Below are 72,089 nucleotides of genomic sequence, written 5' to 3'. Positions count from 1 at the left end.
CAGTCTCTCAAGTCTCCACAGTGGGTGGAGTGCCCACTGTTCCATCCTGGGGAGTGCAAAGCCACAGTCTCTCAAGTCTCTACAGTGGGTGGATTGCCCACTGTTCTATCCTGGGGAGTGCAAAGCCACAGTCTCTCAAGTCTCTACAGTGGGTGGTTTGCCCACTGTTCCATCCTGGGGAGTGCAAAGCCACAGTCTCTCAAGTCTAACAAGTGGGTGGTTTGCCCACTGTTCCATCCTGGGGAGTGCAAAGCCACAGTCTCTCAAGTCTATACAGTGGGTGGATTGCCCACTGTTCCATCCTGGGGAGTGCAAAGCCACAGTCTCTCAAGTCTCTCCACTGGATGGATTGCCCACTGTTCCATCCTGGGGAGTGCAAAGCCACAGTCTCTGAAGTCTATACAGTGGGTGGATTGCCCACTGTTCTATCCTGGGGAGTGCAAAGCCACAGTCTCTCAAGACTATACAGTGGGTGGTTTGCCCACTGTTCCATCCTGGGGAGTGCAAAGCCACAGTCTCTCAAGTCTTTACAGTGGGTGGATTGCCCACTGTTCCATCCTGGGGAGTGCAAAGCCACAGTCTCTCAAGTCTATACAGTGGGTGGATTGCCCACTGTTCCATCCTGGGGAGTGCAAAGCCACAGTCTCTCAAGTCTATACAGTGGGTGCATTGCCCACTGTTCCATCCAGGGGAGTGCAAAGCCACAGTCTCTCAAGTCTATACAGTGGGTGGTTTGCCCACTGTTCCATCCTGGTGAGTGCAAAGCCACAGTCTCTCAAGTGGATAACAGTCTCCACTGGTTCTGGAGGGGGCATGGTGCCCAGAGTGCTTCATCCTGCCAAGGACCGAGGTAGTGGATGCCTTTCTCCACTGGTTCTGGAGGGGGCTTTGTGCCCAGAGTGCTTCATCCTGCCAAGGACTGAAGTAGTGATGCCTTTCTCCATTGGCTCTGGAGGGGGCTTTGTGGCCAGAGTGCTTCATCCTGCCAAGGACTGAGGTAGTGGATGTGGTACTCCACTGGTTCTGGAGGGGGCATGGTGCCCAGAGTGCTTCATCCTGCTAAGGACAGAGGTAGTGGATGGATCTCTCCACTGGTTCTGGAGGGGGCATGGTGCCCAGAGTGCTTCATTCTGCCCGTGACGGACTCCGTAGCGTCAGTGCCCTTGGCGCTCATGGGCCAGCGGTGCATGAGACGGCGGTGCCCTGTTCAGCGGTGCTTGAGACGGCGGTGCCCTGTTCAGCGGTGCTTGAGGCAGCGGTGACCTGTTCAGCGGTGCTTTAGGCGGCGCTGCCCTGTTCAGCGGTACTTGAGACGGTGGTGCCCTGTACAGCGGTGCTTGAGGCGGCGGTGCCTTGTTCAGCTGTGCTTGAGGCGGCGGTGCCCTGTTCAGCAGTGCTTGAGACGGCGGTGCCCTGTTCAGCGGTTCTTGAGGCGGCGGTGCCCTGTTCAGCGATGCTTGAGACGGCGGTCTCCTTTGCAGTGACTCAGCTGCTGGTGGACCTTCATGGCCCAGCGGGGCTTTTGCTGGCGGTCCTTCATGGCCCAGCGGGGCTTGTGCTGGTGGTGGCCTCCTGGGCAGCTGGGCTGGTGCTGGCAGGGGCCTCCTGGGCAGCTGGGCTGGTGCTGGCGGTGGTCTCCTGGGCAGCTGGGCTGGTGCTAGCAGTGGCCTCCTGGGCAGCTGGGCAGGTGCTGGCGGTGGCCTCCTGGGCAGCTGGGATGATGGCGGTCTTCTCAGCCGTGCTGCTCTTCCCAGACTTGCTGACCTTCTTGTGCCCCTTTCCTACCTTGGAAGGTGTTGCAGCTGACTCCACACTCCCACCTGTACCCCTGGGAGAGGCTTTGGTGGCTGGAGTCTTCCCCCTCTCCCACCGGGCACTGGCCAACTTCTGATGCTTCACAGGTGGCAGACTGTCTGTGCTGTGGCTCCGTGCCACACTGGCTGCCCTGGTGGCCGGTGCACTCCACATTCCGGTGACTAGAGGCACCACTGGTCCCGGAGATGTTGTGGCTGAGGTGCTAGTTCGAGACCTAGGAGACGGATGGGGTGGGGGAGGTGTCCGAAAGAGGTCAAGGTTGGACAGGGAAAGTTTTTTGGACACACTGGGACGGGTAGCTGGAGGGGGTTTGGGAGTAGAGGAAGAGGTTGTGGTTGTAGGAGGTGTTCGTTTGCTGACGTTTGGTGATTGATGCATGCGCTGGAGTCTGTTGTGAGGTGGATGGCTCCCAACCCCACTTCGACCTTGGGAACACATCTCGTTAGACTTCATTACAGGTCTACCAGTTGTACAGCAGCACTCAGGTGGTCATTACAACCCTGCCGGACGGTGTTAAAGCGGCGGTAAGACCGCCAACAGGCCGGCGGTAAAAAATGTGCAATTACGACTGTTGGAAAATGGGTTATTGGCAAGGGCAGGTAGGTACCTACACTTAGCAATAGGCCACTAACCTCCACTTAGGTCCAGTTAGGTCTCAGTAAATTAAACCCATCTCAACCCTTGGTAGCTTGGTAACGAGCGTCAAAGCTTAACTTAGGAGACAGAGTGTAAAGCATTCAAATATCACAAAACAGTATTTAAATAAAACACAGGAAACAGTTTCAACATCCAAAACCAATTTATAAAAATAGATTATATTTTTATCTTTAAAATGACACCAAAACGAATAAAATCGGATAAGGGGAGCCAGAGATATGAATTTTTAAAGGATTATTTTTTTTTTGCGCCTAGAAACAAAAAGCGCCAATTGGGTCATCTGGTTGCACCTCGACCGGGGCAAAGTCAAAGTTTAAGGCCGACCGCGATGGAGCCCTGCTCGGCTACAGGCCGCGGGAGGCCTCCGCCGCCCGCCAAAGTACTGCCGTCAGAAGACCGCTGCGCGGTCAAAAGACCGCCGCGGTAATTCTGAGTTTCCCGCTGGGCGGGCGGGCGACCGCCAGAAGGCCGCCCGCCCGCCCGGCGGGAAACCCCCTTCCACGAGGATGCCGGCTCCGAATGGAGCCGGCGGAGTGGAAAGGGTGCGACAGGTGCAGTTGCACCCGTCGCGATTTTCAGTGTCTGCTATGCAGACACTGAAAATCTTGGTGGGGCCCTGTTAGGGGGCCCCTGCAGTGCCCATGCCACGACACCCGTTACCGCCAACCAGGTTCTGGCGGTCAAAACCGCCAGAACCAGGCTGGCGGTAAGGGGGTCGGAATCCCCATGGCGGCGCTGCCTGCAGCGCCGCCATGGAGGATTCCTCAGGCCAGGGGAAAACCGGCGGGAAACCGCCAGTTTCCCTTTTCTGACCACGGCTTTACCGCCGCGGTCAGAATTGGCCTGGATGCACCGCCAGCCTGTTGGCGGTGCATCCGCGGTCCCCGGCTCTGGCGGTCCATGACCGCCAGGGTCGTAATGACCCCCTTAGTCTCTTTTTCAAAGATTTTCTTCAGCGGGACGAACCTGCCAGTCCAATCCGACCTCCTGGACCCCTTCTCCAGATACGCGATGGGGGAATCCTCGGTGGAGATTTTTACCTTCAGACTTAGTCGTTTTTTAGAGGTGAAAATCCTTTGACCGGGGTAAACCTGGATCTTGATCCGACGTCCCTGGAGCCCTCCTCGGATACGCTGGCTGGGAGGTCCCGGTCAACTTTTTACCTTCGGACTTAGTCTCTTTTTTGGAGATTTTCTTTACCGGGACGAACCAGCAAATCAGGCCGGGTCACGGTTGAGGCAAGCCGGCTAGAGTTGCTGCGGCGGGTCGGTCCCTCTATGGAGCTTTTTTACAAAAGTTCTCCAAACCTCTCTAAACTTCTGGGGCTTCTCCCAGATGTCCTTTTAAGGTTCTTTTGGGGTCCACAGCTCACCCCAAGGGTCCAGAGGTTCTGAGATGGTCCTTGGGGGGTGCGGACTACAACTCCCAGAATGCAACTGGCACAAACTCCTTTTTGGCCACTGGACAGTGGTCAGCTGGTCGCTTTCTTCAGGAGTTGGTGCAGGAGACTCTGGTTAGCAATTTTTCACCTGTAGCAAACAGGGAGTCCCTCCTTGAACCAGTTGAAGACAGGCAAAGTCCTTCTTGTGGTGAAGCCCAAGTGTGCAGCTGGTGCAGTCCTTCTGAATGTAGGTTCCAGGTGCAGATCAGGGGTCCAGCAGGGCAGTCCTTCTTCTTCTGTAGTTCTTCCTTGTTGGATGTGGTAGGGAACTGAGGTGTGGGTGCAGGTCTGCCAGTTTTATCCTTGCTCCTGGGTGAAAAGCAGGGGGGTCCTGGTTCTCCAATCAGGTGCAGGGTCCTTCCCCCTGTGATGACCACTTCCTGGGAAGTGTGTCAAAAATCAATCCCAGGAGGCAACATTCTCCAAAAATCCATCATGGCTGACTCTTATTTTTGGAGGTTACATCTGGCTGAGCCCACCCACTGGTGTGGCTAAAAATTATAAACACACCCCTCTCCTGCCCTCTCCTAATCTAATCAAGGGGGCACCTAGTTGTCTGGGGTTGCAGGATGTGGGGGTATTGCTGGTTGCTCCAAATGTCCTTCTCTGCCTTTGAAGACCAGTTTGGCAGCCCTCCCCCTTCCTGCCTCACCATCTGCTGAGGGGAGATCTCCTCCCACAGGCACATCTCTTTGTGTGAAGCCAGGCCACTTCACACCTCATCAAGGCAGCCTGGCCAGGCTTCTAGAGGCTGGCCAATCAGAGCACAGCAGCAAAAACAATGCAGTGCTGAAATTGGCAACTTTTCAGGTAAAGTTTAAAACTCTTTACCTGAACAATTTATATTAAATCCAACAACTGGAAGTTGTGGGATTTATTACAACAATTAATTTGAGACCAAACTCTTTGGTATCCATCGTTTAAGGGGACTTTACAAATTAAAATAAAGTCTCCCCATTCTAGCCTATGAAGGCCATTTCCTACAATGAGGGAAAAACTAATTTGGCTGTTTTTACCTCACCAGGGCTTATAAAACTATTTTTATAAGGTCCCTGCTTATAGTTACATGGCACCCAGTCCTAGGGGCACATAGGGCACACCTTAGGGGTGACTTATATGTAAAAATAAGGTAGTTTAAGACTTTTGAACTACTTTTAATTCCAAAGTCGAATTTGCATATACCTTTAATTTAAAAGCAGCCAGCAAGGCAGGCCTGCCTTTAAAATGCCACTGGCCACCTCAGCAGTGCACCTATGGGTGCACTACCTATGCTGTGGTCCCTAAACCTACATGCCCTACCATATACTAGGGACTTATAGGTAGGTTGACTTAGCCAATTATAATTAGCCTAATTTGCATATCCATTTTACACAGAGCACAGGCCCTGGGACTGGTTAGGAGTACCCAGGGCACCATCTGAGTCAGAAAAACACCAGCAAAAAGTGGAAAATGGGGACAAAAAGTTAGGGGGCCTCTGCAATCAGCCCTGTTTTCTCACACAAGCCCCCCCCCAAGCCCACACGCCCAGGAGACTCAGCCCAACCCTGGGAGAGAGTCTTCCTGGCTTGTTAGGCGAGGAAGACAGTGAAGAAAACTGGCTGTCCCTTTGCAGGGCCTACTCTTCCTTACATCCTCCTGCCATGGCCACTCCCTCTGGGTAGTGAAGCCATCCCAACAGTGAAAGGATCGATCTCAAACTGAAACTTCCCTCTAGGGGGGTCTTCCTCCTCTCTCTCTCTGCCAACTTGGGTAGTGAGGTGCCCACCTCCCCTACTCCTAACTTTGCTAGGGCAACACCTAGGTTACCCAAAGAGGTCACCCAACACTTGAGCAACCCCACCATGACCAACAGGGTCAGGGGTCCTACTTTGCTTTTGGCCCTGGGGTCTGCCTCCCAGGCCAAGTGCAGTGCTGCCAGGAAGGCTAGCACCCAGCAGAGTCTACTGACAGCTATCAGTACCCAGAACCACACCCTAAGCTCTCCACTGACAGGTGGCTGAGCTGCTTTAGGGGCAACTGTGGGGTCCTGGCACCCCTCTTGATGTCTAGAGTTGGGGGCTACCACCTCCTGTGACAGACACCCTCCTTCCACTCTCCCTTCTGTCAGTGCAGGGGCAACACCCTACATCTGGACAGCTGCCTGACTACTCAGGACTTCCTTGGAGTCAGGTGAGGACTCACCAGTGCCAACTCTGGGCTCCCCCCCTACCGGGGCAGAAGGCCTTTGGTTCCCTGGAACTCTCTTTAAGAGTGGCCCACCCTTCCTGTTCTTCTTTCCTTTTCTGGGGGACCCCTGTCTCCTAACTGGGAGGACTGACTCCCCAGGACTTTGGTTTGGGGGGGAGCCCTGGGCGACCGCCCCATCTGGGACCAGACTCACCTCTGGGAGGTCATTGCCCAGGATACAATCTAGGGGGAGGTCAGCACTGACTACCACCCTAAACCAGTCAAGGATACCCTCCCTCTCTAGGGGCACTATGGCTACAGGTTTGGAGGTGACCTCCCCTGTGGCTATCCTGACTTTCCTGGTGTCTCCCGGGACTGGTTAGCAGTACCCAGGGCACCATCAGAGTCAGGAAAACACCAGCGAAAAGTGGAAAATGGGGGCAAAAAGTTAGGGGGCCTCTGCAATCAGCCCTGTTTTCTCACAACGACCGTGGCGAAACCGCCAACAAAGACAGCCACTTTAACACTCCGACCGCCATGGTGATACAAACAGTGCAGCGGTCACCGCCAACAGACAGGCAGGAGACAATATACCGCCCACACTATTACAACCCACCAATCCGCCACCTTTTCCGGGGCGGATTCACCGCGGATAAAAACACGGCGGAAACAGGAATTCGAAGGGAAAACGCTCACCTCTACACACCCAACGAGGAACGAGGACACCATGGACCCGGAACTCCAAATTCTCCCTGCAATAGTCTTCCTGCTCCTCTACCAGGAGCACGAACGCAGGCGGCGAAGACCACGGTGAGTACTGCACCTACGACACAGCGGAGGGGAGGGAAAAAACAGGGACACGCAACACCCCCACCCTCACCCACAACAACACACACACTAATACATATTGATACATCACAGTTACACCCCCGACCCCCCCGGAAGAATGCAAAGACAATAGAAAATAAGTGTAACCATTGTAATATATTAAAATCAAGTAGGCAAAAATATATATATACACCATTTACAAAATATATACCAAGCATAGTAGTCCAGGTAGTGCTCCAATTAAGTCTGTGAAACAGTGGGCCCACACGGTATGGGCGAGGCCCACACAAGATCCCCGACCATGACGGAGAGAACACTGCAGGGGCATCAGAGAGCAACAAAACAGGCACCTCAGGGGGAGGGAAAGGGGGGGCACCTCAGCCGCTTGAGTGCACGACACCAAATCCACGAGGGGGTCACATGCCCACTGTACAATCCTGAGGAGTGCAAAGCCACAGTCTCTCAAGTCTCCACAGTGGGTGGAGTGCCCACTGTTCCATCCTGGGGAGTGCAAAGCCACAGTCTCTCAAGTCTCTACAGTGGGTGGATTGCCCACTGTTCCATCCTGGGGAGTGCAAAGCCACAGTCTCTCAAGTCTCTATAGTGGGTGGTTTGCCCACTGTTCCATCCTGGGGAGTGCAAAGCCACAGTCTCTCATGTCTATACAGTGGGTGGATTGCCCACTGTTCCATCCTGGGGAGTGCAAAGCCACAGTCTCTCAAGTCTCTCCACTGGATGGATTGCCCACTGTTCCATCCTGGGGAGTGCAAAGCCACAGTCTCTGAAGTCTATACAGTGGGTGGATTGCCCACTGTTCTATCCTGGGGAGTGCAAAGCCACAGTCTCTCAAGTCTATACAGTGGGTGGTTTGCCCACAGTTCCATCCTGGGGAGTGCAAAGCCACAGTCTCTCAAGTCTTTACAGTGGGTGGATTGCCCACTGTTCCATCCTGGGGAGTGCAAAGCCACAGTCTCTCAAGTCTATACAGTGGGTGGATTGCCCACTGTTCCATCCTGGGGAGTGCAAAGCCACAGTCTCTCAAGTCTATACAGTGCGTGGATTGCCCACTGTTCCATCCAGGGGAGTGCAAAGCCACAGTCTCTCAAGTCTATACAGTGGGTGGTTTGCCCACTGTTCCATCCAGGGGAGTGCAAAGCCACAGTCTCTCAAGTGGATAACAGTCTCCACTGGTTCTGGAGGGGGCATGGTGCCCAGAGTGCTTCATCCTGCCAAGGACCGAGGTAGTGGATGCCTTTCTCCACTGGTTCTGGAGGGGGCTTTGTGCCCAGAGTGCTTCATCCTGCCAAGGACTGAAGTAGTGATGCCTTTCTCCATTGGCTCTGGAGGGGGCTTTGTGGCCAGAGTGCTTCATCCTGCCAAGGACTGAGGTAGTGGATGTGGTACTCCACTGGTTCTGGAGGGGGCATGGTGCCCAGAGTGCTTCATCCTGCTAAGGACAGAGGTAGTGGATGGATGTCTCCACTGGTTCTGGAGGGGGCATGGTGCCCAGAGTGCTTCATTCTGCCCGTGACGGACTCCGTAGCGTCAGTGCCCTTGGCGCTCATGGGCCAGCGGTGCATGAGACGGCGGTGACCTGTTCAGCGGTGCTTGAGACGGCGGTGCCCTGTTCAGCGGTGCTTGAGGCGGCGGTGACCTGTTCAGCGGTGCTTTAGGCGGCAGTGCCCTGTTCAGCGGTGCTTGAGACGGCGGTGCCCTGTACAGCGGTGCTTGAGGCGGCGGTGCCTTGTTCAGCTGTGCTTGAGGCGGCGGTGCCCTGTTCAGCGGTGCTTGAGACGGCGGTGCCCTGTTCAGCGGTTCTTGAGGCGGCGGTGCCCTGTTCAGCGATGCTTGAGACGGCGGTCTCCTTTGCAGTGACTCAGCTGCTGGTGGACCTTCATGGCCCAGCGGGGCTTTTGCTGGCGGTCCTTCGTGGCCCAGCGGGGCTTGTGCTGGTGGTGGCCTCCTGGGCAGCTGGGCTGGTGCTGGCGGGGGCCTCCTGGGCAGCTGGGCTGGTGCTGGCGGTGGTCTCCTGGGCAGCTGGGCTGGTGCTAGCGGTGGCCTCCTGGGCAGCTGGACAGGTGCTGGCGGTGGCCTCCTGGGCAGCTGGGATGATGGCGGTCTTCTCAGCCGTGCTGCTCTTCCCAGACTTGCTGACCTTCTTGTGCCCCTTTCCTACCTTGGAAGGTGTTGCAGCTGACTCCACACTCCCACCTGTACCCCTGGGAGAGGCTTTGGTGGCTGGAGTCTTCCCCCTCTCCCACCGGGCACTGGCCAACTTCTGATGCTTCACAGGTGGCAGACTGTCTGTGCTGTGGCTCCGTGCCACACCACTGGTCCCGGAGATGTTGTGGCTGAGGTGCTAGTTCGAGACCTAGGAGACGGATGGGGTGGGGGAGGTGCCCGAAAGAGGTCAAGGTTGGACAGGAAAAGTTTTTGGGACACACTGGGATGGGTAGCTGGAGGGGGTTTGGGAGTAGAGGAAGAGGTTGTGGTTGTAGGAGGTGTTCGTTTGCTGACGTTTGGTGATTGATGCATGCGCTGGAGTCTGTTGTGAGGTGGATGGCTGTTGGGTGTGTGTGTGCCTGCGTTTGTGTATCTTCGGAGGGGGCATCACAGACACACTGGGAGAGGACACAGGGGACGTGTGAATGGTAGTGGGGGTGGTGACTGCACGTGAGCGGGGTGTGGTGGTGGGTGTGCTGGAGAAGGACATAGTTGCTGTAGAGGTAGTGCATGCAGGTGTGAGTGTATACGAGACAGGGAGGGAGGAGGGAGACGAGGAGGAGGGGGACACAGTGGAGGCAGTGGATGTTCCTATGTCTGCATGTGTGTGATGCTTGCGTGAGTGCTTGTGGGATGTGTGGTGCTTATGTTTGCCTGAACTTCCCTTGTGTGTTGACATGTGTGCATGCTGGTCTGTATGTGTGCTTGGGATAGGCTGAGGTACAGGGGATTGGGTCGGGTGGAGGAAGTTGGAGGGGGGAGGCTAGACACAGGGACAATGGCTGCCATCAGTGCTGAAGCCAGAGTCTGAAAAGCTCGCTGAAGGGCCGCCTGACCAGAATGAATGCCCTCCAGGAATGCATTTGTTTGTTGCAACTGACTTTCTACACCCTGGATGGCATTCAAAATGGTAGACTGCCCAACAGTGAGGGACCTGAGGAGGTCAATGGCCTCTTCACTGACGGCAGCAGGGGTGACTGGGGCAGGGCCTGAGGTGCCTGGGGCGAAGGTGATGCCCACCCTCCCGGGTGAGCGGGCACGGGGCGATGGCTGAGGGGCTGCTGGGAGGGCGGTGCTGGAAGGGGGGTGGCGGCTGTACCTGTAGATGGGGTGGCACAGATGTTACCGCCACCACAAGGGAGCTCCCATCAGAGGACGAGTCCGTGTCACTGGTCTCAGCTCCTGTCCCCACCGTGGAGCTTCCCTCGCCCTCCGTCCCACTGGTGGAGTCCGATTCCGTAGTGTGGCCCTCCATGGCCATGTGGGATGCAGCCCCCTGGTGCTCCGGTGCCACTGCTCCTCTGCCTGATGATGCTAATGCACACAAGAACAGGGAGACCACAAAAAGGGGGGTGACGACAGAAGAAAGACATGTTGAGTGCATGCATTACCGCTACCGTTGTCGGACACAACAGATACAGAAGCCCCCTGCACTACGCCGCGCTCCTGGGCTGCACTGTTCAATTCCTGGGAAATGGCCTACAAGGCTATGGACGACATCTGCACACATAGATGACACAGGGGCATGACTAGGTGTACTTGGCACTCTACAGAGGTGCGGTGGGGTGCCACATGGCCTGCCTTATGGAGGGACCTTACCTACAGAACTCGCCGTGGCCTAGGGAAACCCACAGCCCACTTCCCCCACCCAGACCCCTCCACTGCGCGCAAAGTCAGCAGAATACCAGTGTACTCACCCCCTTGTGGCTGCTGTGATGCCCTCAAGCCCCCATCAAACTCTGGGTACACCACCGCCAGGATCCAGAACATCAGGGGGGTCATGGTGCGACGGGCACCCCTCCCACGTTGGGAGGCCATCCCCAGATGAGCCTCCGCCATCTTCTTGCTCCAGCGGCGAATGTCCTCCCATCTTTTCCGGCAGTGGGTGCTCCGTCTGTGGTAGACTCCCAGGGTCTGGAGGTCCTTAGCGATGGCACGCCAAATATCTTTTTTCTGGTGGGCGCTGACCTACATGATTTGTACAGGGGGAAGAAAAAGTTATTACCAACTGCACCATCTAAGTGATTGGCCCCCATCCCTACACTTGCCATGTGGCACATGCACTCACCATCGTTTCATGCACGCCACACTCTCCCCCCTTCCTTCTTACTTCCACCCCTCTCCACACAGGCATAGCCCATACATCATGCTCCCAGTGATCTTACCTGTTGGTCTGGAGGACCGTAGAGTAGCATTTACTGGGGGAGGGCCCCGTCCACGGGTTTCTCCAACTCCTCCGATGTGAAGGCAGGAGCCCTTTCCCCAGACACTCAAGCCATTGTCTCTTCCATACTGAGGTCACAGCAGCACTTGCAGTGTAGGTCCTCTCCTGTCGAAGATCAGGTATCGAGTGATTGTACAGATAGAAAATGGCGGTCACGTTCGCGGCGGTGCGTACTGTCACCGCCGGCGTACATCATCATTGGCTCCTGGGACCCATAGGGTCCAATGTTAACCAATGCAGCATTGCGCCGCGGTCTTCGACCTCCTACCGCGACGGTGTACAACGCCAGCGCAGTTACCTCACATCCCATTGTCCCACTTTACAGGTCAGGCAGCCGCCATTTCAGGGGTCCACATGGCTTCATTTTCAACTGCGTCACACATACCTAGGCCTATACTCAACACACATACAGGCCACTTTTTGATTATGAATGGTGTTCTGTGTAAGCTGTGGGTACGTACCTCTGAGTTGGTTGACTCTGTGCTCGCTGTTGTCCTTCATAGGCACTGTCCGCTGGGTCATGTGAGGGGATGGCGGCATCCTCCGGTGTACCGACCGTTGGTGGACCTGTCGACAATGGAGGAAAGACATGTGATAATCACATACAGGCTTGACCGTTCCACAATCCAGGAACTGTGTACCCAGTTGGAGCCAGACCTGATGTCAGCTATCCGCCATCCCACAGGAATCCCCCCTCAAGTGCAGGTGCTGTCAGTACTCCATTTCCTTGCAAGTGGGTCATTTCAAACAACAGTGCCCATAGCATCAGGGATGTCCCAGCCTATGTTTTCCAACGTGTTGTCCAGAGTGTTGTCTGCCCTGCTGAAACACATGCGGAGCTACATCGTTTTCCCTCAGGTGGAGGATTTGCCTACAGTGAAAGGTGACTTCTATGCCCTGGGACATATCCCCAACATCATAGGTGCCATTGATGGGACACATGTGGCTTTGGTACCCCCCCCCCACAGGAGTGAACAGGTATACAGAAACCGGAAGATTTATTATTCGATGAATGTACAGATGGTATGTTTGGCAGACCAGTACATCTCCCATGTGAATGCCATGTTCCCTGGCTCAGTGCATGACGCTTACATCCTGCGGAATAGCAGCATCACTTATGTGATGGGTCAACTCCAGAGGCACCGTGTGTGGCTATTAGGTGAGCACCTGGAAGCTAGTCAGTGGGAATGGTTGTCTGGGTCTAGGGATATCCCTCCAGGTTAGTGTGTGTCTAACAGTTGTTCCTCGCCATTTGCAGGTGACTCTGGTTACCCCGACCTGTCATGGCTACTGACCCCAGTGAGGAATCCCAGGACAAGGGCAGAGGAATGCTACAATGAGGCCCATGGGCGAACTAGGAGGGTGATCGAGCGGACCTTCGGCCTCCTGAAGGCCAGGTTCAGGTGCCTCCATATGACAGGAGGTTCCCTATTCTACTCACCAAAGAAGGTGTGCCAGATCATCGTGGCCTGCTGTATGCTTCACAACTTGGCTTTGCGACTACAGGTGCCTTTTCTGCAGGAGGATGGTCCAGATGGCGGTGTTGTTGCAACTGTGGAGCCTGTGGACAATGAAGACGAGGAAGCAGAGGAAGAAGACATGGACAACAGGGACTCTGTGATCCAGCAATATTTCCAGTGAGTCACAGGTAAGAATACAAACCTACCTACTACATGTACTTAAACACTACTACCTCTCTACTGTCTGTCGTTCTCACCCAGTGTATGGTCACTGAGTTGTCACTTTCCCTTATGATTTCACAGATGTGGGTCCCACTGTGTGACATCTGCTTTGATTCCTCATGGACTAGAGCTGTGTGACATTGGTATGTTGCCATTACCAATGGAAAAGCTTTTTGCCACAGTTATTGCTAATACAGTATTCTAAAATCACAGACAGACTCCAGATTGTTTTGTGCTTTAAGGGTGTTTATTTAAGTGCTAAATAGTGGAGGGGGTTGTAAAATGGTGAGGGGTGATGGCGGAGGAATGTCCATGGCAGAGTCCAGTCTATTAGTCTCATAGGTGCATTGCCCAAATGGGCATAGGAAGTGGAGCTGGGGCAGTTAAAGGATGGACAGGGTGACAAAGTGGGACAGTAGGATGACAAACAGGGTGGTCTCATTTCTTGGCGGGGGTCTTGGCATCATTCTCTGTCTTTGTCCTGGATTTCAGGGACCGTTTGCGAGGTGGTTCTCCCTCTGCAGGGGGTGGGGTGCTGGTGTGGTGGTCCTGTGGCGAGGCCTCCTGTCCACTAGCGCCGGCAGAGGTGGTGCGCAGTTCATCTTCCAGGCTAGTGTCAGGGGCCCCTTGTAGTGCCACAGTGTCCCTCCTGGTGTTGAGTACTTCCTTCAGCACCCCTACGATTGTGCCCAGGGTGGAATTGATGGTTCTGAGTTCCTCCCTGAAGCCCAAATACTGTTCCTCCTGCAGGCGCTGGGCCTCCTGAAACTTGGCCAGTACTGTTGCCATCGTCTCCTGGGAGTGGTGGTAGGCTCCCATGATGGAGGAGAGGGGCTTGTGGAGAGTGGGTTCCCTGGGCCTGTCTGCCCCCTGTCGCACAGCAGCCCTCCCAGTTCCCCTGTGTTCCTGGGCCTCCGTCCTCTGGACCGTGTGCCCACTACCACTGCCCCCAGGTCCCTGTTGTTGTTGGGGTGGTGGGTTAGCCTGGGTTCCCTGTAGTGGTGGACACACTGCTGATTGACGTGTCCTGGGGACAGAGGGATGGGCCCGCTGGGTGGCTGCTGTGCTGGTGTTTCCAGAGGGGGGAAGCTCTGTAGTGGCCTGTGACTGAGTGAGGGGAACAGACTGTCCCGAGGGCTGGGCTGGTCATCTAGATCCAGTTGGACAGAGGTGCTGTCATCACTGTGGGCCTCTTCTGTTGGTGGTGTGGACATGTGTGGACCCTCCTGTCCGGTGACGTTGGGTAGGGGTCCTGCAGTGGTATAAAAGCATGATTATTGCATCTGGGTATCCCATGGTGTGCAATGGGTGGGTGACCGTGTACCCCAGTGCTAGCATTCCTGTGTGGGACCTTGTGTGATGATGGTTTAGGGGGGTGTATGGGTATGTGAAGTGGGCATGCTTTAGTGATGGGTGTCCATGCTTTGTTGTTGCGTGCAGGGCTTGGTGTTAGGATGGGTGGGTTGTGATAGTGGGACATTTGTGAGGAGTAGGAGTGACGGGGGTGAGGGTGAGGGTGGGGGTATGTGATGGCATGCAGGTAGGATGGAGAATGTAATAGTTAAGATTTGACTTACAAGAGTCCATTCCTCCACCTACTCCTGCGAGGCCCTCAGGTTGCAGAATCTCCAAGACCTGCTCCTCCCATGTTGTTAGTTGTGGGGGAGGAGGTGGGGGTCCGCCGCCAGTCCGCTGAACCGCCAGGTGGTGTCTGGAGACCACGGAACGCACCTTCCCCCGTAGGTCGTTCCACCTCTTCCTGATGTCCTCCCGATTTCTTGGGTGCTGTCCCTCTGCGTTGACCCTGTCCACTATTCTTCGCCATAGCTCCATCTTCCTTGCAATTGAGGTGTGCTGCACCTGTGATCCAAATAGCTGTGGCTCTACCCGAACAATTTCCTCCACCATGACCCTGAGCTCCTCCTCCGAGAACCTGGGGTGTCTTTGCCGTGCCATGGGGTGGTGTAGGTATTGTGTGGGGTGATAAGTGTGCAGATATGTAGTGGTGTGTTGTGTGAGGTGCGTGGAAGTTATGTGGGTGATGGTGTTGTGTGCCTGTGGATGCTAGTGTTGTTGATGGTGGTGTCTCTCTCTGGCTTTCGTTCGTGATTTGTGGTTGTAAGGGTTTGTTGGTGTGTGTTTTATATTGTATTGAGTGTGTGGGAGTGGTGTGTGTACGTGTATCAGGTGTGTGTATTTCGAATTGTCCAATGTGGCTGTGTTTTGGAGATGTGTGTGTATTTAGAGCACGGCGGTGTGTACCGCCAATGGAATACCGCGGTTGAAAGACCGCTGTGTGGATTCGTGGGTCGTGATAGTGTGGGTGTATTTCTGTTGGCGTGACGGTGGAGGTTTTGTTTTCGCCAGTTTATCACTGACCTTTGGTGTGGCGGACTTGTGTGGGTGTCTGAATTTTGGCGGATTCTGAGCAGTGAGTCATAATGACCGTGGCGGAATTCCGCTGCCGCGGCAGTGTATTGGCGGTCTTCTGCACGGCGGTAAGCAGCTTTTACCACCAATGTTGTAATGAGGGCCTCAGTGTTCCTTGTGGTGGTAGATAGTCTCACGAAATATGGACATTTCATTGCTTGCAAGAAATTGCCCACCTCCAGTGAACTGGCAACCATCCTTCTGAATAGAGTGGTCTGTTATCACGGGCTGCTGAGAATGATTCTCTCCGATCGAGGATCACAATTTGCCTCCAACTTCTGGAAAACGTGGTGAAAAACGCTTCAAGTTACATCTACACTATCTACTAGCCATCATCCTCAAACACATGGTAAATTGAGAGAATGAATCAGACATTGAAACAATACCTTCGTGCTTATGCTGAGAAAGCACTTAATTCTTGGACATCAGTGCTCTGGTTAGCTCAACTAGCCTACAATAACTCGTTTCACACCTCCACTGGTGTCACACCCTTTTTTGGCTTGTTTGGCTACCATCCTGATATCTTGCCTATCATGATTCCACAAGAAAGTTCTCACCAGCTGTGTCGGAAACTATTCAACAACTCCATCAAACCCAGACATTGATTCAACAGCATCTAGAAAAAGCCAAGCAAAAATACTAAAAGCACTATGACAAGAAACATTGTGAAGGACCTCAGTATAAACCAGGTGATAAAGTGTGGCTTTCTACATGACATCTTGACTTCAAGAAAAAGCACATGTTTAATCCCAAATTCATAGGTCCTTACACTGTCCTCCAGCAAATCAATCCAGTGACCTACAAACTGCAGTTACCCAGGTCACTACGTATTCATCCAGTGTTCCATACTTCCCTCCTGAAGGAAGCAGTCCAGAAGGTTTGCTCCCAACCAGCTCCAGTTCTAGTACAGAGGGAATTGGAATACGAAGTTAAACAGGTGCTGGATTCCAAACGTAGAGGTCGTAATCTTTGGTATGCGTTCTCTTGTAAAGGTTACGGTCCTGAAAGCAACTTATGGGTCTCCGCATCTGACATTCATGCTCCACGACTAGTGAGACATTTTCATCGTCTCAACACAGGCAAACCAGGCCCTAGAGCGCGCTTGGGAGAGGGGAGTACTGTCAACATCAGAACAGTGCACGCTCTACGGGCGACTAAAATGCAAAAACCCAGTCTTTATGCAAGGGCATAATTCATGCTTTATGTTTATATGCAGTTTGTTAACCTTTTGCATTGCAGATTTTAACCTTGAAAACCACTATTAATGATGTTTGTAATAACTGTTCATTTGCAAGGTATTGCTGCAGGCTTACCGAGTGTGTCAGGGTGTGGTCCCTTTCTAGGACCTTCTAGAAGCTTTCCCTGCCCCGTGACTGGGTGTGGTCTGTGGGCTGGGCTTGACTCTATATAAGGGAGTCAGCCCAACTCCACGTGCTCACTATTCAGAGGTCCCGGTGCAGAGCAGCAGCAACTTCCTGAGCTCCAGTCCCGGAGGCCTACAATGATATTTCCAGGCCTGCCCTCATTATATTGACGATCCTTTAGCAGGGCGGTAAGGCGGAGGTAGGGCTGGGACCCAAACCCCCGTTTTCAAAGTCATTCGAGTTTTTGGGCCTAGTTGTGAAACTCCTTGTGTGCGTGATTGTGTTTTCATGACATTTACATATTCTTGTTTGAATCGGCAATGTGCGTGATTCAATTCTGGGATATGATTCTTGACATTCAGAACGGCAACAGTGTGCGCGATCATTTCATGATATTTACATTGTGTATTTCGAATCGGCAAGGTGCGTGATTCATTTCCTGGCATTTAACTTTGACATTCAGATCGGCAACAGTGTGCCCGATCATTTCGTGATATTTGCATTGTGTATTTCGAATCGGCAAGGTGCGCAATTCATTTCCTGGCCTTTAACTTTGACATTCAGATCGGCAACAGTGTGCGCGATCATTTCATGACGTTTGCATTGTGTATTTCTAATCGGCAAGGTGCGCAATTCATTTCCTGGCATTTAACTTTGACATTCAGATCGGCAACAGTGTGCGCGATCATTTCATGATATTTGCATTGTGTATTTCGAATCGGCAAGGTGCGCGATTCATTTCCTGACATAAAAACTCTTGACATTCAGATCGGCAGTGTGCGCGATAATTTCATGACATTAGCATTGTGAAACTTCGAATTGGCAGCAAGGTGCGCAATTCTTTTCTGGCAGTAAACTCTTGATTTTCAGATCGGCTGTGCGCGCAATCTTTTCATGGCATTGAGTACTTTGGTGTGCAGTATTTGTTGAGGTGCACACATTTATCCTGAGCTTTTGGTTTTCCTGAAACGCTTAATTCAAAGTGCGGCACTCTTTGTGCTAATTAAACTTCTAGTACATTTCCTGTTGTTTTTTTCATGGAATGTTCAGATAGCCTTTGTCCTCCTGTAAAAATGCAATGTTTATCCTGAAACTATTTTGAAGAAGGTTCTTGTATTCTAGACCAGTGGTTCCCAACCTGTAGTCCGGGGACCCCTGGGGGTCCACAAAGCCTTCTCAGGGGGTCCGCGACTGCTTATAAAATTAAATAATATTAACAGGTTAGGTCCCCAGCTTTCAGTAATGACTTACTGGGGGGTCCCAGATTCCAATAACGAGTCAGAGGGGGTCCCTGGGTTCCAGTAATGATAAAGTGTTGGTCCACAGAAGTAAAAAGGTTGGGAACCACTGTTCTAGACAGTATATGATATTTCCTGAAAAGCTCAAATGAAACATTGTATTAAGCCATTCTTGATTTTTCCAGGTACCTAGATTTCTTGAGGCCTAGTTATAGTCATGTCCAAAGTTGTCCATGATTAAGGTATAAGAATTCTTAGAACCATAGTCTATTGAAAGTCATTGTGATTATGGCCCTCATTACAACCCTGGCGGTCGGTGTTAAAGCGGCGGTAATACCGCCAACAGGCCGGCGGTAAAAAAAATTGAATCACGACTGCGGTAGAAACCGCCAACATAGTCAGCCACTTTAACACTCCGACCGCCACCGCGGTACAAACAAACAGCGCAGCGGACACCGCCAACAGACAGGCGGGAGCCATTGTACCGCCCACCCTATCACAACAGGCCTACCCGCCACCTTTTCCAGGGCGGAACCAACGCGAATAAAAACACGGCGGAAACAGTACACAGAAGGGAAAACACTCACCTCTCCACACCCCACGAGGAACCAGGACGCCATGGAGCCCGTATTGCAGATACTGCCGATGATGGTCTTCCTCCTCCTCTATCAGGAGCTGCAACGACGGCGGCGACGACCACGGTGAGTACTGCACCTACAACACAGGGGAGGGGAAAGAGAGTGACACACACACGCAACACCCCCACCCTCACCTACAACAACATACACACAAATTCATGCTGCAATGTTACATCTACACCCCCTCCCCCCCCCCAGAATAACGCAAGGACAAAAGGAAATGATTTGAACGAATGTAATCATGTGAAATATCATTATCAAAATTCAAAATCCTGTATATACAATTATGTACACCAACTACACAAGTCCGGATAGTGCACAAATCATTGTCCGTGGACCACTGGGCCCAAAATGCAAGGGCGAGGCCCACACATGATACCTGACTCCAAACGGAGAGAACACTGGAGGGGCATCAGATAGAAAATATACAGGCACCTCAGGGGGAGGGAGGGGCACCTCAGCCTGATGAACGTACGACGCCACTGCTCCACGGGGGGCTATATGCCCACTGTTTTATCCTGGGGAGTGCAAAGCCACAGTTTCCCAAGTCTTTTCAGTGGGTGGTTTGCTCACTGCTTTATCCTGGGGAGTGCAAAGCCACAGTCTCTCAAGTCTTTCCAGTGGGTTGTTTGCCCACTGCTTTATCCTGGTGAGTGCAAAGCCACAGTCTCTCAAGTGGATAACAGTCTCCACTGGTTCTGGAGGGGGCATGGTGCCCAGAGTGCTTCATCCTGCCAAGGACTGAGGTAGTGGATGTATTTCTCCACTGGTTCTGGAGTGGACTTTGTGCCCAGAGTGCTTCAGCCTGCCAAGGACTGAGGTAGTGGATGTGATACTCCACTGGTTCTGGAGCGGGCATGGTGCCCAGAGTGCTTCATCTTGCCAGGGGCTGAGGTAGTGGATGTATTTCTCCACTGGTTCTGGAGGGGGCTTTGTGCCCAGAATGCTTCATCCTGCCAAGGACTGAGGTAGTGGATGCATTTCTCCACTGGTTCTGGAGGGGGCTTTGTGACCAGAGTACTTCATCCTGCCAAGGACTGAGGTAGTGGATGTGATACTCCACTGGTTCTGGAGGGGGCATGGTGCCCACAGTGCTCCAAGTGCAGTGTGGCTGGAACAATACACTCGCCTGGGTGTGTGTGCCACGAGATTGCCGAGGTACAGGTAGCATGATACGCCATGGAGGCAGAGACATACCCCACACTGCTGCGGCTTCACATTCCATATGCAGGTGACAACTGTGATGACAGTGATGCTTCATGGAAGCTGCCCAGGGTCCTGGAACTCACCACCAGCCTCGGGTGACTGACCACTGGTGATGGTAGCCATGTCTGCGGTGGTGCCACTGTCTGAGGATGTCGCGGGGCTGCTGGTGGTGCTTGCGGCGGTGTCAGCCCCGGCGGTGCCTGCGGCGGGGTCTGTGGCGGCGGTGCTTGCGGCGGGTTCTGTGGCGACGGTGCTGCCTGCGGGGTCTGTGGCGGCGGTGCTGACGGTGGGGTCTGTGGCAGCGGTGCTGGCGGCGGGGTCTGTGGCGGTGCAGGTGGTGGTGTTCTCCGCCGTACAGGTTGGCATGGATGTGGACGGAAGGTGTGACACTGGTCCCTCAGTCGGTGCCACCATGCCGTCTCCTGACCTGCCCTTCAGTTTTTGGCCCTTTCAGCTGTCTTGCCACTATCCCCTTTCGTTTTCCCTGACCCCTTGGTGGCAGGTGTTTTCGGCTTCTTCCTCCGGGTTGTGGGCACCTTTTTCACCTTGGCAGGTGGCGGAATGTCCTTGCCCTCGCTCCGCGGCAGACTGGCAGCCCTGATGCTTGGCGCACTCCATGACCCCGCAGTTGCTGGCACCACTGTGCCTGGGGATGTGGTGGCTGAGGTGCCGGGCTGGGACCTGGAAAGCCCGTTCCTAGGGAAAGGACGGTGGGGGAGGTGTATGGAAGAGGTCATTGTTAGCCAGGAAAAGTTTTTTATACACACTGGGACAGGTAGATGGAGGGGGTTTGGGAGTGGAGGAAGAGGTAGTGGTTGTAGGAGGTGTACGTCTGCTGAATTTGGGTGAAAGTGCATGGGCTGGAGGCTGTTGTGAGGTGGATGACTGTTGGGTGGGTGTGTGCCTGCGTTTGTGTACTTTGGGAGTAGGGCTCACTGACACACTGGGAGAGGACACTGGGGATGTGTGAATGGTAGTGGGGGTGGTGAGTGCACGTGAGCGGTGTGTGGTGATAGGTGTGCTGGTGATGGACGTAGTGGCTGAGGATGTAGTACATGCAGGTGTGAGTGGAGACGAGACAGGGAGGGAGGAGGGAGACGTGGAGGAGGGGGACACAGTGGGGGAAGTGGATGTTGGTATGTGTGCATGGGTATGATGCTTGTGTGAGTGCCTGTGGGATGTGTGGTGCTTATGTTTGCCTGAGCCACTCTTGTGTATTGATGTGTGTTCATGCTGGTCTGATGGTGTGCTTGGGATAGGCTGAGGTACAGGGGATTGGGTCTGGGTGGAGGAGGTTGGAGGGGGGAGGCTGGACACAGGGACAATGGCTGCCATCAGTGCTGAGGCCAGAGCCTGAATGCTCTCTGTGGGGCTGGCTGACCAGAATGAATGCCCTCCAGGTATGCATTTGTTTGTTGCAAATGCCTCTCAACATCCTTGATGCCCAACAGTGAGGGATCTCAGGGGGTCAATAGCCTCCTCACTGAGGGCAGCAGGGCTGACTGGGGCAGGGCCTGAGGTGCCTGGGGCGAAGGAGATGCCCACCCTCCTGGGTGAGCGGGCACGGGACACACGCCGAGGGGCTGCTGGGAGGGCTGCGCTGGTAGGGGGTGGCGGCTGTACCTGTTGATGCGGGGAGCACAGAGGGGCCCGCCAACGCAAGGGAGCTCCCATCAGAGGAGGAGTCGCTGTCGCTGGTCTCTGCTCCTGTCCCCGCTGTGGAGCTCCCCTCACCCTTCGTCCCACTGGTGGCTTCAGACTCAGTTTTTTCACCCTCCAGGGCCGAGTGAGATGCAGCTCCCTCCTGCTCCTGTGCCAGTGCTCCTCCGCCTGATGATGCTATTGCAGACAAGAACAGGGAGACCACAAAAAGGGGGAGGCGACAGGAGAAAGACATGTTCACTGCATGCAACACCACTACCATTGGCAGACACAACAGACACAGCAGCCCTCTGCACTACGCCATGCACTTATAGTTCCTAGATTAATCACATGCCCATGGGGTACAAGGCCTAATCCCGATTGTTGCACACCTGGAAGTCACAGTATCCTGACTAGGTGTAGATGGCACTAACCACTAGTGGGGTTGGGGTGCCACAGAGTCTGCCTCACAAGGGACCTTGCCTACCAAGATCGTCCTGGCCTAGGGGAACCCACTGCCCACCTCCCCCACCCAGACACCTCGAAATGCGCGCAGAGTCAGCTGAATGAGAGTGTACTCACTCCATTGTGGCTGCTGTGATGCCCTCAGGCGCCCATCCAACTCCAGATACGCCACCACCAGGATCCAGAACATCAGGGGGTCATTGTGCGACGGGCACCCCTCCCACTTTGGGAGGCCATCCCCACCTGGGCCTCCGCCGTCTTCTTGCTCCAGCGGCGCAGGTCCTCCCATCTTTTACGGCAGTGGGCGCTCTGTCTGTGGTGGACCCCAGGGTCCGGACATCGTTGGCGATGACAAGCCAAATAGCCTTCTTCTGGTGGGCGCTGACCTAGAGGAATAGTACAGGGGGAAAGGAAATTCTTTACCCGTTCAGACCATCATACTCATTGGCCCACATTCCCACCCTTGCCATGACGCACATACATTCACCATCCGGACATGGTGGCCTCAGCCCCCCCCATGTATCTTCCATCCACACCACTCAAAACAGGCATTGCCCATGCAGCATGCTCACAGTGTACTCACCTGTTTGTCTGGAGGACCGTACAGTTGTGTGTACTGGGGGAGGACCCCATCCACCAGTTTCTCCAACTCCTCCAAAGTGAAGGCAGGGGCCCTTTCCCCAGACACATGAGCCATTGTCACTTCCAGACTGAGGTCACAGCAGCACTTGCAATGTAGGTCCTCTCCAGTTGAAGGGCAGGTATCAAGTGAGTGAACAGACAGAAAATGACGGTCACGTCCGCGGCGGTGCGTACCGTCACCGCCGGCGTACATCATCATTGGCTCCTCGGACCCATAGGGTCCAATGTTAACCGATGCTGGATTGCGCGACGGTGTACAGCGCCAGCACAGTTACCTCATATCCCCTTGTCCCACCTTACAGGTCAGGCAGCCGCCATTTCAGGTTGCCACATGGCATTAATATCAACGGTGTCACACCAATGTAGGCACATTGCGGATTAATTAATGTTTGCAAATGACATTTTGTGATACCTCAGTGTTGGCTGACTCTCTGCTCGCTGTTCTCCTCCATAGGGCACGTCTGCTGGGGCAGGTGATGAGATGTCGGCATCCTCCGGTGTACAGACCGCTGATGGACCTGTTGACAATGGAAGAGAGACACATATTAGTCACCTACAGACTTGATCGTGCAACAATCCATGAACTGTGTGCCCAGTTGGAGCCAGACCTGATGTCAGCTATCCGCCATCCCACAGGGATACCCCCTCTAGTGCAGGTCCTGTCAGTACTCCATTTCCTGGCAAGTGGTTCCTTTCAAACAACAGTGGCCATTGCATCAGGGATATCCCAGCCAATGTTCTCTAACGTGTTGTCCAGAGTGTTGTCTGCCCTGCTGAAACAAATGCGCAGCTACATCGTGTTCCCTCAGGTGGAGGATTTGCCCACAGTGAAAGGTGACTTCTGTGCCCTGGGACATATCCCCAACATCATTGGTGCCATTGATGGGACACATGAGGCATTGGTACCCCCCGCAGGAGTGAACAGATGTACAGAAACTGGAAGAGCTACCATTCTATGACGTTTACATTTTGAGGAATAGCAGCGTGCCTTATGTGATGGGGCAACTCCAGAGGCACCGTGTTTGGCTAATAGGTGAGGACAAGGACCCTATACAGTGTGAATAGGTGTCTGGGTATGGGGTTGTCCCTACGGGTCAGTGTGTGTCTAACAGTTGCCCCTCCATATTTGCAGGTGACTCTGGTTACCCCAACCTGTCATGGCTACTGACCCCAGTGAGAAATCCCAGGACAAGGGCAGAGGAACGCTACAATGAGGCACATGGGCGAACTAGGAGGGTGATTGAATGAACCTCTGGCCTCATGAATGCCAGTTTCCGGTGCCTCCATATGACAGGTGGTTCTCTCTACTACTCACCAAAGAAGGTGTGTCAGATCATCGTGGCCTGCTGTATGCTGCACAACCTGGCTTTGCGACGCCAGGTGCCTTTTCTGCAGGAGGATGGGCCAGATGGTGGTCTTGTGGCAGCTGTGGAGCCTGTGGACAGTGAAGAAGAGGAGGCAGAAGAAGAGGGTATCGACAACCGAAACAACATAATTATGCAATACTTCCAGTGAGACCAAGGTAAGAAGATGTCACTGCCACCCATATCTCATACTATTATTGGAGCTAGCATGAGTCTGTCATTTTCACTCAGTGTATGGACCCTGACTTGTCACTTTGCCTTTCCATTTCACAGATGTGGGTCCCACTTTGTGCCCTCTGCTATATTTCTTCCAGGCCTGCAGCTGTGTTACATCGGTATGTGCACAAGTAAATTGACATTGCTATATTCCATGGTAATTGCACGTTTGTAAAAGCACAGACTGACTCCAGATTGTTTTGTGATTGAAGTGTGTTTATTTCTGTGCAAATAAGTGGAGGGGGTTGTAAAATGGGCGGGGGGTGGTGGAGGAATGTCCATGGCAGAGCCTCAGCCTATCCCAGTCACAGGTGCATTGTCCAAAGGGGCATAGGAAGTGGAGCAATGGCAGTTGAAGGATGGACAGGGTGACAAAGTGGGACAGAAGGGTGACATTCAGGGGGGCCTCATTTCCTGGCGGGGGTCTTGGCAATGTCCTCTTTCTTGTTCCTGGATCTCAGGGACCGTTTGCGGGGTGGTTCTCCATCTGCAGGGGGTGGGGTGCTGGTGTTGTGTTCCTGTGGGGGTGCCTCCTGTCCACTAGCGCCGGCGGAGTTGGATGGCTGTTCATTGTCCAGGCTAGTGTCAGGAGCCCCTTGTTGTGCCACAGTGTCCCTCCTGGTGCTGACAAGGTCTTGCAGCACCCCTGCAATGGTGACCAGGGTGTTGTTTATGGACTTCAGGTCCTCCCTGATCCCCAGATAGTATTCCTCCTGCAGCCGCTAGGTCACCTGAAACTTGGCCAGTACCGTTGCGATCGTCTCCTGGGAATGATGGTAAGCTCCCATGGTGTTGGAGAGGGCCTTGTGGAGAGTGGGTTCCCTGGGCCTGTCCTCCCCCTGTCGCACAGCAGTCCTCCCAGCTTCCCTGTTTTCCTGAGCCTCTGTCCCCTGAACCGTGTGCCCACTGCCACTGCCCCCAGGTCCCTGATTTTCTTGGGTTTGTGGGTTTGCCTGGGTTCCCTGTAGTGGTGGACACACTGCTGAATGACGTGTCCTGGGGACAGAGGGATGGGCCCGCTGGGTGGGTGCTGTTCTGGTGTTTCCTGAGGGGGGAAGCTCTGTGGTGGCTTGTGCCGGTGTCAGGGGAACCGACTGTCCCGAGGTCCCTGATGGGTCAGGCTGGTCATCTTGATCCAGTTGTGCAGAGCTGCTGTCATCACTGTGGGTCTCTTCTGTGGGGGGACTGGATATGTCTGGTACCTCCTGTCCGGTGACGTTGGGTTGGGTTCCTGCAGGGGTTTAAAGGCATGATTATTGCATCTGTGTGTGCCATCGTGTGCAATGGGTGAGCGACCCTGTACTCCAGTGCTTGCATTCTTGTCTTGGTCCTTGTGTGATATTTGGTTTGGGGTCTGTGTGGGTATCTGTAGTGGACATGCTTTGGTGATGGGTGTCCATGCTTTGTTGTTGCATGCAGGGCTTAATATTGGGATGGGTGGGTTGTGATAGTGGGGCATATGTGAGGTGTTGGAGTGATGGGGGGGAGGGGGAGGGTGGGAGTATGTGATGGCATGCAGGTAGGGTGGGGGGGATGAGGTAGTAAAGAGTTGACTTACCAGAGTCTAGTCCTCCTGCTACTCCTGCGAGGCCCTCAGGATGCAGTATTGCCAAGACCTGCTCCTCCCATGTTGTTAGTTGTGGGGGAGGAGATGGGGTTCCACCGCCAGTCCTCTGTACAGCAATCTGGTATCTGGAGACCACAGAACGCACCTTCCCGCGTAGGTCCTTCCACCTCTTCCTGATGTCATCCCTAGTTCTTGGATGCTGTCCCACTGCGTTGACCCTGTCGACAGTTGTACGACATAGCTCCATCTTCCTTGCAATGGAGGTGTGCTGCACCTGTGATCCGAATAGCTGTGGCTCTACCCGGACGATTTCCTCCACCATGACCCTGAGCTCCTCCTCAGAGAACATGGGGTGTCGTTGAGGTGCAATGATGTGGTGTGGGTGATGTGTAAGGTGGTGTGTGTTATGATGTGTGAGGGGATGTGTTGTGTGTTGTTTGAGGTGCGTGGATGTTGTGTAAGTAAAATTGTTGTGTGTCTGTGGATGCTGGTGTTGTTTATGGTGGTGTCTCTCTCTGGCGTGGTTTCAGAATTCTGGTAGTAAGGGTTTGTGGGTGATGTGGGTGTGTGCTTTATATTGGATTGGGTGTGTGGGTGTGGTGTGTGTATGTGTATCAGGTGTGTGTATTTCGAATTCTCCAATGTGGTTGTGTTTTGTATATGTTTGTGTATTTTGAGCACTGCGGTGTGTATCGCCAATGGTTTACCGCGGTTGAAAGACCGCTGTGTTGATTCGTGGGTCGTGATAGTGTGGGCGTGACGGTATCGGTTTTGTTATCGCCAGTTTATCACTGACCTTTGGTGTGGCGGACTTGTGTGGGTGTCTGTATTATGGCGGAGCTGTGGGTCGTAATAGCTGTAGCGGAAATCCGCAGCAGTATGTTGGCGGTCTTCTGCACAGCGTTAAGCGGCACTTACCCGCCAGGGTTGTAATTAGGGCTTATATCTTGACATTGTGTTGTTTAACCTCTTGCTTCCTACAGGTCTCCTTCCCAGCTGTTCCCTAGCTAATCCCCTTTTCCCCCACTTGGACTCTCTCAGGCTCTGTGGTATATCTATTGGAGTTTTGGAGCTGTCTAGTGGTGGACATTTTTGGAACATGCGCAGCCCCCAATGGTCTGGTCTCCCTGACAGGCGGCCCATACAGCATTCCGTACTGGGTTAGGACCCCATCCACCAAACACTCCAACTCCTCCAAAGTGAAGGCAGGGGCCCTTTCCCCGGTCACACGGGCCATGGTAGGTTCCAGACACAGGTCACAACAGCACACGCAGTGTAGGTGTTCTCCTGTTGAAGGTCAGGAAACAAGTGAGGAATCAGATAGAAAATGGCCGTCACGTCTGCGGCAGTGTACACCGTCACCGCCAGCGTAGATCCCCATTGGCCACTGTCCTCCATAGAGCCCCATATTATCCAATGAGGAATGGCACGGTGGTGCAAGACAGCCTACCACCATGACGCCCAACATCAGCAGAGTTACCTGACTTCCACCTGTCCCTACATACAGGACAAGTGGACGATATGTAACGGAGATGGACAACCATCAAATTAACCTTTACTGCGTCACTGCCTAGAATTGCACATACCTGTCATTACCACTGTCCCTTCACATAAATACAACATGTACACTGAGGTTGTGGTTCCATTGTACTAATTGTGACAGCCTACTCACTCTTGTGACCCTTAGATATCTACCGCTGCGGATGAATGGGAGGAGAAGACAAACTCCTGTGTACAGACCCCTTGTGGACTTGACTACACTGCAGGACAGGCACATTATACTCACCTATAGACTGGACAGGACCACAATCACAGAGATGTGTGCCAAATTGGAGCCTGACCTGATATCAGCTATCCGTCATCCCACTGGGATTCCCCCCTCTTGTGCAAGTGCTATCAGTGCTCCATTTCCTGGCAACTGGTTCTTTCCAGCTGGAATGCCATAGCCAGAGTCTTGTCTGCCCTGGTAAAACACATGTGCAGCTACATTGCTTTCCCCCAGGTGGAAGATTTGGCCACTGTAAAGGCAGGATTCTATGCAATGGGCCATGTACCCATTATAATTGGTGTGATTGACGGTACACATATTGCGTTAGTCTCCTCCCTGCCAGAATAAATAGGTGTTCAGGAATCAGAAGAGTTTCCACTCACAGAATGTGCAAATGTTTTGTCTGGCAGACCAGTACATCTCCCACATCACTGCCAAGTATCCTGGGTCTATGCATGACACCTTCGTCCTGAGGAATAGCAGCATCCCAAATGTGGTGGCCTAACTACAGAGGCACAGGGTGTGGCTAATAGGTGAGCCAGATTCCCCACCCACTGTATGTCAGTGTATGCCTTCAGGTGGTTCTCCCCATAGGATTGTGTAAGGCTAAATGCTGCCCCTCGATACTTGCAGGTGACTCTGGCTACCCAAACCTATCATGGCTGCTGAACGCTGTGAGAAATGCCAGGACAGGGGCTGAGGAACGTTATAATGAGGCAAATGGGGGAACTAGGAGAATTATTGAAAGGACCTTCAGCCTCTTGCAGGCTAGGGTCAGGTGCCTCCATCTGACAGGTGGATCCCTGTGCTACTCACCCATAAAGGTGTGCCAGATAGTAGTGGCATGCTGCATGTTGCACAACCTGGCCTTCAGAAGACATGTACCTTTTCTGCAGGAGGACGGAACTGGATAGGATCCTGTGGCAGCAGTGGACCCAGAGGATAGTGAGGATGAGGAGGCAGAGGATGAGGACAACAGAACATCAGTTGTACAACAATACTTCCAATGACAAACAGGTGAGACAGTGGAACTGACCACTACTCTATTGATTTATCTGTGTGCCTGTGGCATGATGGCATTCACTTCCTTTGCGTCTCAACTTACTGTCACCTATGGCTTCTCATTTTCCAGATGTTGGTGACATGACAACATTGTCCTGATGTGATCACTACAGACTGTTCCAGGTCATTATTTGTTACCTATCATAGTGTTCAGATCATTTGCACGCGATGTGACTGTTCCCACAAATGCACATTAAAGGCACATAAAACAGTGTTACTCAAATTGTGTTCAAAGGTGTTTATTGTAGTGCTATATAATTGATGGTAAAGTGCAATGGAATAGGGTGATGGTGGAGGAAATTCCAGGGTATTGTTCCAGTCAGTTTGTAGCACAGGTTCAGTGTCCAAGGGGCCATAGCAAGGGGAGCAATACCAGTTCAAAGTGAACAAGGTGATAGGGTGGGACACAAGGGGGGCAATCAAGAGATTCTCATTTCCTGGCAGTGGTCTTGGCAATTGTCTCTGGCTTCTGTCTGGTTTGCAGGGAACATTTGCAGGGTGGTTCACCTTCTGCAAGGGGAGGGGTGCTGGTGGCCTGTGGGTCCTGTGGCGGGGCCTCCTGTCCACTAGCTGCAGGGGAAGTGGAGGGCTGGTCAATGGACTGGCTAGTGGTAGGGGCCTGCTGGTGTGCTGTCCATTCCCTCATGATGTTGGCCATGTCTACCAGCACTGCTGCTATGAAGATCACGGTGGCGTTGAGTGCCCGCAAGTCCTCCATCATCTCCTGATGGTGTTCCTCCTGCAGCCGCTTGTTCTCCTGCATATTGTTGAGGATCTGGCCCATCGTGTCCTGGAATTGTTGGTAGGCACCCAGGACATTGGTGAGTGCCTTGTGGAGAGTCGGTTCCCTGAGCCTGTCCACCCCCTGGTGCACAGTGGTCCTCCCAGTGTTCCTGTTGCCCTGTGCCCCTGTCCCCTGAATGGTGTGCCCACTGACTCCGGGTCCCTGATTGTCTTTCGTATGAGGTGTGGACTGGGGTCCCTGTACAGGTGGGCACACTGCTGATTGGCATGTCCTGGGGACAGAAGTGTGGGGACGCTGGGTGGGTGCTCTGGTGATGGTAACTGATGGGGGAGGCTCTGTGAAGGACTGTGATTGGACTGAGGTGACTGACTGTCTAGTGGTCCCTGGTTGTTGATCCAGATCCTGGAGTTCAGTGTTACTGTCATCACTGGGGGCATCTTCTGTTGGGGGACTGGATAGTCGTGGCACCTCCTCTCCACTGAGATTGGCTGGGGCACCTGTGGGTATGTAAGAGATGTATTATGCTTCCTGCCTGTGACATGTTGTACATCCCTATCCTCCCCTCTATGGTTGCTTTTGCCCTGCCACCTTTGATTGTGTATGGTGATGTATTGTGGGATTGTTAGTTCCCCTATGCTGTGCATAATTGGTGATGGGTGTCTATGCAGGGCTGGGAGGGCTGTCTATGCATTGGTATGGCATGCAGGGCTTGGCATTGGGGTTAGTCATCTGTGTTGGTGCACTGTGTGGGATGGAGTGGAGTGATGGGAGTGAGGGTGAGGGTGTGAGATTACATGCAGGTATGGGGGGTGATAAGTGGTAAATGTTGACTTACCAGTGTCAAGTCCAGTGAGTCCCTCAGGATGCTGTAATGCCAACACTTGATATTCCATGCTGTGAGCTGTGGGAGAGGAGGTGGGGGTCCATCGCCAGGCCTCTGTATGGCGAGCTGGTGGCTTGCTGCCACTGAACGTACCTTCCCCTGTAGGTCGTTCCACCTCTTCCCGATGTCGTCCTTGTTCTTGGATGCTGTCCCACGGCATTCACCCTGTCCATGATTCTACGCCGTAGCTCCATCTTTCTTGCAATGGATATCTGCTGGACCTGTGCTCCAAACAGCTGTGGCTCTACCCTGACTATTTCCTCCACCATGACCCTCAACTCCTCATCTGTGAAACAGGGATGCCTTTGTGGGGACATGGGTGTTGTGTGATGTGTGTGAGTGTGTGGGTATTGGGTGGTGTGATAGGGTGTGCGTAGTGGTGTGCGTGAGGGATTTATGGGTGTGTGTGTGTATTTATCGTAGGGGTCTTGATGTCTGTCTGGTGGCAAGTACTTGTATACGCAAAGAGTTGTGGGTAATGTGTGTGTGTGTTTTATAGTGGTGTGAGTGGGTGGGTGTGGTGTGTGTATGAGTGTCAGGTGTGTTTTGTTTGAATTGGCCAATGTTGTGTAGTTTAGTTTTGGGGTGTCCATTTGTGTGTACCGCCAATAGTTTACCAATGTTGAATGTCCGTCGTGGTGATTCGTGGGTCATGATGTGGTGGGTGTTGTTCTTTTGGCGTAACGGTATGGGTATTGGGACCGCCACTTTATCACTGACCTTTGGGCTGGTGGATTTGTGTCTGTGGCTGTATTTTGTCCGTTTGGTGTGTGTGTGGTAATATGCAGAACGGCCAAAAGGTCAATGGGGATAGAGGCATGGTTTTCATTATTCCTAGTATCTCTGTCATGGAGCCATTACGTTTTAAATAATTTGCTAACACCCAGCCTTGTATTTGTTCGAGATAGTGAAGCAGATTTCGAGCAGCCTCTATCTAGATTGTTCTTCTTGAAACTTGTTATTTATTTGCATATCGTCAGCGTATAGGAAAAACTTAAAATCAAAAAGATTCAGTTAGCTCCGCTATTGGGTCAAATACAAATTAAAAAGACAAGATAGATCCCAGTGGAACATCACATTTGCAATATTTTTTTGGGGATTCATACATTTCCATTTTATTTTGAAAGGATCTGTTTGCTAAGAAATCTTCGTATCATTTCAACACAGTTCCTAATATACTGCTTCCCTTCGGGGTAGTCAAGAGTATTTGATGATTTACAGTATCAAACGCTTCAGTCAAATCATGCAAAATTAGCGTGAAGGGTTATCTTCAGCTGCCCTATATCTAATGTCAGTGTCAGTTCTGTACTGTGTCCCTATGAAAAACCCATTTGTAGTCGCTGTCGAAAGTTGTTTGCCTTCACATATCTCTGTATGTTTCGGAACATTACTTCCTTCAAAGTTTTGCTAAAGAATGGCAGTTGAAAACGGGCCTCTAGTTTGTGAGTACCTCACGGTTAAAAGTGAATTCATGAGTATCTGAAATACTTGCATTTTAGTTTATATTGGCATCTTCAACGTCCATAGTTTTGGCATGCTTCCCAGTTCTTAGTCCATTTCTTAGGGCAGCCACTGCTTTCATAAACTGGCTTTTCTGCTGGCATGCACCAGTTCAGATTATCGTTCCAAGTTGCCAGGGCGGCCCAGGTCCTCGCTCCCCATAGTCTAGCAATGTTCCCGCCAACCTCAAATTCACCTACAGTTTGCTCACCCCCCATACATTCTTGTATTTCCTCCTATAATGCCGCCCCTCTGGCATGCCTATAATATGTGGATGAAGGACCCAGCTGCTCACATCCCTCGAGGCAATCATTGGTATCTGTCCTCCCCATTTTCTGCTGTGTTGTTCTGGAATAGTATGACCTGTGCAAAATGCACAGCTTCATGAGCCAGAAGCCAGACCGAAATGCCACTTCTCTCAGGGCTATCAATACTTCTTCCCACTCTAGCTCCTCCAGGTTTTCTACATCTGCCTCTCATCTCTCCTTTATCAACTGCATGACATCTGGCGATTTGTTCATTATTTTTTTGTACGTCAGGGAAACTGCTGTTTTACACAGGGACTCATTGAAAATCCTGTCCTCCAATTGAGATGATTCAGCTAGTGTAGTGCCCTTTTAGGGTCGAGCGCAAAGCGCTCTGTCCCTGGTGTAATGTCTCTGTGGGCTTTTAACCATGCCCATGTCAAGCACATCAGTTTGGTTGGTTTGTGGTCTTACCTTTTAAATTAACTTAATTTAATTAGTGAAAGACATACCTCATACCTTTTCCGGTGTTTAGCCCGCCTCAAGTGTACAGGCCAACTAATGAAAACACACAAGGCTCCATGTTTTCCATATGTTTCTGCACTATTCTTTCTCTTTATTTCGTAGGCAGCGCAATCTCGCTGGGCATTAGTAGAGCGTTTTGCATTACATCGACCCTGTTACATGGGTATTTGCACTTTTGGTGGTTACATGGATAATTGCCCTTTTGCAGATACATTTTAATGCGAGAAAACTTCTGTTTCCTTTTGTGCGTTTGCTTTGCGATCATGGCGGCCATCGGCTTGCTCATATAAAACTGTTTTACTTTTCATTTTCAGTTTATGTGGCAAGAAAAGTCTGGTTAGGAGTTTACAACGCTAATAGCTTTAACTCGAGTAAACGCGAGACCCATTGCATTGCAAATGCTTGTTGATATGGGTCACTGGTGCATTATTGATTTGCATGAACCAATGTTGTTCAGTCTTAGGTAAATGGTATTTTTGTCAGAGAGTACTACTGGAGATTATCTCTTTCCTAGACCGTATGTTTACCTAGCTCAGTTATTCCTATGTCATTACACCCTTTGAAGGCCCTGAAGACTTCCATTTCTTAAAGAGTATCGCTATCCCAGAGGGGAATGCTTTCGTTAACGGTTCCCTCCGATCCCAGAACTCTTTCAGCTTCTTTCCAAACTGTCACCATGGTTTGAGTCTGTGTCTGCAAAATTCTAGGTGGCCAGCGCCTATATAGCACTGCTCGGTATCCCCTCCTGCCCACTGCTTGCCTATCAACTCTGATAGCCAGATCGGCCCAAGTCACAAGTACAAAGTCTTGGATAAATATTGTGTATGGAACTAAAATACTTTCGAGATTGGGAAGGGCTACATCCACTTCGTACACCCTTTCTGTCAATTTATTTTGTGCTATGCATGGGGCCTTACCGTCTCACACCAGCAGTATGAATATTGACTCCAATTTCTTATAGAAATTAGTAGAGGTCCTCAATGATGTGTTCTGACGGACATATAGAAATCTGGGCAGAGAGATGATCTTGAACATGGCCTCCCTGCCCATCAATGAAAGTGACAGGGCTCTCCAGTGCATCACACACAACAAAATACCCAGGTCTAAAACCTAGAATGTCACAAAAATATTCCTTTAATAGAACAAAATACCTCACCCACCAGATGTGGCATGCTTCATCGTAGGGATTCTCCTCACACCATGATGGCAGAACACAGCGTGGGCTACAAATCCCTTTCTGATCAGGAGGAGCTCTTCAGGTGTTTTAGTGTGTGGTAGTTAACCCTGTGTGGTCAACTGGGTGGTGAGGCTAGCAGAGTGAAAAGTGCACAAAATGGTGTAACCAATGTGATTAAAACTAATTCCAAGATAGACATTAAGATCTTTTCATGTCTATCTGGGCTAGGATTAAAAATAAGTGTGTGAACCCTACCTATCTCATGGTCAACATGTCCCTGCCACTAGAACCCTCAGAAGAGGAGTACAGGCATTCATCAGGACCTTGAAAGAATTCACTTCTGCTTTCAAAAAAAGCCAAATCTCATGTAAAGAAAAAGAAATACAAAACCATAAAAAGTGATCATCAGTATCTCAAGGGATCCACTTTCCAACGACCTGTTGGGAGATATGAACATGGTCAAGTAGACATATAGGTTACAATGGATGTTCTTAACACTTATCAGATTACAGAGTTACCAACAACCCAAAAGTGGAACACACAAGCCACCTATTTGGTGTCCTGCTGAAATCCGGTAGTGATACCCATGCAAGACTTGCAGGCTTACCTGCAAAAGTAGGATGTTGTGTCTCAACTCAAGTTGCCCTGGCGGTGGGCTCAAGTGCACATTATCGTGGAGGAAAAAATGTACATGAAGTGTGTTTTGCATGGCATTATAGGAGAAACTCTTATGTATATATGGACACCAACATATTCAGCTTCTGTCTGTATGATAATGCATTCTCAGTGAGGTCTAAAAGCCACACATGCAAAGCCAAACCATATCAAATTGGACAACGTTTTTCGGTGCAATGCTTTGGTAATGGCCCTTTAACTAAGATTTAACCGCTTGGGGGCCCAGGGCGCCACAAACGTAACCACCTCGTCCTGGTATGTGCCCTCGAGGGAAGCACTAGCGCTTCCCCTAGGGCCTCGCACCTCCCTCCCATGGGCGGGGATGGAAGGGTAATCGCTTCCCCTTCCACCCCTGCCCCCGTGACGTATGATGACGTCAGCACGTTATTGCACACTGACCTCATCAGAGGGCGTCCCCATTACAGCTCGGATCAGAAGAGAAATGCAAAAGCAGGGTGTAGGAGAGGCATCAAAGGAAAGGAAAGGCCTTTCATTTCCTTTGATGTCTCTCTGACCATTTCTGCAGCCCGATTGTGAAGCGATCGGGCTGCAGAAATGCCCACTAGACACCAGGGATGTTTTTTTTTGTTTGTTTTGTTTGTGTTGTGTTTACATATGAGGGGAGCGCCACCTTTGGCAAGGGTTGCTCCCCAGGGGGGCAATTTATTATTAGGCCTTTTCTGCTCCCCCTGGTGGCATATCAGCCTATTTTAATAGGGATAGGGATGGGAGGGGGGGCAGAACCCACTAGACATCAAGGATTTTTTTTTTTTTACTTTTACACATGTGGGGAGCGACCCCGTAGGCAAGGGTCGCTCCCCTGGGAGACAAATTGTTATGAGGCCATTTCTGCCCCCTTTGGGGGCAGATCTACCTATTTTTATTATGGCATTCTGCCCCTAAGGTGGCCAGAAACCACTAAACTCCAGGGATTCTCCCCTGGGGGGGGATTTATTTTAGGCCATATCTGCCCCCCCTTGGGGCCAGATCAGCCTATTTTTCCAGGCCCATCTGCCCCCAAGAGGGGCAGAAAGCCCACCAGGGAAGATTTAAAAAAAAAAAACAAAAAGGCTGTACCCCCACCCGACATAAATGGGGTCAAAGTTGTTCTTCCCACCGGAAGGCAGATGGGACAATTACTCCCAGTCCACTCCTGTGGAGGGGGGCAGAAAGCCTACTAGATGCCAGAAAATTACAATAAAAAAAATAGTGGTGTGGTGGCTACCAACCAAGATGGGCATGGATATGCCCCCACCCCAACTAAAGGGGGTAACAGTCTTTCAGCTCTCCCCTGCACACTAAAACATCCTATCCCACAGCAAGCAAGAGGACATTTGGTTATTTTGGGTTTTGGTTTTACATTTGGGCCATGAGAGCTTGTCTCACTCTCAAAATCGTCCCACTTGGAATGATGAGGGCTGCACTTTTTGGACTTTGGGATGCTGCCATATAGAAAAATCTACGAGACCTAGACACATCTGAAAACGAAACATTTTCTTACCCACAATGCCCTGCAAACCTCCAACTTTGCTTGAAATCACACATTTTCCCTACATTTTGTGATGGAACCTTCTGGAATCTGCAGGAATCCACAAAATTCCTACCACCCAGCATTGTCGCATTTATACCGATAAAAATTCTGCCCCACTTGTCAGCCTAAAAACTTTTTTTTTTCCAACCTGCCCTTTTGGACCCGCTTTGGTTCCCCCTCATTTTTTACATGTTTTTTGCTCTTCCCTGTCACAGGCACTTGGCCCATCTACACAAGTGAGGTATCATTTTCATCAGGAGACTGAGGGGAACATTGGGTGGTAGGAAATTTTTGCTGGTGCGGTGATCCCACAAAGAAATGTGGTAAAAATTAGATTTTTTAGCTAAATTTGAGGTTTGCTGAGGATTCTGGGTAAGAACACACTGGGGGATCCTTGCAAGTCACACCTCCCTGGACTCCCTTGGGTGTCTAGTTTTCAGAAATATTTAGAATTGGTAGGTTTCCCTAGATGGCTGCTGAGCCCAGAACCAAAATTCAGGTGCCCCCACCCACCCGCAAAAAAAGGCAGTTTTGATTTTGATAATTTTGATGTGTCCACATAGTGTTTTGGGGCATTTTCTTTCGTGGCCACTAGGCCTACCCCCAAACGTGAGGTATCATTTTTATCTCGAGACCTGGGGGAATGCTGGGTAGATGGAAGTTTGTGGCTCCCCTCAGATTCCAGATCTTTACAGCACCGAAATGTGAGGGAAAAGTGTTTTTTGCCAAATTTTGAGGATTGCTGAGGATTCTGGGTAAGAACACACTGGGGGATCCTTGCAAGTCACACCACCTTGGACTCCCTTGGGTGTCTAGTTTTCAGAAATATTTGGGATTGGTAGGTTTCCCTAGATGGCTGCTGAGCCCAGAACCAAAAATGCAGGTGCCCCTCCACCCGCAAAAACAGGCAGTTTTGATTTTGATAATTTTGATGTGTCCACATAGTGTTTTGGGTACAATTCTTATCTCCAGACCTGGGGGAACGCTGGGTAGATGGAAGTTTGTGGCTCCCCTCAGATTCCAGATCTTTACAGCACCGAAATGTGAGGGAAAAGGGTTTTTTGCCAAAATTTGAGGTTTGCTAAGGATTCTGGGTAACAGAACATGGTGAGAGCACCACAAGTTACCTCATCCTGGATTCCCATAGGTGTCTAGTTTTCAGAAATGCCGGCTGAGCTAGAGGCCAAAATCCACAGCTAGGCACTTTGCACAAAACAGGTCAGTTTTCTTTGGGAAAATGTGATGTGCCCATATTGTGTTTTGGCGCATTTCCTGTTGCAGGCACTTGGCCTACCAACACAAGTGACGTACCATTTTTATCTGGAGACTTGGGGGAATGCTGAGTGGAAGGAAATTTATGGCTCCTCTCTGATTTCAGAACTTTCTGTCACTGAAATACATTTTTTGTTGTTGCCACATTTGGAGGTTTGGGAAGGATTCTGGGTAACAGAACCTGGTGAGGGCCCCACAAGTCACCCCATCCTGGATTCCCTTCGGTGTCTAGTTTTAAAAACTGCACAGGTTTGGTAGGTTCCCCCATGTGCCGGCTGAGTTAGAGGCCAAAATCCACAGCTAGGCACTTTCCAAAAAACAAGTCAGATTTCAATGTAAAAATGTGATGTATGTATGTTCTGTTTCCTGTTGCGGGCATTAGGCCTACCCACACAGGTAAGGTACCATTTCTATCAGGAGACTTGGGGGAACACAGAATAGCAGAACAAGTGTTATTACCCCTTGTCTTTCTCTACTTTTTTTCCTTCCAAATGTAAGACAGTGTGTAAAAAAGACATCTATTTGAGAAATGCCCTGTAATTCACATGCTAGTATGGGGACCCCGGAATTCAGAGATGTGCAAATAACCACTGCTTCTCAGCACCTTATCTTGTGCCCATTTTGGAAATACAAGGTGTCCTTTATTTCTATTTTTCACTCTTTATATTTTACCAAATTAACTGCTGTATACCCGGTACACAATGAATACCTGTTGCAAAGTGCAGCTCCTTTATTGGCTCTGGGTACCCAGAGTTCTTGACGAACCTACAAGCCCTATATATCTCCGCAACCAGAAGAAACCAGCAGACGTAATGGTAGATTGCTTTTGAAAATTTGACATGGATGAAAGAAATGCACTAATAATACTATTTGGAAATGATTAAGCCATAAGGAGGGGGTAAAACTTGATAGTCACATAAATATATCATCATAAAATGTAAAATCTTTAAACATTTAACAATGCAAAAAATATCAGAAAGCATCACAATCAAGGGTAGGATAACCCTCGCCTCTGTGTCCTTAATAGAATTGAAAATTCTTGACCCGATAGCTAGAATTTCTTTTATTCTATGTCAGGACCGGAGGCTTCGGATTATGCTAGTTCAAAGCCAATCCACCGCTATTGACACTATATCAACAATAGGCTTAAGATAAAACAGTTCAAACGTAGTATCTGAAGACCAATCTGCCGCTGCCATCATATCCTCTAATCTAGAACAAGCTCCAAAAGATTTAGAGGCCATAGCTCCTTGAACTGAATGAGCACCAAAAATGGAAATGTCTATACCAGCTTCCCCCAGTAACCATTTAACCCATCTAGCTAAGGTAGCTGATGACACTGGGTTATGCGTTTTTTGCAGAGAAATCAACAGTTGACCTCCTACATCCCTACGGAACTCCCACATACAACTTTCATAAGCTTTCAAACATTGTACAATACATAACTTTTGATTGTGGGGAAACGCAAGATAAGAAATACATCTAGGTGCAGTCTAGAAACCCTGAATGAAACTCCGGTGGGAGTAAACACTCTACCTGTCAAATCCATTGCTCTCACATCTGACACATGTCTGCATGAAACAAGGCATAAGAGAACTGTTAGCTTAGCAGATAATTGTTTACGCAACAAATCCACATTACATAGCCAAGATCTGATAAAACACAGGACGACATCTACATCCCATAGAACCGAATATCGGGTTTGAGGGGGTCTGACCATCCGAATACCCCGAAGGATCTTAGAGATAAAAGGATGTTCCCCAACCGGTCTACCGTCTAAGTGTGGGTGACCTGCTGAAATAGCCGATCTGAAATTGTTAATAGTTCTATAGGCAAGACCCTGAATTGCTAATTTGGAGAGAAAATTTGCAATCATGGTAATTTGGGCCCCCAAGGGATCAATACTCCATTCACTGCACCAACCCACCCATCGTTTCCATGAGGCTTCATAACGTTTATGGGTGGAGGGAGCCCAGGACTGGGAAAGGAAGAACAAAGCTTCTCCTGTAACACCTGGCATTTGCTAACGTCTCCTGAAAGTCTCCATGCCATGAGGATTAACTGACCCTGTATTATCAGCGGATGGGGAAGACTCAATGGTTCCAGGAACAACAAAGGAAATAATGGAATTAGAACTGGGGGCATACATGATAGGGACATCACTACTGGAAACTAAGCTTGAGCTTTCCAGAGAGGTGTCACTAAAATGATCTCGGCCAGCTGTCTCTTGACTTGCACAAGGACTCTTTGAATCATTGAGAATGGAGAGAAAGCATAAAGAAGACCCTGGGACTAGTCCTGAAGGAAAGCTTCCGAGCTAATCTCTAACGGATCTGGCCTCCAACTGAAAAACTGTGGAAGTTGGGAGTTGAGTCGGGATGCAAAGAGGTCTATTGAGCATGAACCCCATCTCTCTGTTAGATTCTGAAAAATCGACTGGTGAAGTTTCCTATCACTGCCGTCCCTCAGAAAACGAGAGTTCCAATCTGTTACCATATTGGAATGACCCGAAATGTACTCTGCTATCACATGAATTTTGTGGTGGAGACAATAGTGCCAAAATTCCTTGACAATCTCTGCCAGAATGCAAGACCTGGCCCCACCCAGCCAGTTTATATACCTTACTGCTGAAATGTTGTCCATCCGCAACAGAATGCAGCAGCTGGCCTTGACTGGAGAGAGCGAGCGAATTGCAAAGGCTCCCACTATCAACTCCAAACAATTGATGTGAAGATGCAGTTCCTCTGAGGACCACCGCCCTCCCTTCTCCACAGCGCCCCAACGAGCTCTCCATCCCCACTGACTGGCATCCGACTCTATCACTATCTCCGGAGAGGACTCAAAAATGGCTCTGCTGTTCCGCGCTTTCATGTGGACCAGCCACCATGCAATCTCCGTCCTGGCTTCCTCTGATAACAGGACCTGCTCTCAATAATGCAACGGGCCCGGAAGGATCGCCTGAATTGAAGAGGCAAGTAGCCCCACCAGATGGGCTAAGATCTGTAATGATATAGTTGGAGAGGCAAGGGCTTTCCGTAACTCTTTCTTGATCGAGATCTGCTTCGACAATGGCAGCCCGAGCTGGGCCTGCACAGAATCCCCCTGAAAAGCTAAGAATTCTATACATTGTGAGGGGGACATTACCGACTTTTCACTGTTGATCAGGAAACCCAGATCCTGAAGGAGCTGAATCGCCCAGGTCATATGAATTAAAGCTAAATCTTTGATTTGGGCCATGGTTAAAATCTTGTCGAGGTAAATAATGAGGCGAATGCCTTGTTCTCGAAGGAATTGTGCTACAGGACATAAGCTTGGTGAAACACCAAAGGGCCGAAGACAGACCAAAGGGGAGTACCTTGAATTCGTACCATTGGTGTCTCCAGACAACCTGAAGAAAGCGTCGGTGCGGACGAAACATTGGCACCGTTAGATATGCTTCCTTGAGGTCTAAACGCATTAACAAATCTCCCTCTTGTATAAGATCTCGTAATAAATGGATACCCTTCATTTTCAAATGACGATAAACTATCCAAGAACTTAAATCTTTTAAATTGAATCCCAGACGAAAACCTCCTCCTTTCTTTTGCACCAAAAATATAGTGCTGGCAAAGCACATCGGATGTGGTCCTGATTGGACTATTGCTTGCTTGCGGAGAAGCTCTTTGATCTCTGCGTCTATAAAAATACTCTCTTTTTGGGAAAAAAGGAGAGGCAGAGGAGGGTGACTTTGAAACAGGGTGGAATAAAATTCTAGTCTGTAACACTGAACCGTCTGTAGAATCCAAGGGTCTTGCGTCATGCGCTCCCAAGCCTGAACATGACTCTTCAACCTACCCCCAAGGGTTACTTTTGTAAAGGGAATAATTCTCACCTGAGCCAGAAGGATCTGTATTGCACTCAGCACCCTTTCCTCTTTAACCACAACCTCAGCCTCTTCTGGCCCTGGATGGATAGAATGCTGAGGGGGGTTGATAGTAGCCTCAACCTCTAGGGACGTAATTGGGGGAGGTCTGTTGAAAGCCTCGGCCCGACACCCGACCCGATAGCGTCCGGCCTTGGTAAAAAGGCCCCCACTGAACATTCTTTTCATTGAGGTTTGGGTTTTGTCTAGAGCCGAGAAAGTAGAGACATATTTACCCAAGTCCTTCACGAACCTGTCTCCAAAAAGGAGCCCATTAGCAAGAGATCCTGGTTCTGTAGGAGCGAGCTCTGCTAATTTGGGGTCAATGCGCATTAGAAATTACTTCTGTCGTTCTGTGGACATAGGACAGTTAGTCTTCCCTAGAAGACAGATGGCTCTTTGAGCCCACTCCAAAATGGCCTCTGGATCAAAGGGTATAACAGTCTCTTTAGCTTGGACCGCTAATTCCAGGATCTTGGTCACAGGGCCTGTAGGAAGTTGGCTATGTATGTACTATTTCAAAGTAAGAAATAGAATGCACAGAGTCCAAGGGTTCTCCTTAGAGGTAAGATAGTGGCAAAAATAGATAATTCTAATGCTCTATTTTGTGGTAGTGTGGTCGAGCAGTAGGCTTATCAGAGGAGTAGTGTTAAGCATTTGTTGTACATACACAGGCAATAAATGAGGAACACACACTCAGAGACAATTCCAGGCCAATAGGTTTTTGTATAGAAAAATATATTTTCTTAGTTTATTTTAAGAACCACAGGTTCAAGATTTACAAGTAATACTTCAAATGAAAGGTATTTCACTTAGGAACTTTAGGAACTTTGAATTAGCAAAATAGCATATACAGTTTTCACACAAATGGCATATAGCTATTTTAAAACTAGACAGTGCAATTTTCAACAGTTCCTGGGGGAGGTAATTGTTTGTTAGTTTTTGCAGGTAAGTAAACCGCCTACGGGGTTCAAATTTGGGTCCAAGGTAGCCCACCGTTGGGGGTTCAAAGCAACCCCCAAGTTACCACACCAGCAGCTCAGGGCCGGTCAGGTGCAGTGGTCAAAGTGGTGCCCAAAACACATAGGCTTCAATGGAGAAGGGGGTGCCCCGGTTCCAATCTGCCAGCAGGTAAGTACCTGCGTCTTCGGAGGGCAGACCAGGGGGGTTTTGTAGGGCACCGGGGGGACACACAAGTCCACACAAAAAGTACACCCTCAGCAGCACGGGGGCAGCCGGGTGCAGTGTGCAAACAGGCATCGGGTTCGCAATAGGATGCAATGGGAGACCAAGGGGTCTCTTCAGCGATGCAGGCAGGCAAGGGGGGGGGGGGGCTCCTCGGGGTAGCCACCACCTGGGCAAGGGAGAGGGCCACCTGGGGGACGCTCCTGCACTGGAGGTCAGATCCTTCAGGTCCTGGGGGCTGCGGGTGCAGTGTCTTTACCAGGCGTCTGGTCTTTGAAGCAGGCAGTCGCGCTCAGGGGGAACCTCGGGATTCCCTCTGCAGGCGTCGCTGTGGGGGCTCAGGGGGGTCAACTCTGGCTACTCACGGTCTCGTAGTCGCCGGGGAGTCCTCCCTGTGGTGTTTGTTCTCCACAAGTCGAGCCGGGGGCGTTGGGTGCAGAGTGCAAAGTCTCACGCTTCCGGCGGGAAATGTGTGTTGTTTCAAAGTTGCTTCTTTGTTGCAAAGTTGCAGTCTTTGGGGAACAGAGCCGCTGTCCTCTGGAGTTCTTGGTCCTTCTAGATGCAGGGTAGTCCTCTGAGGCTTCAGAGGTTGCTGGACCCTGGGAACGCGTCGCTGGAGCAGTGTCTTTAGAAGTGAGGAGACAGGTCGGTAGAACTGGGGCCAAAGCAGTTGGTGTCTCCGTCTTCTCTGCAGGTTTTTCAGTTCAGCAGTCCTCTTCTTCTTAGGTTGCAGGAATCTCTCTTGCTGTGTTCTGGGAGCCCCTAAATACTCGATTTAGGGGTGTGTTTAGGTCTGGGGGGTTAGTAGCCAATGGCTACTAGCCCCGAGGGTGGCTACACCCTCTTTGTGCCTCCTCCCTGAGGGGAGGGGGGCACATCCCTATCCCTATTGGGGGAATCCTCCATCTGCAAGATGGAGGATTTCTAAAAGTTAGAGTCACCTCAGCTCAGGACACCTTAGGGGCTGTCCTGACTGGCCAGTGACTCCTCCTTGTTTTTCTCATTATCTCTCCTGGACTTGCCGCCAAAAGTGGGGGCTGTGTCCAGGGGGCGGGCATCTCCACTAGCTGGAGTGCCCTGGGGCATTGTAACACGAAGCCTGAGCCTTTGAGGCTCACTGCTAGGTGTTACAGTTCCTGCAGGGGGGAGGTGTGAAGCACCTCCACCCAGAGCAGGCTTTGTTTCTGTCCTCAGAGAGCACAAAGGCCCTCACCAGATGGGGTCAGAAACTTGCCTCTCAGCAGCAGGATGGCACAGACCAGTCAGTCCTGCACTGAACAATTTGGTAAAATACAGGGGGTATCTCTAAGATGCCCTCTGAGTGCATTTTTTTAATAAATCCAACACTGGCATCAGTGTGGGTTTATTATTCTGAGAAGTTTGATACCAAACTTCCCAGTATTCAGTGTAGCCATTATGGAGCTTTGGAGTTTGTTTTTGACAGACTCCCGGACCATATACTCTTATGGCTACCCTGCACTTACAATGTCTAAGGTTTTGCTTAGACACTGTAGGGGCATAGTGCTCATGCACCTATGCCCTCACCTGTGGTATAGTGCACCCTGCCTTAGGGCTGTAAGGCCTGCTAGAGGGGTGACTTACCTACTCCACAGGCAGTGTGAGGTTGGCATGGCACCCTGAGGGGAGTGCCATGTCGACTTAGTCATTTTCTCCCCACCAGCACACACAAGCTGGCAAGCAGTGTGCCTGTGCTGGGTGAGGGGTCCCTAGGGTGGCATAAGACATGCTGCAGCCCTTAGAGACCTTCCCTGGCATCAGGGCCTTTGGTACCAGGGGTACCAGTTACAAGGGACTTACCTGGGTGCCAGGGTTGTGCCAATTGTGGAGACAATGGTACATTTTAGGTGAAAGAACACTGGTGCTGGGGCCTGCTTAGCAGGGTCCCAGCACACTTCTCAGTCAAGTCAGCATCAGTATCAGGCAAAAAGTGGGGGGTAACTGCAACAGGGAGCCATTTCCTTACAGGGCCCGAAAGATCCAGCATCTTATCCTGGCAACCCTTCCAGGCGCGATCCAGTCTCTTCTTGGTGTCTTTCGTAAACTTCTTCAAGAAGGTAGCCACACTAGGGTCTAGTTCAGGGGCATCAGCTACTTTTCCAAGTAGTGAGGGACGGGGACATTCAGAGCGCAATGTACTGCGCACGTCCTTGTCAAAACTCCTGCGCAATCTGTCTTGCACATAATGGGACACTTCCTCACATGTTACCCATTCCGGAGATCTGGGGTCAATAATGCTCTCAGGATCAAACAGCAAATTTCTCTGCATCACCACCTCCTCCGGGACCTGATGAGATTTACGTTTATGCCTTCCCGGTTGTTTAGGTTCAGAAAGTTCAGAATCAGAATGAGAATCAGAGGACTTAGATTGTTCCTTACGAGAACCTGATGGAAGTGGAAATGTGTCAGTAGCAGGTGTTAGTCCAGGACCAAATTCGTGATCCTTGAGGACCGCAGTTGCCATTTGCGAAAGAATCTCTGCTGAGGATAATGATCCTAAATGTGTTCTAGGGGTCCTGTCCCTACCATCAGACTGAGTTTCACTAACCATTGACCCAGAGGGTGGTGGTCCCATCAATTCTCTCTGCCCAAATCTAACCAGGGGCATTGTAAAAGGTTTCAAGGCCTTAATCAAGGCCTGATTCACTTAATCTTGTACATGATGGCCTAAGGCCTGTACTAATCTCTCCTCCATCTGATCCTGGAAGGGTCCGTCCACCTCTTCCTGGTAATATTTATCCTCCTCAGCAAACTAAGCCATGATGAGTGGTACAGAAGGAGTTCAAGGGGGGAGGAAAAACCCCTGCAGCCAAATAGGAAAAAATTCCTGTAGAATTTCTTTCTGAGACATAGGTGGTCATTACAACCCTGGCAGTCGGTGTTAAAGCGGCGGGAAACCACCAACAGGCCGGCGGAAAAACAAAATGGAATTACGACTGTGGCGGAAACCGCCAACATAGACAGCCACTTTAACCCTCCGACCACCAAGATGGTACAAACAAACACCGCGACGGTAACCGCCAACAGACAGGCGGAGGACAATGTACCGCCCACAGAATTACAACAGTCCAATCCGCCACCTTTTCCGGGGGCGAATTCACCACGAACAAAAACACGGCGGAAACAGGACTTGGAAGGGAAAACGCTCACCTCTACACACCCCACGAGGAACCAGGACGCCATGGAACCCGAAGCTCCAGATTCTTCAGGCCTTTATCTTCCTGCTCTCCTACCAGGAGCACAAACTACGGCGGCGAAGACCACGTGAGTACTGCACCTACGACACAGGGGAGGGAAAAAACAGTGACACACCCCCACAACACCCCCACCCCCACCCACGACAACACACACACTAATACATATTGATACATTACAGTTACACCCCCCAAATCCCCTGGAAGAATGCAAGGACAAAAGGAAATGAGTCAAATGATTGTAATATATTCAAATACATGAATCAAAAATATATACATAGACAAAGATTTTCACACTATAAACAAATATATACACCAAGAATACAAGTCCAAGGGATTCCACCATCATAGACCGCGGACCACTGGGCCCAAAATGCATGGGGGAGGCCCACACAAGATACCCGAACAAGACGGAGAGAACACTGCTAGGGCATCAGATAGAAATAAAATAGGCACCTCAGGGGGAAGGGAAGGGGGGCACCTCAGCCGGATGAGTGCACAACGCCAGATCCACAAGGGGGCTCCATGCCCACTGTCCAATCCTGGGGAGTGCATAGCCACAGTCTCTCAAGTCTCTACAGTGGGTGCTTTTCCCACTGTTCAATCCTGGGGAGTGCAAAGCCACAGTCTCTAAAGTCTCTACAGTGGGTGCTTTGCCCACTGTTCAATCATGGGGAGTGCAAAGCCACAGTGTCTCAAGTCTCTACAGTGGGTGCTTTGCCCACTGTTTAATCCTGGGGAGTGCAAAGCCACAGTCTCTCAAGTGGATAACAGTCTCCACTGGTTCTGGAGGGGGCTTTGTGCCCAGAGTGCTTCATCCTGCCAAGGACTGAGGTAGTGGATGTTAATCTCCACTGGTTCTGGAGGGGGCTTTGTGCCCAGAGTGCTGCATCCTGCCAAGGACTGAGGTAGTGGATGTATCTCTCCACTGGTTCTGGAGTGGGCTTTGTGCCCAGAGTGCTGCATCCTGCCAAGGACTGGGGTAGTGGATGCTTTGTGCCCAAAGTGCTTCATCCTGCCAAGGACTAAGGTAGTGGATGTTAATCTCCACTGGTTCTGGAGGGGGCTTTGTGCAGAGAGTGCTTCATCCTGCTCGTGGCGGCCTCAGTAGCGTCGGAATCTTTGGCTCTCACTGGCCAGTGGAGCTTGTTGCCGCAGTGTCCTTGGGGCGGTGTCCTGGGCAGCGGTGCTGGTGGCGGCGGTGTCCTGGGCAGCGGTGCTGGTGGCGGTCTTGTCCGCAGTGCAGATTTTCCCAGACCTGCCGGTTTTACTGTGCCCCTTCCCCACCTTGTATGGTGGTGCAGCTGTCTCCACACTCCCAACTGTACCCTTGGGAGCAGCTTTGGTGGCTGATTTCTTCCCTCTCTCCCGCCGGGCACTGGCCAACTTTTTGTGCTTTACAGGTGGGGGACTGTCGGTGCTCTGGCTCCTTGCCACACTGGTGGCCCTGCTGCCTGGCACACTCCAGAAGCCGGTTACTACTGGCACCACTGGTCCCGCAGATGTTGTGGCTGAGGTGCTGGGTTGGGACCTGGAGAGGCGGGCCCTAGGAGACTGAAGGGGTGGGGGAGGTGAGAGAAAGAGGTCAAGGTTGGACAGGAAAAGTTTTTGGGGAACACTGGGATGGGTAGATGGAGGGGGTTTGGGAGTTGAGGAAGAGATAGTGGTTGTAGGAGGTGTACGTTTGGTGACTTTGGGTGAAGGTGCATGGGCTGGAGGCTGTCGTGAGGTGGATGGCTGTTGGGTGCGTGTGTGGCTGTGTTTGAGGTGGGCTCACAGACACACTGGTAGAGGACACAGGGGATGTGTGAATGGTAGGGGGGGTGGTGACTGCACATGAGCGGGGTGTGGTGGTGGGTGTGCTGGTGATGGACGTAGTGGCTGAGGATGTAGTGCATGCAGGTGTGAGTGGAGACGAGACAGAGAGGGAGGAGGGAGACGAGGAGGAGGGGGACACAGTGGAGGCAGTGGATGTTGGTGTGTCTGCATGGGTATGATGCTTGTGTGAGTGCCTGTGGGATGTGTGGTGCTTATGTTTGCCAGAGCTTTCCCTGTGTGTTGAGGTGTGCGCATGCTGGTCTGATGGTGTGCTTGGGATAGGCTGAGGTACAGGGGTTTGGGTCTGGGTGGCGGAAGTTGGAGGGGGGAGGCTAGAGACAGGGACAATGGCTGCCATCAGTGCTGAGGCCAGAGTCTGAAAAGCTCGCTGATGGGCTGCCTGACCAGAATGAATGCCCTCCTGGTATGCACTGGTGTGTTGCAACTGCCTCTCTACACCCTGGGTGGCATTCAAAATCTTAGACTGCCCAACAGTGAGGGACCTGAGGAGGTCAATGGCCTCCTCACTGAGGGCTTCAGGGGTGACAGGGGCAGGGGCTGAGGTGCCTGGGGCGAAGGAGATGCCCACCCTCCTGGGTGAGCAGGCACGGGACACACGCTGAGGGGCTGCTGGGAGGGCGGTGCTGGTAGGGGGGTGGCGGCTGTACCTGTAGATGCGGGGGCACAGATGGGCCCGCCACCGCAAGGGAGCACCCATCAGAGATGGAGTCCGTATCGCTGGTCTCAGCTCCTGTCCCCGCCGTGGAGCTCCCCTCGCCCTCCGTCCCTCTGGTGAATTGAGACTCTGTTGTGTCGCCCTCCAGGGCCATGTGGGATGCAGCTCCCTCCTGCTCCGGTGCCACTGCTCCTCCGCCTGATGATGCCAATTCACACAAGAACAGGGAGACCACAAAAAATGGGGGGGAAGACAGAAGAAAGACATGTTGAGTGCATGCAGTACCGCTATCGTTGACGGACACTATAGACATAGAAGCCCCCTGCACTACGCCGTGCACTTGGAGTTCCCTAATCAATCCCAGGGACATGGGTTACAAGGCTATGCCCGATTGCTGCACACATGGATGACACAGGAGCATGACTAGGTGTACTTGGCACTGTACACAGGTGGGGTGGGGTGCCATAGGGCCTGCCTTAAGAAGGGACCTTGCCTACTAAACTTGCCCTGGCCTAGGGAAACCCACAGGCCACCTCCCCCACCCAGACACCTACAATGCGCGCTGAATCAGCAGAATGAGAGTGTACTCACCCCCTTGTGGCTGCTGTGATGCCCTCAAGCGCCCATCCAACTCCAGGTATGCCACCGCCAGGATCGTGAACATCAGGGGGGTCATGGTGCGACAGGCACCCCTACCATGTTGGGAGGCCATCCCCAGCCAGGCCTCCGCTGTCTTCTTGCTCCAGCAGCGAATGTCCTCCCATCTTTTCCAGCAGTGGGTGCTCCGTCTGTGGTAAATCCCCAGGGTCCGGACTTCCTTGGCGATGGCACACCAAATGTCCTTCTTCTAGTGGGCGCTGACCTACAGGAATAGTACAGGGGAAAAGGAGAAGATATTACCGTCCGCACTGTCACAGTCATTGGCCCGCATCCCTACCCTTGCCATGACGCACATGCAGTCACCGTAGTTTCAGGCACGCCTCATTCCCCCCCTATCTTTCATCTACACCACTCCACACATTCATTGCCCTTACAGCATGCTCACAGTGTACTTACCTGTTTGTCTGGAGGACCGTAGAGTAACATGTACTGGGGGAGGACCCCATCCACTAGTTTCTCCAACTCCTCTGTGCTGAAGGCAGGGGCCCTTTCACAGACACACAAGCCATTGTCTCTTCCAGACTGAGGTCACAGCAGCACTTGCAGTGTAGGTCCTCTCCTGTCGAAGATCAGGTATCAAGTGATTGAACAGAGAGAAAATGGCAGTCACGTCCGCGGCGGTGCGTACCTTCACCACCGGCATACATCGTCATTGGCTCCTGGGAACCCATAGGGTCCAATGTTAACCAATGCAGGATTGCGCCGCAGTCTTCGACCACCTACCGCGACGGTGTACAAAGCCAGCGCAGTTACCTCATATCCCCTTGTCCCACTTTACAGGTCAGGCAGCCGCCATTTCAGGGGCCCACATGGCATTATTTTGGACTGCGTCACACTTATCTAGGCCATGCTTAAACACTAATAAAGGCAAATGTCGATTTGCAAATATTTTCAGATTAAGCTGTGTTTACGTACCTCAGAGTTGGTTGACTCTCTGCTCGCTGTTCTCCTCCATAGGCACCGTCCGCTGGGGCAGGTGAGGAGATGGCGGCATCCTCCGGTGTACAGACCGCTGGTGGACCTGTCGACAATGGAGGAGCGACATGTGATTATCACCTACAGACTTGATCGTACCACAATCCTGGAACTGTGTGCCCAGTTGGAGCCATACCTGATGTCAGCTATCCGCCATCCCACAGGAATCCCCCCTCAAGTGCAGGTGCTGTCATTACTCCATTTCCTAGCAAGTGGTTCTTTTCAAACTACAGAGGCCATAGCATCAGGGATGTCCCAGCCTATGTTTTCCAACGTGTTGTCCAGAGTGTTGTCTGCCCTGCTGAAACACATGCGGAGCTACATCGTTTTCCCTCAGGTGGAGGATTTTCCTACAGTGAAAGGTGACTTCTATGACCTGGGACATATCCCCAACATCATAGGTGCCATTGATGGGACACATGTGGCCTTGGTACCCCCCGCAGGAGTGAACAGGTGTACAGAAACCGGAAGAGTTACCATTCTATGAATGTGCAGATGGTGTGTTTGGCCGACCAGTACATCTCCCATGTGAATGCTAAATTTCCTGGCTCAGTGTATGACGCTTATATTCTACGGAATAGCAGCATCCCTTATGTGATGGGGCAACTCCAGAGGCACTGTGTGTGGCTATTAGGTGAGGACATGGACACAATACAGTGTGACTAGGTGTCTGGGTCTGGGGATGTCCCTATGAGTTAGTGTGTGTCTAACAGTTGTCCTTCGATATTTGCAGGTGACTCTGGTTACCCCAACCTGTCATGGCTACTGACCCCAGTGAGGAATCCCAGGACAAGGGCAGAGGAACGCTACAATGAGGCCCATAGGCGAACTAGGAGGATTATAGAGCGGACCTTCGGCCTCCTGAAGGCCAGGTTCTGGTGCCTCCAGATGATAGGTGGTTCCCTATTCTACTCACCAAAGAACGTATGCCAGGTCATCGTGGCCTGCTGTATGCTTCACAACTTGGCTTTGCGACGACAGGTGCCTTTTCTGCATGAGGATGGTCCAGATGGAGGTGTTGTGGCAGCTGTGGAACCTGTGGACAGTGAAGATGAGAAAGCAGAAGAAGAGGACATAGACAACAGGAACATGGTGATCCAGCAATACTTCCAGTGACACACAGGTAAGAAGCGAACACTGCCTGCTACATCTGATTTAAATCTACTACCTCTCATCTGTCTGTCATTTTCACCCAGTGTATGGTCACTGAGTTGCCACTTTTCCTTACGATTTCACAGATGTGGATCCCACTGTGTGACATCTGCTTTGTTTCCACATGGACTAGAGCTGTGTACATAGGTATGTTGACATTACATTTGATATAGCATTTTGCTACTGTTATTGCTAATACACATTTTCGATAACACAGACAAACTCCTGATTGTATTGTGATTTAAGGGTGTTTATTGAAGTGTTAAATAGTGGAGGGGGTTGTAAAATGGTCAGGGGTGATGGTGGAGGAATGTCCATGGCAGAGTCCAGTCTATTAGTCTCACAGGTGCATTGTCCAAAGGGGCATAGGAAGTGGAGCTGGGGCAGTTTAAGGATGGACAGGGTGACAAAGTGGGACAGAAGGATGACAATCAGGGTGGTCTCATTTTTTTCGAGGGGACTGGCGGCGGCATCCATCCAGGGAAAATCCTGAAAAGAGAGAGAAGAGAGGCGAAGACGTCACGCTGGGCATGTTTTAAAAGGAGGATAACAGAGACATTAGATTCATGCCAGTAGGGTCCAGCCCTACCTGTGAAACCCTGTCATAATTTTTGTTGTAGCAAAATAAAGGCCAAGGTTCAGAAATCAACCAAGCCTCCAAAGTCATATTTCCCTCAATCCCTCTTACAGTAGGTTTCTTGAAGCATCACCACGTCTGGACCATGGCTCTTGAAGTGCTGTAGGACTATTCCTTCCTTAACCTTTGCTGCCCAGACTATTCACATTCAATGGAATGACTTTCAGAGTGCTGGTATTAGGCATTAATCCCTATTATCCTTACATTCCTCCTTAGCTCTATGTGTTTTTTCCAGGGGTACTTGTATGTCTATCCTCGCACTTCCTAAGTGGTATATAATAGAGCAAATAAACAGACCCTTTGCTCTCTCACTCCTACACCACAACCCTGTGCTGCAGGTCTGAATTTGCCTCTCCTCCCCAATTTGTTGGAGTGCATGTCCTACAAATGTAGGTGTATGCATCACCTGTAACTCCGAATCAACTGATTACTATGAACTGAAACAGAATTACCTTATTACTATGCCTTGTTCCACATTTAAAGCAGGGCCCCTCAGACTTTATGCTGAATCTCAGTTTATTTGCACCATACTTTCCCCACCGTCCTCTACTGTGTTCTGTGCAGTGTCGGTGCCACTATGCTCAGGATTCTCTCTCTAGTTGTCCTCTTAGTGTCTCCTAGAATAAAGCTGGTCAGCTACAGCTCCATCGCTCTCATTGCTGCTTACCCTTCAGTGTCTCAGGCTTCTGCATGGGCTCCCCGCTTTTCCTATGTCAACTATGTCATGCTTGTTGCAGCTCGCCCACGCTGGACTTATCTCCATCAATCTATCCAGTCCCAGGCTTCATTGAGGGTTTTAAGGTGCCAAATGTTTCCTTCCGCAATAACCGGCAGTTTTCCTAGGAATGACATCATGTATTTGATCTTCTTTCAGAGGGCCCTTTTAACTTCATCAAAACCGCGTCTCTGTCTTTAGATCTTGAGTGTGAAGGTTGGGAAGATTTGGATTCTTTGTTTTTGTATTGTAGACAGTGAGCTGTCTTACAGGATTCCGAAAGGAAAACGATCACCTCTACACACCCCACGAGGAACTAGGACACCATGGAGCTGGAACTCCAAATTCTCCCTGCAATAGTCTTCCTGCTCCTCTACCAGGAGCGCGAACGCCGGCAGCAAAGACCACAGTGAGTACTGCACCTACGACACAGGGGAGGGGGGAGGGAAAAAACAGGGACACACACATGCAACACCCCAACCCTCACCCAGTACAACACACACACTAATACATATTAATACATGATAGTTAAACCCCCCCAAGCCCCCCGGAAGAATGCTAAGACAAAAGGAAATGAGTGTAACCATTGTAATATATTAAAATCAAGTGTGCAAAAAAAAATATATATATATACACCATTAACAAAATATACACCAAGCATAGTAGTCCAGGTAGTGCTCCAAGTAAGTCCGTGGAACACTGGGCCCACACGGTATGGGCGAGGCCCACACAAGATCCCCGACCATGACGGAGAGAACACTGCAGGGGCATCAGAGAGCAAGAAAACAGGCACCTCAGGGGGAGGGAAGGGGGGGCACCTCAGCCGGTTGAGTGCACAACGCCAAATGCACGAGAGGGCCACATGCCCACTGTTCAATCCTGGGGAGTGCAAAGCCACAGACTCTCAAGTCTCTACAGTGGGTGGGTTGCCCACTGTTCAATCCTGGGGAGTGCAAAACCACAGTCTATCAAGTCTCTACAGTGGGTGGGTTGCCAACTGCCATATCCTGGGGAGTGCAAAACCACAGTCTCTCAAGTCTCTACAGTGGGTGGGTTGCCGCCCACTGTTCAATCCTGGGGAGTGCAAAGCCACAGTCTATCAAGTCTCTACAGTGGGTGGGTTGCCAACTGCCATATCCTTGGGAGTGCAAAGCCACAGTCTCTCAAGTCTCTACAGTGGGTGGGTTGCCCACTGTTCAATCCTGGGGAGTGCAAAGCCACAGTCTCTCAAGTCTCTACAGTGGGTGGGTTGCCCACTGCCATATCTTGGGGAGTGCAAAGCCAGTCTCTCAAGTCTCTACAGTGGGTGGGTTGCCCACTGCCATATCCTGGGGAGTGCAAAGTCACAGTCTCTCAAGTGGATAACAGTCTCCACTGGTTCTGGAGGGGGCTTTGGGCCCAGAGTGCTTCATCCTGCTAAGGGCAGAGGTAGTGGATGTATCTCTCATCTGGTTCTGGAGGGGGATTTGTGCCCAGAGTGCTTCATCCTGCTAAGGACAGAGGTAGTTGATGTATCTCTCCACTGGTTCTGGAGGGGACTTTGTGCCCAGAGTGCTTCATTCTGCCCGTGACGGACTCAGTAGCATCAGTGCCCTTGGCGCTCATGGGCCAGCGTTGCTTGAGGCGGCGGTGCCCTGTTCAGCGGTGCTTGAGGCGGCGGTGCCTTGTTCAGCGGTGCTTGAGACGTCGGTGCTGCCCTGTTCAGCGGTGCTTGAGATGGCGGTGCCCCGTTCAGCGGTGCTTGAGACGGCGGTGCCCTGTTCAGTGGTGCTTGAGATGGCGGTGCCCTGTTCAGCGGTGCTTGAGACGGCGGTGCCCTGTTCAGCGGTGCTTGAGACGGCGGTGCCCTGTTCAGCGGTGCTTGGAGCGGTGGTGCCCTGTTCAGCGGTGCTTGGAGCGGAGGTGCCCTGTTCAGCGGTGCTTGAGATGGCGGTGCCCTGTTCAGCGGTGCTTGAGACGGCGGTGCCCTGTTCAGCGGTGCTTGAGACGGCGGTGCCCTGTTCAGCGGTGCTTGGAGCGGTGGTGCCCTGTTCAGCGGTGCTTGGAGCGGAGGTGCCCTGTTCAGCGGTGCTTGAGACGGCGGTGCCCTGTTCAGCGGTGCTTGAGACGGTGGTGCCCTGTTCAGCGATGCTTGAGACAGCGGTGCCCTGTTCAGCGGTGCTTGAGACGGCGGTGCCCTGTTCAGCGGTGCTTGGAGCGGCGGTGCCCTGTTCAGCGGTGCTTGGAGCTGCGGTGCCCTGTTCAGCAGTGCTTGTGACGGCGGTGCCCTGTTCAGCGGTGCTTGAGACGGCGGTGCCCTGTTCAGCGGTGCTTGGAGTGGCGGGCTCCTTTGCAGTGACTCAGCTGCTGGCGGTCCTCTCTGGCCCAGCGGGGATGATGGCTGTGGCCTCCTGGGCAGCAGGGATGATGGCTGTGGCCTCCTGGGCAGCGGGGATGACAGCTGTGGCCTCCTGGGCAGCGGGGATGATGGCGGTCTCCTCCGCCGTGCTGCTCTTCCCAGACTTTCCTGCTTTCTTGTGGCCCTTCCCCACCTTGGAAGGTGTCGCAGCTGACTCCACACTCCCACCGGGACCCCTGGGCTTTGGTGTCCCCCTCCTCCTCGTCTCCCTCCTCCCTCCCAGTCTTGTCTCCACTCACACCTGCATGCACTACATCTACAGCCACTACTGCCATCACCAGCACACCCACCACCACACCCCGCTCACGTGCAGTCACCACCCCCACTACCATCCCTACAGGTTAGTGTGTGTCTAACAGTTGTCCCTCGCCATTTGCAGGTGATTCTGGTTACCCCAACCTGTCATGGCTAATGACCCCAGTGAGGAATCCCAGGACAAGGGCAGAGGAACGCTACAATGAGGCCCATGGGCGAACTAGGAGGGTGATCGAGCGGACTTTCTGCCTCCTGAAGGCCAGGTTCAGGTGCCTCCATATGACAGGTGGTTCCCTATTCTACTCACCAAAGAAGTTGTGCCAGATCATCGTGGCCTGCTGTATGCTTCACAACTTGGCTTTGCGACGACAGGTGCCTTTTCTGCAGGAGGCTGGTCCAGATGGAGGTGTTGTGGCAGCTGTGGAGCCTGTGGATAGTGAAGACGAGGAAGCAGAAGAAGAAGACATGGACAACAGGAACTCAGTGATCCAGCAATATTTCCAGTGAAACACAGGTAAGAATACAAACCTGCCTACTACATGTACTTAAACACTACTACCTCTCTACTGTCTGTCGTTTTCACCCAGTGTATGGTCATTGAGTTGTCACTTTCCCTTACGATTTCACAGATGTGGGTCCCAATGTGTGACATCTGCTTTGATTTATCATGGACTACAGTTGTGTGACATAGGTATGTTGACATTACAAATGAAAGAGCTTTTTGCCACAGTAATTGCTAATACAGTATTCCGAAATCACAGATTGACTCCAGATTTTTTTGTGCTTTAAGGGTGTTTATTTTAGTGCTCAATATTGGAGGGGGTAGCAAAATGGTGAGGGGTGATGGCGGAGGAATATCCATGTCAGAGTCCAGTCTATTAGTCTCACAGGTGCATTGCCCAAATGGGTATAGGAAGTGGAGCTGGGGCAGTTTAAGGAGGGACAGGGTGACAAAGTGGGACAGTAGGATGACATTCAGGGTGGTCTCATTTCTTGGCGGGGGTCTTGGCATCGTTCTCTGTCTTTGTCTTGGATCTCAGGGACCGTTTGCGAGGTGGTTCTCCCTCTGCAGGGGGTGGGGTGCTGGTGTGGTGGTCCTGTGGCGGTGCCTCCTGTCCACTAGCGCCAGCGGAGGTGGTGGGCAGTTCATCGTCCAGGCTAGTGTCAGGTGCCCCTTGTAGTGCCACAGTGTCCCTCCTGGTGTTGAGTACTTCCTTCAGCACCCCTACGATGGTGCCCAGGGTGGAATTGATGGCTCTGAGTTACTCCCTGAAGCCCAAATACTGTTCCTCCTGCAGGCTCTGGGTCTCCTGAAACTTGGCCAGTACCGTTGCCATCGTCTCCTGTGAGTGGTGGTAGGCTACCATGATGTTGGAGAGGGCCTCGTGGAGAGTGGGTTCCCTGGGCCTGTCCGCCTCCTGTCGCACAGCAGCCCTCCCAGTTCCCCTGTATTCCTGGGACTCCAAGCCCTGGACCGTGTGCCCACTACCACTGTCCCCAGGTCCCTGTTGTTGTTGGGTTGGTGGGTGAGCCTGGGTTCCCTGTAGTGGTGGACACACTGCTGATTGATGTGTCCTGGGGACGGAGGTATGGGCCCGCTGGGTGGGTGCTGTGATGGTGTTTCCAGAGGGGGGAAGGTCTGTGGTGTCCTGTGACTGGGTGAGGGGAACCGACTGTCTCGAGGTCCCTGAGGGCCCGGGCTGGTCATCTAGATCACTGTGGGCCTCTTCTGTTGGTGGTGTGGACATGTGTGGACCCTCCTGTCCGGTGACGTTGGGTAGGGGTCCTGCAGGGGTATAAAAGGATGTTTATTACATCTGTGTGTGCCATGGTGTGCAATGGGTGGGTGACCATGTACCCCAGTGCTTGCATTCCTGTGTGGGACCTTGTGTGATGATGTTTTAGGGGGGTGTATGGGTATGTGCAGTGGGCATGCTTTAGTGATGGGTGTCCATGCTTTGTTGTTGTTGTTAGCGCCTTGAGACCCGCACGGGTGAGTAGCGCGCTTTATAAATGCTAATGATTTGATTTGATTTGATTTGTTGCATGCAGGACTTGGTGTTAGGATGTGTGGTTTGTGATGTTGGGGCATTTGTGAGGAGTTAGAGTGATGGGGGTGAGGGTGGGGGTATGTGCGGGCATGCAGGTAGGGTGGGGGATGTAATAGTTAAGATGTAACTTACCAGAGTCCATTCCTCCACCTACTCCTGCGAGGCCCTCAGGATGCAGAATCGCCAAGACCTGCTCCTCCCATGTTGTTAGTTGTGGGGGACGAGGTGGGGGTCCGCCGCCAGTCCGCTGAACCGCAAGGTGGTGTCTTGAGACCACGGAACGCATCTTCCTCCGAGAACCTGGGGTGTCTTTGCTGTGCCATGGGGTGGTGTAGGTGATGTGTGGGGAGGTGTGTGGGGTGATAAGTGTGCTGATATGTAGTGGTGTGTAGTGTGAGGTGCGTAGAAGTTATGTGGGTGATGGTGTTGTGTGCCTGTGGATGCTAGTATTGTTGATGGTGGTGTCTCTCTCTGGCCTTCTCTCAGTAATTGTGGTCGTAGGGGTTTGTGAGTGATGTGGGTGTGTGTTTTATATTGTATTGGGTGTGTGGGAGTGGTGTGTGTATGTGTATCAGGTGTGTGTATTTCGATTTGTCCAATGTGAATGTGTTTTGTAAGAGTGTGTGTATTTTGAGCACGGAGGTTTGTACCGCCAGTGGAATACCGCGGTTGAAAGACCGCCGCATGGATTCGTGGGTCGTGATAGTGTGGGTGTATTTCTGTTGGCGTGACGGTGGAGGTTTTGTTTTTGCCAGTTTAGCACTGACCTTTGGTGTGGCAGACTTGTGTGGGTGTCTGCATTTTGGCGGATTCCGTGCTGTGGGTCATAATAGCTGTGGCGGATTTCCACTGCCGCGGCGGTGTGTTGGCGGTCTTCTGCACGGCGGTAAGCGGCTTTTAGCGCCAATGTTGTAATGACCGCCTTACTCTTCTCGCACATTTCGCTGGAAAGTACTTTGCACACTGTGCCATGTTAGGAGGTATATCACAAATAGTGTTCCGTGCAGAGCTGTCCCTCACACATAAAACCCTGACAGTGGATATCTTACAGACCACGCGTTCTCGCTGGCATCTGGAACAGCGACTAGCTACCAGGAAAAATACATAGGTAGACCTGGGTCGGAAGAGGTTGTAGGGGGAAACGTTTCTTCCTTATTTTCTTCACCCTCTCGTGCTAATCTGTCACCTTCTGATCTGGTCAGTTTCGTCGCACTGAATCAATTTTCAAAATGGGAAATATTAAAAGCAATTTGTGGTTTTGAAATCTTGGTTGAAAAGTCTCTGACTGGTGGTGACACGAGGGTCGCTGCTCGGGGGCGGAGGGGCACTGAGTACTCCTCAGTAATGGAATGAATCTACACTGCCCCTTTCCCTTCCAGAAATGTAATCTTCAGTTTCTTCTCTCCCATGGGATCGAAAAGCCATTTCTTCTGACCTCATCGGGTCACCGAGAACAGAATCTCCTGTGGAGAGGGAGGGCACTTCTTACTTACAATTTGGACGTGCCATTTCTAGACACCCAAATTAGGACAATAATCACTGGGTGAGACAGAGACCCCTGGCCTGGTACAAGTAGCATGTCTCCCCAACAGGCTGATCAACCCACCTGTACCATGCTCACCCCTCCAGTGCGTATTATGTCAGTGCTGCTTCCTATGTAAGTGTTCTTTGTGTGAGGAAAGCTTACATTGCTGTCGAGCAAAGCTTGCAGTGCTGTTGCCTGTGACTGATGTGCTGTGTAAGGAAATATTAAACTGTTGACTGTTCTGTGTCTTCGTGGAAAGATTGCATTGCTGCTATACCCGATTTGCTTGTGTTTATAATGGAAGCTGCAGCTACTTATGCAGTTTAGAAAACGTTTACCTTTATAATTCATTAACTCTTGTGCTTTCTGTCATACAACCAGGGCTGACTACTCACCCTCTAAAGGAACCACTTAACATCACACTTATACTCAAAAGTTACATCGTTAGTGGATAACTAGATTTTCTCCGATTATTCACAGCATCCACACCCAAAACAGGCAAAATACTGCAAATAATATATCACACCCACAGCCAACACGCCTTCAACACAGGGCCGGCTTTTGGGGGGTGCGAGCGGTGCGACTCACCGGGCGCCTAGCCCAGGGGGACGCTGTGTTTATCAATAACTTCCAAAACTTCCGATTTAAAAGCACCTGCTGAAAAGTTCCTTGGGCGTTTAGCCATCAAGAAACAATTAAAATGTCAAGATACCTCTTGTGATTGATGTTCCTGCTAGAGAGAGATGGGAGTGTTGCCAAGTGGCAGCTTTGACTCAACATAAAGTAGCATAGAGGGTTAATATGCCTGCTGCAAAAAACAGAACCATGGGGCATATTTAGAACCCTTGCACCCCTTAGCGCTCCCCTAACACCACCATGTGTGCGTCATATTTAAAATATGGTGCACCACGGCAGTAGTTAGGGGACTAAGAGTCAGAATTTTTTACGCTAGTCCGACTTTTTGCAGGATTAGTGTCAATTTTGACGCTAATCTTGCAAAGCACCCAGAGGCCCATTGTAACCAATGGAAGTCTCCTTTTAATGCCTGCTATAAGCAGGCGTTAAAAGTGCCGGAAAAAAATGACACAAAGAAATCTAACAGATTTCTTTGTGTCATTTTTTTGACCCCCCCTAATGGGGGATGCCCCCTTTGCAAACATTATGCCTGGCGCAGGCATTATGTAGCGCAAAGGGTTACAAAGTGGCGAGAAAAAGACACATATGGGAAAGACGGAGGAAGAGAAAAACGAGAAAGCATCACAATGGGAAAAAGCAGAAATCCACAAGAGTGAGCTGAAGGGGCAGGAAGTGCCTGTAAAATGGATTGAAGAGGCCTGAGATGGCTTCAGGATTACGCTACCCCTAGCTCAGGCATAATGTAGCGCAAAAGGTTACAGAGTGGCTCAATGCATGCATTGCGCTACTGTACGAGGCTGGCCTGGTTTGTAGTGGGTACCTTGGGTACTTACACCATTTACCAGGTCCATTTATCCCTTTTAATGAAGTAGTAGTGTTCTAGCAGCTTAGGCTGATAGAGGTAGCTATAGCAGAGCAGCTTAGGCTGAGCTAGGAGACATGCAAAGCTCATGCAATACCACTTATAGTTACACAGTACTTATACACAAGTAAAGACAATAGTCAGTGTTACCCAAAAAAATAAAGGTATTTATTTGGGTGACACAATACCAAAAATATCTTAGAGACAATACTCCTTCTGGAGGTAAGTATTATACACAATATATGCACTAGACACCAACATTAGACAAGTAAATAGTCATAGAACAATGCAAACAGTAGGAAATCCTATAGAATGCAATAGGAGAGAATAGGTCTAGAGGCAACACAAACCATATACTAAACAAGCATTTACAATGCAACGGGTCTCGCGTTTGCTCATGTTAGAGCTGATCGCGTTGTAAACTCCTAACCCGACTTTTCACCTATCGGGCAAAAGTGCATTTATGTACTTAACCCGAAAAAGTGAAATTAACTATGTAAAGCGCGCGACTTCTGCCAAGCGAGATCGCACTCGTAAATTAGAGAAAAAGAAGTCCACGAGCCCGATGGAAAACAGCGAGCCTCGCATGTTTTCTGTACTTGGTCGCTGCGCTCGAGGAGGGCTAGCCACCGGAAAAGGCATGACGTATTCGTGCCTTCGACTAATGAAAGCAAGCAGATTTTATTAGGCAAGCCCACGAACCAATAAGAAACACCGACGTGAAGTTGACAGGGCTCCGAGCCCTTTTCTAAATACTAAAGCGTCTCGCTGTGATACGCATGCGCAAGCGCATGCAACGCAGGCTCGACCCTAAAAAGTGGAATGTGAATCACAAATTCCCCCCTAGACAAGTGTAGTGTGTGCAGAATTTCTGGGAGAGTAAGAATACAATAAAGGTAAGTAAATTACCCCACCCAGAGCCCAGAAAAGCAGGAGTAAAGTACTGCAAGTTTCCGTAGGACACACTACACCTCGTTTTGGGATTTTGCAGCAGCCAACCAAGTCTGCAAAGAACAACTGCTGGATTATTGGACCTGAAGACCTGCAAAGGAAGGGGACCAAGTCCAGAAGTCGAAAGAAGTTCCAGGAAGGACAGGAGCCCCTGCCAACCCAGAAGAGGGTGCAAACGAAGAGTCCCCGGTTAGCCAAAGACTGCAGAAATGCACCCTAGAAAGATGCCAGCGGGTTCCTGCATAATGCAAAAGATGTCCCACAGCGTGAAGATCGTTGCAGACGAAATTTTGTGTTGAAAGGCACCAACATGCCTTGGCTACGGCAAAAGTGCATTTTTCATCATAATGGCACTAGATGGACCCAGGAGGGACCTGGGGGCCTCAACTCTGTGTGAGGAGGAAGAGGGGGCTCTCAGCACTTTAGAGAGCCCTCAGGATGCCAGCCAGCACCCCCAAAAGCCGCAGGATCTGGGTTTAAAGGAGGTGCAAAACATAGTTGATGCAGCACAACAAAAGAAGGTCCCACACCGCCGGAGAACAACTCAGTGAGTTGAGCGTCGCAGGGTAGAGTGCTGGGGATCTGGGCCAGGCTGTGCATGAAGGAATTTTGCAAAGAGTGCACAGAGGCCTCAGGAGGCGAAGAAGACACAATACACAGGGGTACTGTCGTTCTTGGGGAAGGCAAGGTCTTACCTCCTCCAAATTGCGTCAGCAGGACCTCAGGTCAGTCTATGTCAATGATGTCCACCCTCTGTGTCTTTGGGAGCAGGCTTGTCACTGTGAGAGGAGTCCCAGGGTACCGGTCGTCACCTTGGAAGGTTCTTGCTTGGAGCAGGGGAGTGACTCCGTCACTCCACGGGATATTTCTTCGGTCCTTCTGGTGCAGAATGAAGACAGGGAGTCCCCAGAGCATGCACACCATGGAAACTGTTGTAGTTGCTGACTTGGAGCTGAGGTTGCTGAAGAAACACTTTGTTGCAGTTACAGCGTTTCTTTCTTTCTGCGGTTGATCCGAGGTCAGAAGAGTCTGAAATTGTTGCTGAGGATTCCTGAAGGAAACTTGCAAGCAGAATCTGAAGAGAACCCACAGGAGAGACCCTAAATAGCCCTGAGAGGGGGATTTACTACCTTATCAGGTATGGACCTATCAGGAGGGGTCTCTGATGTCATCTGCTGGCACTGGCCACTCAGAGCCCTCCAGAGTGGGACACACTGGAGGAGCTCTGGGCACCACCCCTGGGGTGGTGATAGACAGGGGCGTAGTCACTCCCCTTTCCTCTGTCCAGTTTCCCACCAGAGCAGGGGAGAAGGGGTCCCTGAACCAGTGTAGACTGGTTCTGTGACTGGGGGCGAGTGTTTGCATTGTTCAGCACTCCGTCCATCATCCTTTTGTTATGCAAGGAGGGCACCATCTGTGCCCTTCAAAGCATTTCCAAAGGCTGGGGGAGGCTACCCGACCCCAGCCCGTAACACCTATTTCCAAAGGGAGAGGGTGTAACACCCTGCTCTCAGAGGAAATGCTTTGTTCTGCCTTGCTGGGACTGGGCTGCTCAGACCCCAGGAGGGCAGAACCCTGTCTGTAAGGTGGCAGCAGCTGTAGCTGCAGTGCAGGCCTCAGAGAGCTGGTTTGGCAGTACTGGGGGTCCATAGTGGAGCCCCCAGGATGCATGGAGTAGGCTCCCCAATGCCATTTTTGGAATGGGAGAACAATTCCATGATCTTAGACATGTTACATGGCCATATTTGGAGTTACCATTGTGAAGCTACATATAGGTATTGACCTATATGTAGTGCACGCATGTAATGGCGTCCCCGCACTCACAAAGTCTGGGGAAATGGCCCTGAACTATGTGGGGGCACCTTTGCTCATGCAAGGGTGCCCTCACACTTAGTAACTTTGCATCTAACCTTCAGCAAGTAGAGGTTAGACATATAGGTGACTTATAAGTTACCTAAGTGCAGTTAAAATGGCTGTGAAATAGTGTGTGCACTATTTCACGCAGGCTGCAATGGCAGACCTGTGTAAGGGTTTGTCTGAGCTCCCTATGGGTGGCAAAAGAAATGCTGCAGCCCATATGGATCTCCTAGGACCCCAATGCCCTGGGTACCTAGGTACCATATACTAGGGACTTATAGGGGGGTCCAGTATGCCAATTGAGATTGGTAAATGAAGTCACTGGCCTACAGTGACAAATTTAAAAGCAGAGAGAGCATAAGCACTGAGGTTCTGGTTAGCAGAGCCTCAGTGACACCGTTAGGCACTACACAGGCATACATATTAGGCCACAAACTATGAGCACTGGGGTCCTGGCTAGCAGGATCCCAGTGAGACAGGCAAAACACACTAACAGATAGGTTTTTATCTATGAGCACTGGGGTCCTGGCTAGCAGGATCCCAGTGACACAGTATAAACACACTAACACACACTCACAAACAGGCCAAAAGTGGGGGTAACCACGCTAGAAAGAGGCTACTTTCCAACAGCTACTTTGTAAATATGGCGCAGCATTTTTGTCCCTTCTAACGCCACATTAGCTTAAAAGAATGACACTAATGTGCTGTTAGAATGGCACTGGGGCTCTTAAAAATGCCCCTAAAGGGCATATTTGAAAAAAGTGGTGCTGCTCACAGTGCTGCATGACTTTTCTTGCGCCCCTTAGCGCTCCCCTAATGCCACCATGTGTGCGCTGTATTTAAAATATGGCGGAAGATGGTGGTAGTTTGGGGACTAGGGTCAGAATTTTTTAGCTAGTCCGGCGCTTTGCTGGATTAGCATAAAAAATGTTGATTCTAATCCTGCAAAGCACCCAGAGGCCCATTGTAACCAACAGACGCCTCCTTTTAACGTCTGCTCTGAGCAGGCTTTCAAAGTGCCTGAAATAAATCGCACAAAGAAATCTGTCAGATTTCTTTGCGCCATTTGTTTGGCCCTCCCTAACAGGGGAATGCCATCTTTGCTTACATTATTCCTGGCGCAGACATAATGTAGCGCAAAGGGATAAAAAGTAACGCAATGCATGCATTGTGCCACTTTGTAAATATGGCACAGCGTTTTAGGCCTTCTAACGCCACATTAGCTTAAAAAAATGACACTAATTTTGCGTTACAATGGCGCTCGGGGCTCTTAAATATGCCCCTATATTTTATGTGGCTAGCTAAGTGGATTAGTAAAGCCAGTGCTTTAAAACACATAAATGTATGTGAAAGGGGAACGATGGGAGACATGAGGGGCACATTTGCCTGGTCGTAGTGAGTGAAACCGAGGAGGAGGTCATGGAGTGGGGGGGGCGACACAATAAACTGTTGCACAGGGCGCCACCAGTCCTAAAGCCGTCCCTGCTTCAACAGTCTATATTTGGGCTTTCTTTGGACATTGAAAAGCACTCAACACCCAGCAGTGACACCACCCACCAGTGTTCAAATTACACTTTTACAAGGTTACAGATGCGAGCTAGACAGAACCCCTTCGAACGACGCCCCAAAGACAAATAGTTGTGGAAGGATGACCAGAGCAATGCCGCTGCGGTGCACCCCAAAAACGTATGCCCTAGAAATAAGGATGTAAAGCTAGTATATATTTTGGTTTGAAATACTTGTTTTCAGATCTTTGACAATACATAAAACATTTTGGGGGTCATTACAACCCTGGCGGACGGTGTTAAAGCGGCGGTAATACCGCAAACAGGCCGGCAGAAAAAAAAGGGAATTATGACCGTGGCGGAAACCGCCAACATAGACAGCCACTTTAACACTCCGACCGCCACGGCGGTACAGACAAGCAGCGCGGAGGTCACCGCCAACAGACAGGCAGAAGACAAAGTACCGCCCACAGTATTACAACAGGCCAATCCGCCACCTTTTCCGGGGTGGATTCACTGTGGATAAAAACACGGCGGAAACAGCCATTTCAATGGGAAAACGCTCACCTTAACACACTCCACGAGGAAAGAGGGCACCATAGAGCCGGAACTACAAATACTCCCTGCAATAGTGTTCCTGCTCCTCTACGAACATCAGCAACGCCGGCGCCGAAGACAACAGTGAGTACTGCACCTAAGACATTGGGGAGGTGGGAGGCAAAAGCAGGGACACACACACGCAACACCCCCACCCCCACCCCGACCCTCGCACACTACAACACACACACCAATGCATTTCCAAACATCACAGTAACAACCCCCAACCCCCCCGGAAGAATGCAAAGACAAAAGGAAATTAGTACAACCATTGTAATGTATCAAAATACAGTAAGCTAATATATACAGAAATATATACACATTCCAAAAATATACATCACGATTAGTAGTGCAGGTATGCACCATTCAAAGTCCGTGGACCACTGGGCCCAAAATGCATGGGCGAGGCCCACACACGATACCTGTCCAGAAACGGAGAGAACACTGCAGGGGCATCAGATAGAAATACAACAGGCACCTCAGGGGGAAGGGAAGGGGGGGCACCTCAGCCGGATGACAGCACCACGCCAGATCCACGATGGGGCTCCATGCCCATTGATGTATCCGGGGGAGTGCAAAGCCACAGTCTCACAAGTCTTTGCAGTGGGTGGTTTGCCCACTGTACCATCCTGGGGAGTGCAAAGCCACAGTCTCACAAGTCTTTGCAGTGGGTGGTTTACCCACTGTACCATCCTGGGGAGTGCAAAGCCACAGTCTCACAAGTCTTTGCAGTGGGTGGTTTGCCCACTGTACCATCCTGGGGAGTGCAAAGCCAGAGACTCTCAAGTGGATAACAGTCTCCACTGGTTCTGGAGGGGGACTGGTGCCCAGAGTTCTTCATCCTGTTAAGGAGCCAGGTAGTGGATGCTGTTCTCCACTGGTTCTGGAGGGTGACTGGTGCCCAGTGTGCTTCATCCTGTTAAGGACTCAGGTAGTGGATGCTGTTCTCCACTGGTTCTGGAGGGGGACTGGTGCCCAGAGTGCATCACTCTCCCCGTGACGGTCCCAGTTCCATCACTGCCCCAGCCGCACATGGGCTAGCGATGCTTGTTTTGGTGGTGCTTGCCCTGTTCAGCGGTGCTTGCCATGGCGGTCTTTGCCCTCTTCAGCGGTGCTTGACTTTGCAGTTTCTGACCTGTTCAGCGGTGCTTGCCATGGCGGTCTTTGCCCTGTTCAGCTGCGCTTGCCCTGTTCAGCTGTGCTTGCCCTGTTCAGCGGTGCTTGCCATGGCGGTCTTTGCCCTGTTCAGCGGTGCTTGACTTTGCAGTTTCTGACCTGTTCAGCGGTGCTTGCCATTGCGGTCTATGCCCTGTTCAGCGGTTCTTGCCCTGTTCAGCGGTGCTTGACTTTGCTGTCTCTGACCTGTGCAGCGGTGTGTGCCATGGCGGTCCCTCATTGCCCAGCGGGGCTGTGGCTGCCGGGGCCCTCCTGGGCACTGACTCTGGCGGTGGTCTCCTGACCAGTGACGATTGTGCTGCCCTCCTGGGCACTGACTCTGGCGGTGGTCTCCTGACCAGTGACAATTGTGCTGCCCTCCTGGGCATTGACTCTGGCGGTGGTCTCCTGATCAGTGATGATGGGGCTGCCCTCCTGGGCACTGACTCTGGCGGTGGTCTCCTGACCAGTGACGATGGGGCTGGCGGTGGCATCCTGGGCAGCGGGGATGATGGCGGCCTTCTCCGCCGTGCTGCTTTTCCCAGACTTTGGCGCTTTCTTCTGCCCCTTCCCCACCTTGGGAGGAGTCACAGCTGACTCGACACTCCCCCCGGGACCCTTGTGAGCGGCTTTGCCGGCAGGAGTCTTCACCCTCTCCTGTCAGACACTGTCCAACTTCTAGTGTTTCACATGGGGGGGGGACTGGCTGTGCTTTGGCTCCGTGTCACACTGGCTGCCCTGGTGCCCGGTGCACTCCACATACCTCTAACAGGCACCACTGGTACCGGACATTTTTTGGCTGAGGTGCTACTACGGGACCTAGGAATTGGAGGTGGGGGGGTGGTGGGAAAGAGGTCAACGTTGCTCAGGAAAAGTTTCTGATGAACACTGGGACGGGTAGCTGGAGGGGGTCTGGGAGTGGAGGAAGAGGAGGTGGTTGTAGGAGGTGTAACCTTTGATGATTTGGGTGCAGGTGCATGTTCTGGAGGCTGTCGTGAGGTGGATGGATGTTGGGTGTGTGTGCCCGCATTTGTGTACTTTGGGAGGGGGCGTCACAGACACACTGGGAGAGGACACAGGGGACGTGTAAATGGTAGTGGGGGTGGTGAGTGCAGGTGAGCGGGGTGGTACTGGATGTTCTGGTGCGAGTCCTAGTGGCTGTAGTGGTAGTGCATGCAGGTGAGAGTGTAGACCACACTGGGAGGGAGGAGGGAGACGACGAGGAGGAGGACACAGTGGAGGCAGTGGATGTTGCTGTGTCTGTATGTGGGTGATGCTTGTGTGAGTGCCTGTGGGATGTGTGGTGCCTATGTTTGCCTGAGCTGCCCTTGTGTGTTGAGGTGTGTGCAGGCTGGTCTGATGGTGTGCTTGGGATAGGCTGAGGTACAGGGAATTGGGTCTGGGTGGAGGAAGTTGGAGGGGGAGGCTAGACACAGGGACAATGGCTGCCATCAGTGCTGAGGCCAGAGATTGCAGGGTTCGATGATGGGCAGCCTGACCAGAATGAATGCCCTCCAGGAATGCATTAGTGTGTTGCAACTCCCTTTCTACACCCTGGATGGCATTCACAATGGTAGACTGCCCAACAGTGAGTGACCTGAGGAGCTTAATGGCCTCCTCACTGAGGGCAGCAGGGGTGACTGGGGCAGGGGCTGAGGTGCCTGGGGCGAAGGTGATGCCCACCCTCCTGGGTGAGCGGGCACGGGCCGAAGCCTGAGGGGCTGCTGGGAGGGCGGTGCTGGTAGGGGGGGTGGCGGCTGTACCTGTAGAAGTGGGGGGCACAGATGGTGCCGCCACCACAAGGGAGCTCCCATCGGAGGACGAGTCCATGTCGCTGGTTGCTGATCCGGTGACCGCCGTGAAGCTCTCCTCGCCCTCCGTCCCACTGGTGTATTCTGAGTCCGTGGTGTGGCCCTCCATGGCCATGTGGGATGCAGCCCCCTCGTGCTCCGGTGCCACTGTACCTCCGCCTGATGATGCTGATGCACAAAAGAACGGGGAGAGCACAAAAAGGGGTGGGGAAACAGAAGAAAGACAGGTTGAGTGCATGGCTTACCGCTCCCATTGGCGGACAATACAGACACAGCAGCCCCCTGCACTACGCCGCGCTCTTGGGCTCTACAGATGCAGTTCCTGGGATATGGCCTACATGGCTATGGTGGACATCTGCACACATAGATGACACAGGGGCATGTATACCTGTACTTGGCACGCTACAGAGGTGGGGTGGAGTGGCACATGGCCTGCATTACGGAGGGGCCTAGCCTACGGAACTCACCCTGGCCTAGGGAAACCCACAGCCCTCCTCCCCCACCCAGACCCCTCTACTGCGCGCAAAGTCAGCAGAATGATTGTGTACTCACCCCCTTGTGTCTGCTGTGATGCCCTCATGCGGCCATCCAACTCAGGGTAGACCACCGCCAGGATCCGGAACATCAGGGGGGTCATGGTGCGACGGGCACCCCTCCCACGTTGGGAGGCCATCCCCAGCTGAGCCTCCGTCGTCTTCTTGCTCCAGCGGCGAATGTCCTCCCATCTTTTACGGCAGTGGGTCCTCCATCTCTGGTGAACCCCCAGGATCCAGACGTCCCTGGCGATGGCACGCCAAATATCCTTCTTCTGGTGGGCGCTGACCTACATGACATGTACAGGGGAAGAAGAGAAGTCATTAACAACTGCACCGTCGAAGTGAGTGGCCCACATCCCTGCCCTTGTCATGTGGCACATGCATTCCCACTCCTTCATGCTCGCAGAACTCTGCCCCCTTCCTTCTTACATCCAGCCCACTCCACCCAGGCATAGCCCATACAACTTGCACCCTATGTACTCACCTGTTGGTCTGGAGGACCGTAGAGTAGCGTGTACTGGGGAGGACCCCGTCCACAAGCTCCTCCAACTCCTGTGCAGTGAAGGCAGGGGCCCTTTCCCCAGACGCACGTGCCATTGTCTCTTCCAGGCCGAGGTCACAGCAGCACTTGCAGTGTAGGTCCTCTCCTGTCGAAGATCAGGTATCGGGTGATTGAACAGATAGAAAATGGCGGTCACGTCCGCGGCGTATCATCACCGCCGGCACACTTCGGCATTGGCTCCTGGGACCCATAGGGTCCAATGTTAACCAATGCAGCATTGCGCAGCGGTCTACGACCGCCTACCGCGACAGTGTACAACGCCAGCACAGTTACCTCACATCCCATTGTCACACTTTACAGGTCAGGCATCCGCCATTTCAGGGGCCCACATGGCTTCATTTTCAACTGCGTCACACATACCTAGGCCTGGACTCAACACACATACAGACAACATTTTGGAGTTTGTTTCGTGTTCTGTGTAGCTGTGGGTACATACCTCTGAATTGCTTGACTCTGTGGTCGCTGTTGACCTTCCTAGGCACCGTCAGCTGGGACATGTGAGGAGATGGCGGAATCCTCCGGTGTACTGACCGCTGGTGGACCTGTTGACAATGGAGGAGCGACATTTAATCATCACCTACAGGTTTGACCGTGCCACAATCCAGGAACTGTGTACCCAGTTGGAGCCAGACCTTATGTCACCAATCCGCCATACCACAGGAATCCCCCCTCAAGTGCAGGTGCTATCAGTGCTCCATTTCCTAGCAAGTGGGTCAACAACAGTGGCCATGGCTTCAGGGATGTCCCAGCCTATGTTTTCCAACGTGTTGTCCAGAGTGTTGTCTGCCCTGCTGAAACACATGAGGAGCTACATCGTTTTCCCTCAGGTGGAGGATTTGGCTACAGTTAAAGGTGACTTCTGTGCCCTGGGACATATCCCTAACATCATAGGTGCCATTGATGGGACCCATGTAGCTCTGGTCCCCCCCCCACAGGAGTGAACAGGTGTACAGGAACCGGAAGAGTTATCATCGATGAATGTACAGATGGTATGTTTGGCAGACCAGTACATCTCGCAGGTAAATGCTAAGTTCCCTGGCTCAGTGCATGACGCCTACATCCTGCGGAATAGCAGCATCCCTTATGTGATGGGTCAACTCCAGAGGCATCGGGTGTGGCTATTAGGGGACTCTGGTTACCCCAACCCTATCATGGCTATTGACCCCAGTGAGGAATCCCAGGACCAGGGCAGAGGAACGCTACAATGAGGCCCATGGGCGGACTAGGAGGGTGATTGAACGCACCTTCGGCCTCCTGAAGGCCAGGTTCAGGTGTCTCCATATGACAGGTGGTTCCCTATTCTACTCACCAAGGAAGGTGTGCCAGATCATCATCGCCTGCTCTATGCTTCACAATCTTGCTTTGCGACGCCAGGTGTCTTTTCTGCAGGAGCATGGTCCAAATGACGGTGTTGTGGCAGCTGTGGAGCCTGTGGACAGTGATGAGGAGGAAGCAGGGCAAGAAGACATTGACAACAGGGACTCAGTCTTACAGCAGTATTTCCAGTGACACACAGGTGAGAACACTTTCTTTACTAATACATTTACTTTCACACTTCTACCTCTATCCTGTCTGTCAATTTCCAGCAGTATTTGGTAACTGAGTTGTACATTTCCATTACGGTTTCACAGGTGTGGTTACCAACGTGTGTCATCTGCTTGCATCCTTCATGGACTTGTGATGTGTGACATAGGTATGTTGACATTTCTATTGAGAACGGATTTTGTCATTGTCATAGCTAATACACTTTTTCAAAATCAGACTGGCTCCAGATTGTTTTGTGGTTCAAGGGTGTTTATTGAAGTGCTAATTATTGGAGGGGGTGGTAAAATGGTGATGGGTGATGGTGGAGGAATGTCCATGGCAGAGTCCAGTCTATTAGTCTCACAGGTGCACTGCCCATATGGGCATAGGAAGTGGAGCTGGGGCAGTTCCAATATGGACAGGGTTACAAAGTGGGGCAGTGGGATGACAATCAGGGTGGTCTCATTTTTTAGCGGGGGTCTTGCCATTGTGCTCTGTCCTGTTCCTGGATCTCAGGGACCGCTTGCTGGATGGTTCTCCGTCTGCAGGGGGTGGGGTGCTGGTGTGGTGCTCCTGTGTCGGGGCGTCCTGTCCACTAGCGCCGGCGGAGGTGGTGGGCAGTTCATCGTCCAGGCTAGTGTCAGGGGCCCCTTGGAGTGCCACGGTGTCCCTCATGGTGTTCTGTATGTCCTCCAGCACCCCTACGATGGTGCCCAGGGCGGAGCTGATGGTTCTGAGTTCCTCCCTGAACCCAAAATACTGTTCCTCCTGCAGGCGCTGGGTCTCCTGAAACTTGGCCAGGACCGTATCCATCGTCTCCTGGGAGTGGTGGTATGCTCCCATGATGGAGGAGAGGGCCTTGTGGAGAGTGGGTTCCCTTGGCCTGTCCGCCCCCTGTCGCACAGCAGCCCTCCCAGTTCCCCTGTGTTCTTGGGCCTCCGTCCCCTGGACTTTGAGAGGTGTATAATACCATTCATGCATAACCTTAAATCAACCTCCCTGTCCTAAACAGTGGAGATGGGGAGCCATATCCAATAATAGCTTATATAATCTCGAGATCAGCCTCCTAAATTCAGTTGGGCACCTAACTACGTCTTAGAACTCCGTCATTGCCCATGTTGTATCTTTCTTAATCGCGGTTGGAATGTATGACATTACCATAGATGCCTTTTCCACAAAGCGTTCACCATGCATATGCCCTTAATACCCATACTTTTACCATTACCATGCATAATTAGTATTTTTAGGGTAAGTAAAACTTACCCACCCCAAACCCTAAAACGACCTCCTTTTGCAAATTGTTACATAAAATATCTATCTATATATATATATATATATATATTTATTTATATATCATTATAGAATGATTGCAGATTTTTTTCAAGAAGAAGGCTATTAGATCATTTGGTGCTTGTAAGTAGGACTTCAAAGTGAGAGAGACTACAAGGTTTCTTTATTTCTAGCTAGGACCTTGGAATTTACAACCGAAGGGAAACATCTTTTACCACACAATCTTTTCCCTTTTTCCATGCCTTTATGAAGCATAGTAAGTATTGGAAATATATATATATATATATATTCTTCTTGAAAAAAAATCTGCGGTCATTCTATAATGATAATGTAATGCTGTTGCCCATTACAGAGAAGTCTAGATTAATGTGAATAGGCAAGAAATGTGCCAGTTAAATAGAGAACACCTCCTTGTTGATTACCCCAACTAGGTTTCCATAAATCACTTAATAA

This window comes from Pleurodeles waltl, chromosome 11, assembly GCF_031143425.1.
Source record: "Pleurodeles waltl isolate 20211129_DDA chromosome 11, aPleWal1.hap1.20221129, whole genome shotgun sequence".
NCBI classification, from domain to species: Eukaryota; Metazoa; Chordata; class Amphibia; order Caudata; family Salamandridae; genus Pleurodeles; species Pleurodeles waltl.
The sequence above is the reverse complement of the archived record's forward strand: the minus strand, read 5'-3'. Positions refer to the sequence as shown.